Source organism: Erpetoichthys calabaricus, chromosome 5 (assembly GCF_900747795.2).
Source record: "Erpetoichthys calabaricus chromosome 5, fErpCal1.3, whole genome shotgun sequence".
In the NCBI taxonomy this organism is placed as follows: Eukaryota; Metazoa; Chordata; class Cladistia; order Polypteriformes; family Polypteridae; genus Erpetoichthys; species Erpetoichthys calabaricus.
Genome location: NC_041398.2, coordinates 18059684 through 18123097, shown reverse-complemented (window position 1 = coordinate 18123097; position 63414 = coordinate 18059684). Strand labels below are relative to the sequence as shown.

Here is a 63414-nt window from a genome sequence, read left to right as displayed (position 1 = left end):
CATCTCCAACCCATATAACCATCCTGTAGACCTTCCCTTTCACTCTTGGTGATATCCGTCTGTCACAGTTCACTCCTGACACTCTTCTCCACCCATTCCACCCTGCCTGCACGCTCTTTTTCACTTCTCTTCCACAATCCCCATTACTTTGAACTGTTGGTCCCAAGCATTTAAACTCATTAACCTTCACCAGCTCTACTCCCTGCATCCTATCATTCCACTGACCTCCCTCTCATTTACACACATGTATTCTGTCTTGGTGTTCCTACTGACCTTCATTTGTCTCCTCTCTAGAGCATATCTCCTCCTCTCCAGGGTCTCCTCAACCTGCTCCCTACTCTTGCTACAGATCACAATGTCATCAGCAAACATCACAATCCACTGGACTCCTGTCTAATCTCATCTGTCAACCTGTCCATCACCATTGCAAATAAGAAAGGGCTCAGAGCCGATCCCTGATGTAATCCCACCTCCGTCACTCCTACCGCACACCTCACCACTGTCACACTTCCCTCGTACATATCCTGTACAACTCTTACATACTTCTCTGCCACTCTTGACTTCCTTATACAATACCACAGCTCCTCTCTCCTCACCCTGTCATATGTTTTCTCCAGGTCCACAAAGATGCAATTCAACTCCTTCTGGCCTTCTCTGTGCTTCTCTATCAACATCCTCAGAGCAAACATCACATCTGTGGTGCTCTTTCTGATTAATTAATTTACAGTGGCACAATGCTATTTTGTTTTGTTTTTGGGCACCACCATGTTGTGATTTCCATTGCTGGTAGGCTGCTCCTGGTTGCCATGGACCATTGTTTTGGATGTCATCAGTGTGACCCTTTAAATCTGGTTCAATGATTCATTCTTGTTATGGTGTATAAAATCTGTACATTTTGGTTTAATTTTCCATTATATTTTGGTCAAGATAAAACAACAGATGAACTACATTAAAGACAAATCAAAGCAGGTTTTCTTACACCTCACTTTTAAAACAGCTGTTTCCAACATTGAAAGGAAGACTGGTGGCTCAAATATTTTTCAGCCTGGGAAAGGATGCTGAGCTGATACCTCAGGCTATTGATTACTTTATGGACGGACATCTGGGACAACAATTGGGTTTATGGCCTGGGAAAAGGAAGACTGGGGCAATATCAAAGAACTTTATTATCTGGGAAAGAGTTTGAGCAAAATTCATCAATCACATTGACATCCAGCCAATCAGGTGCATGTGTTGTGAAACCAAGGCATGACATTTCATAATAAATATGCCCTGATTTGAAAGAGGAAGAAGAGGAGAAGAAGGAGAAGAAGAAAGTACAGAAGGAGAAGAAGAGGAACGGACGAAGACGGGACTGGTCGTCAAAAAGGCATCATGAACTTCAATTGCTAAATCAAACACCTTCCTGGGACATTCATCGTTGTCATTTCTACTTTTTCGTAAGCTATTCCTAAAGTCTATTGTAGCAGTAGAGGCATTTGTCCACCTCTTGAACCCTTGGGTACCACTCCAAACACCAGATGAAAGTACAAGACTTCTTTATTGTACTATGATCACGTGCACAAAGCACCCTCCACTCCACACTACTCATATAACTATCACAAATACTCACAATACCAATAATACTCTCTCCTCCTCGCCCAGACACTTAGCCACCCTACTTCCCAGCTCAGCTCAGTGTCTGGGCTTTCCCAGAGTCCTTTTATACACCCTGACCCGGAGGTGTTCCTGCCCAACAGTCCACAGTTCCTTATTCCTTCCGGGTCAGGGTAAACAGTCTTTATCTTCACCCCGGAAGCACGTCGTTTCTTCCTGTCCCGGGATTATGATGCACTTCCGGGTTATAGGGCATATAGGAGTCCACGGGCCTCCTGACAGCGACTCCCAGTGGTCCCCAGGGTATCCAGCAGGACTGTGTACAAAAACTACATAGTCCATAAGGCCCTGCTGGAACTCGGGGCACGTCCATGCTGTTGGGAGAGCTCCTCCTGGTGGCCTGGGGGTGAGGGCCGGAATAGGAAGCCGGCAATCCACCACACTATATATATTCAGACTTTCTTATGAGTACCTATTTTCTATTATTCTTTGTTTCCAGTGGTATTATTATTATTCTTGTAATAAATACCATGCTGATTTTAACTTTCTATGCTTTGTCTTAATGTCTAGAGTGATTGAATTAATAAGTCAGATTTCTTTGAGCACCTAGTGTAGCCAGATTTTTTGCCATTATATCTGTGCTGCAAAGTTTATAAGGCTGAGAGTGAAGGCGCCACTCAATAGAAGGGACAGTATGATAAAAAGAAAGTATTCATGGCTGATAAATGGCCTATAGTCAAGAGTGCTGAGTCTTTGTATGTTAAAATGTATTCTTGTAGACCAAAAGTAATATTTAGGTCTGAAATATCACTAAAACATCGTAAGTATGTCTCCTGAAGTGCTGAGTGACAGGCTGATGAGTGGGTTAAAGTGCTAAGGGTTAATCAGCGTGTGTGTGTCATTCACGGGGCACTGTTATGGTTAGGGTCTCTGTGTGTGTGTTTATCTAAAACCCCAAATCAGAAAAAGTTGGGACAGTGTGGAAAATGTGAATAAAAAAAGAAAAAAGCAAGTTATAAATTCTCCTCAAATTTTACTTCATTGCAGACAGTATGAACACAAAATAATTTATGTTTTGTTTTGTCAACATCATTTGATTTGTAAATAAATATCCATTCTTGCCATTCAGGCTTGCGACACATTTCAAAAAAAGTTGGGATGGGGGCAATTAAGGGGTAGTAATGAGGTATAATAACTAAATAATGATGTGATTTGAAACTGGTGATGTTAACAGGTGATTGCAGTCATGATTCGGTACAAAAGCAGCATCGAGGAAAGGCCTACTCCTTTAGGAGCAAAGATGGGCAGAGGATCGCCAGTTTGCCACCAAGTGCGGGCAAAAATCTTTGAAATGATGAAGAAAAACGTTTCTCAAAGACAGATAGGAAGAGATTTGGGCATTTCTCCCTCTACAGTGCATAACATAGTGAAAAGAATCAGGGAATCTGGAGAAATTACCGTGCGCAAAGGCCAAGGGTGCAAACCTAAACTGAATGGCCGTGATCTCCGAGCCCTCAGACGGCACTGCATTAAAAACCGTCATTCATCAATAAATGATATAACTGCGTGGGCTCAGGACTACTTCAGGAAGTCACTCTCAAGCACTACAGTACGTAGTTACATTAGGAAATGCCAGCTAAAACTGTACTGTGCCAAAAGGAAGCCCTACATAAATAGTGTTCAGAAGCGCCGTCGACTTCTCTGGGCTCGGAGGCATCTGGGATGGTCCATTGTGCAGTGGAAACATGTATTGTGGTCAGACGAATCGGTTTTTCACATCTTTTTTGGAAGAAATGGACGCCGTGTGCTGCGGACCAAAGAGGAAAAGGACCACCCAGACTGTTACCAGATACAAGTCCAAAAGCCAGGGTCTGTCATGGTATGGGGTTGTGTCAGTTCCTTCAGGCAAAGGTAACTTGCACTTCTGCGATGGCACCATCAATGCTGAGAAGTATATCTCAGTTTTGGAGGAACAAATGCTGCCTTCAAGACGACGTCTTTTCCAGGGACGCCCATGCTTATTTCAGCAAGACAATGCCAAACCACATACTGCGCGCATAACAAAGGCATGGCTGCGTAAGAAGATGGTGCGGATGCTTGACTGGCCTGCCTGCAGCCCTGATTTGGCTCCTATAGAGAATGTTTGGCGCATTTTGAAACGAAAAATGCGTCAACGAAGACCCCGTACTGTTGCGCACCTAAAACGTTGTTTGCAAGAAGAATGGGACAAACTAACACCTGCAACACTTAGTCACTTGATTTCTTCAATGCCTAAACGTCTTTTAAGTGTTGTTAAAAGACAGGGGAACTGTACAAAGTGGTAAATGCTGTACTGTCCCAACTTTTTTTGAAATGTGTTGCAAGCCTGAATGGCAAGAATGGATATTTATTTACAAATCAAATGATGTTGACAAAAAAAAACATGAATTATTTTGTGTTCATACTGTCTGCAATGAAATAAAATCTGAGGAGAATTTATAACTTGCTTTTTTCTTTTTTTATTCACATTTTCCACACTGTCCCAACTTTTTCTGATTTGGGGTTGTATGTGTGTGTGTGTTCATTTTAAAGTGCAACAGTAGACCAACCCGATAACGAACTTGACGAGAACATTTACCCTTGAGAAAACAGGTAAAGGGTAAGTAGAGGGAAATACTAAGATAATACAATTCTGTATCCATATTTTATGTAAAATATTATTGAATCTTACTGTTTTCTCTCTATGACTTTGACTTCTGGTTAGCAGTTAGACTTTGGTGCAAAGAAAATTCATCCTTAATTTTTCAACTCCTTTTTGGTTTTTGATTAAATTCCATCTCCTCGTCCTCTTCTCTTCCTCAGTCAGACTATTCCCAACTTCCTCCTTTCTGGTTCTGCACATCACAAAGTCTACCTTTGTTTAGTATACTGTAAATAAATCCTTCCTTTTTAAAAATTGTTTATCCATCTTTTCATTGAAGCCATAAGGTTTGAGTAAGTTTAAATACGTTTTTATGCATTTTGATCTTTATCAGCCTGAAACTATTTTAGGCTTCTGTAGGCCGAAGCCTGCCTTTGACGTTTGGTGTCTGGCTGCCTGGTATAAGGCTAAATCAGATGAGGTCCTGGCCAGGTTTGTTGGTCTTTTCAGAATCCTTACACCCTCACACCATGTTTGTTTCACCTCTTAATTACAGATAAAATAATCACTGGGTCAAGCCAACAAGACCCAGCTAAACAAGTGAACCTCAAAACCAAACCAAGAAGATTATACTGCATTTTTTTGAATTGTTTGTTAATTTTCCTTTAGAACAGAGCATCCCCAGTTCTCTATTCTTTTTCTCCAATTTCATAGTGAGCAAATCTATTCAACTGGCATATTCCCGAGTGGTTTTGCAGGAACTTCTTCATCAAATAAAATGAAGCTCTTTTTCCCAAGATGGAGAGAACCACCTGAAAAGTCCATGCCAAAAAGGAGCTGACACCTTGTGGTTTCCAGAAAGAGAGATCACAAATGTTAACTTGATAAGATGACAGTCTTTGTGCTTTCCGAATCCTGGTGAAATCAACCAGGAGTGGACAATGTGTAGCAAGAGACTTTTAACGTTCTACTAGAGGCCACAATACTGGCACTTACAAAAAGTGCAAATGAATAGGCTGTCTGCTCAGGACACATCAGTACTGATGAGATATGAGGTTCCTGGGGTCTCTAGCAAGCTTCTAGTTGGACTTGTCCTGTTTTTCGAGGACATGGTCACTTTTATTGCCTCTTGGACCTTTTCTTGAAGCCTGCTGTCCCCATTAGCTACAGTTTGCTTTTTCACAGCTTCTGTGCTTGGAAACTGTTTGCTATCCAGCAAATCCTTATGCTGATGTTCTGGCATGATCATCCGCAAGCAGCGTTCTTTGTCTGGAAGGCTGAGGTTTAAATTCAGATTGTATCCCAGGATGTCAGCCTGGCCAGACTGGTATGGCTGAACAACTTCATCAAGAATCTGGCTTGCATCTGCTGGTTTCCCTCCTTTCAACAGGCAGAGATTTGCAAGTTCTTCTCGGCGGGCCTGAAGGCTGGCCACTTCCTGATCCATCCTACTTTTTCCAAAACTCTCCACCTGCTGCCAGAAAGTTTTATTGAAACTTTGGTATAAATACCAGTCCATAGCATTCCACTGCTTAAGTCGGTCCTCCTGTGCTGGGGACAGGCGCCATTGAGTCTCATTACTGCGAAAGTTAAGCCTAAAGGTGACAATATCATCCAGTGACCAACAGAGGGCATCCCGAAGGAGAACCATTGATTGATCAAAGTATTCAGCTAATAGGATGAGATGGAAAGACTGCTGGATTTCTGCCACCCCGACCTGGGCAGACTGCAGTGAGAAGTTAGCATTGTGGTCAAAGCCAAAGTCAAACCAAAGCAGGTTTCGAGCCAAGTGGTTGTAGCGCAGGTTTGGTACGTAATACTTCCAGGGATCAGTAATAAAGTCCTCAAAACTGGCAGAGCGGTTGAAAGATGGAGCCAAAAACTTAAAGTAGCTATATGAGGACTCAGCCATAGTGACTGGGTTACGCAGAATAGAAAAGTAGAAGGTGTCTGCTGGCATCACTTTCTGGACCTGTAAGAGATAAAGGATATGTGGTAGTCACAAAGGTAAATGGGAGATGGAAACTGCCATTAAATTAACTAATTCTGCCTTAGGAGCAATTTAACATGTAGCATATTGTATAATTTATACACACACACACAAACACACACACACATACAGTCATATGAAAAAGTTTGGGACCCCCTCTTAATTCATTGGATTTTTGTTTCTCATTCGCTGAGCTTTCAACTTCCTTTTAATATGTGACATGCCTTATGGAGACAGTAGTATTTCAGCAGTGACATTAAGTTTATCCGATTAACAGAAAATATGCAACATGAATCATAACAAAATTAGACAGGTGCATAAATGTGGGCACCCCAACAGAGATATGACATCAATACTTAGCTGAGCCTCCTTTTCAAATATAACAGCCTCTAGACGCTGTCCTCCTATAGCCTTTGATGAGTGTCTGATTCTGGATGGAGGTATTGTTGACCATTCTTCATACAATTTGATGGACAGTCTACTTCAAATCATCCCATAGATTTTCGATGATCTTCAAGTCAGGGGACTGTGATGGCCATTCTAGAACATTGTACTTCTCCCTCTGCATGAATGCCTTTGTAGATTTCCAGCTGTGTTTTGGGTCATTGTCTTGTTGGAATATCCAACCCCTGCGTAACTTTAATTTTCTGACTGATTCTTGAACATTATCCTGAAGAATTTTTTGATATTGGGTTGAATTCATCCGACCCTCGACTTTAACAAGGGCCCCAGTCCCTGAACTAGCCACATAGCCCCACAGCATGATGGAACCTCCACCAAATTTAACAGGAGGTAGCAGGTGTTTTTCTTGGAATGCGGTGTTCTTCTTCCGCCATGCAAAGCGCTTTTTGTTCTGACCAAATAACTGATGAGACAAAAATGTTATTTTAACTGGTCCTGCTTTGGTGAGCGGGGAAACGTTTTCCATGTTCCTGCAGGACCATCTAAGAAGACGCATGTTTGTCACGGATGCAGTGGACGCGGGCCGAGGAATAAAGAGTGTTGGTGGGCGGGGAAACATTTTCTGTGTTCCTGCAGGACCATCTAAGAAGACGCATGTTTGTCACGGATGCAGTGGACGCGGGCCGGAGAATAAAGAGTGTTGGTGGGCGGGGAAACGTTTTCCATTTTCCTGCAGGACCATCTAAGAAGACGCATGTTTGTCACGGATGCAGTGGACGCGGGCCGGGGAATAAAGAGTGTTGGTGGGCGGGGAAACGTTTTCCGTGTTCCTGCAGGACCATCTAAGAAGACGCATGTTTGTCACGGATGCAGTGGACGCGGGCCGGGGAATAAAGAGTGTTGGTGGGCGGGGAAACGTTTTCCGTGTTCCTGCAGGACCATCTAAGAAGACGAATGTTTGTCACGGATGCAGTGGATGCGGGCCGGGGAATAAAGAGTGTTGGTGGGCGGGGAAACGTTTTCTATGTTCCTGCAGGACCATCTAAGAAGACGCATGTTTGTCACGGATGCAGTGGACGCGGGCCGGGGAATAAAGAGTGTTGGTGGGCGGGGAAACGTTTTCCGTGTTCCTGCAGGACCATCTAAGAAGATGCATGTTTGTCGAGGATGCGAATTGCTGTATGTAGCGTGTAAAACAGTTTGCGATGTTGAACGCAGTTGTGCGTCGTAACCGAAAAGTCAACGTGGCTCAGAGCTGCATGCGGACTGTAGCACAGTAAAAACAGAAATGATGGTGTGTTTTCCGAGACGTCGCGTCCGAGTTGGTGGGCGTGGCTCTGCGAGTTTTCGTCGTATCCAACGGTCTTAGAGTTGGTGGGCGTGGCTCCTTCCTGCGTGCTTTCATGGGTGTCGTGTCGCTCTGGTGGCGGCTTAGAGAATTATATATATAGATACATTGTTTAAATTGTAACTTAACTCCTGCTTGTCTTTTACTACATCTAATTACCTGAGATTATACATGTAAAAGGGAAGGTGGGGAGAAGTTATATGGTACAATACCTGATAAACAGTGGTAAGTCTGTGAGATTTGAGGCATTCTGACAAAGGCTACATATTAATAATACAAAAGGGAAACGCAGAGCAATATAATACTCTACCAAGACAAAAAAGGCCCTCAAAGAGTTCAAGATAACATTACATTTAAGCAAGTGTTGAGATCCTGGCTAAAATGTGACACAGTGGATAAAGTCACCCAAATATCAACTCTGATGTCGCTAATGCAGTCGCCTTGACAAACATTGTAATCTGCAAAGTGGTCATCATAGTAAAAGAAATCCAAAATGCACACACCACATGAGTCAATACAATGTCTGCATTTAATAGAAAATGACTGTAGCGGTATTTTGTTTTAGTTTATTATTTTTTATTATTTATTTGAACACAATGTGACAAGCAGAAAACCCTAACAAACTATAAAAAACGCACCTACATTAACAGACATCTCTGCAAACGTGGATGAGCTGGACCTAGAACCTTCAACCTTACAGACTTCTGAGATAATCTGATGCCAACATTCTCGCTCTCAATAGGGTACATTGTGTACCTCCAATCGAATGATCATTCTGTTTTTTGGCATCTAGCAAAGATTGTAGGATTCCCGGTACTTTGCTGCAAGCCATCCACCACATGTATGCACACACACAGGCACATCCCCACATATCATACCTCAGACCGGTTGAACCTCATATGGTTGCACATGATATTGTAGTGTCGTCCGTCCTGCAGTGGGAAGCCCTTTACGCTGCGTGATCTGAAAAACTTGGGATAGTCAAGCAGGTACTTGCTAGGCAGGGCAAAGGTCAGGTTGTGTTTCTCCCCAAAGCGGTAGAGCAGGTTCAGAACGGTGCTGCTTGCTGTTTTGTGGGTCTTCAGGAACATCACATTTGTTTTGGGTTGACAGGACCGAGGAGAATGCTGTTTAGTTGACCTGTTCCTCTGTACGCGGTGAACTTTTGAGCTAAAAATAAAGGCAAACAAATTAGACAAATATTAAAAGGGGGCTGTCAGCATAGAAGTAGAATGAGGAGACATCATCCATGAGCAGAAACTTACAGGGGAAGACACCCACCTCTCATGCCAGTCCACTAGTTCTTAATAAACTGAAATGACACACGGGATTCTTTCAGATCTTACTAAGCCTTGGCTGCCAGAAGTCCTTTTATATTATGGTCTGGAATATCAGTGACATCCAATCAAGACACATGTAGGCCTCTAATGGCTTAAATATTTACTTATCAGTGTAAAACTCCAGACAGAGGAGCAGCTTCAGTGACAGACTGCTGTCACCGTCCTGCTCCACTGACAGACTGAGGAGATCGTTCCTCCCCCACACTATGCGACTCTTCAATTCCACCTGGGGGGGTAAATGTTAACATTATACAAAGTTACTGTCTGTTATACCTGCATTTTTATCACTCTTTAATTTAATATTGTTTTTTTGTATCAGTGTTGCTGGAGTATGTGAATTTCCCCTTAGGATTAATAAAGTATCTATCTATCTATCTATCTATCTATCTATCTATCTATCTATCTATCTATCTATCTATCTATCTATCTATCTATCTATCTATCTATCTATCTATCTATCTATCTATCTATCTATCTATCTATCTATCTATCTATCTATCTATCTATCTATCTATCTATTGTGATGGAGGGCTGGCGTTTCAGTGTGGCCGGGACGTCCCTCAACTAAAAGAGAGAGCCTTTTTAGGACACTACATCCCCCAGGATGCTAGATGGCAGCTCCCCTGGACTGAAATGGTTCCCTGGATTCCCGCAGGGCAACATGGGACATGGAGTCCGGTTCTTCAGCCCTGTTGGGTGCCGTGGACAGAAGCTCGCAGTACTTCCAGAATACTTGAAGAAGACATTTGACCCAGAGAAGGAATACGTCCGGGTCATGAACTTTAAAAGGACTCTGGGAAACCCCACCAGATTGAGCCGGAGTTGGGTGGGAGTGTGACAGAGCTGCTGGGAGTTGGAGGATCTGTGTTAATGATTATTATTGCTATTCATTATTGTTCATTGTATTATTGGAAGAATTGTGGAGTGTGCGGTGCTTTGTGCACTTTATAGAAGAATGTTAACCCTTTAACCGCCAACTCCCTAAATATTCTCCATGCCGGGTGAAATCTGAACAATTTTTGTTTTTTTACTTTACATTTATTCAAGCAGTATTTACCTGCTGAAATACCTGCTGAAATGTTTCAAATAAATGGTCAATCAAAGGACGTAGCTTGAACAAGCGGTCACGGTTTGGATCTTTCTTTTCTGGCTCAGATAACGGGCAGCAGTCCAGTTGAGATGCTGGGGATACACCCACTCATCGCCATCATCCGATGCGTCGTCATTCACAGTATCATGCAGCGCACGTTGCTGATCATCATTGTCGCTAAAATCTTCTTCAGAACTGCTACAATCATGATCAGAATTATTGTCCAAAATCGCCTGCAAAACCTCACTTGAAGTCAGTTTACGTTTCACCATATTCACAGCTTTCACTTTCGAATCACATCACGTGACCGGCCAATACAAGCGCAGAGTTGTCGAAATACAATGTAGTAATAATACCCACGCCAAACTGTCAGTTATACTATGCGCCAGGCATTCACATAACCACAGGCAAATGTGCCGGATAATTCCGGCAGTAAGGCGTCAGCAATAACGCTACGATGCCGGATATATCCGGCAGAGGGCGGTTAAGGGGTTAAAGAAAGTATTCTTGGTGCTTTTAAATGTGTGTCCTGGACGTCTGTCTGGTGGGTTCAAGGGGCCTATAGAGCACTATATTCCATGCTATCTATCTATCTATCTATCTATCTATCTATCTATCTATCTATCTATCTATCTATCTATCTATCTATCTATCTATCTATCTATCTATCTATCTATCTGTCTGTCTGTCTGTCTGTCTGTCTGTCTGTCTGTCTGTCTGTCTGTCTGTCTGTCTGTCTATCTATCTATCTATCTATCTATCTATCTATCTATCTATCTATCTATCTATCTATCACTGCAAATTAAGGAAGGCATCAAAGACGAACTATGGTTAGAGTTGTTGCCTCACAGAACACAGTCGTGGGCTCAAACAATTCTCTACACACCATCTTTGTGGAATTTGCATCATCTTCCAGTGCTTATGTTGATTTTTTTCCAGGACTCCAGTTTCCTTTTTTTGTCTTACAAAGGACTGTAAGTTAGGCCTCTAAATTGATTTTTTTTTCCCATGAGTACGATCAGTGACGGTCTGGAATCTCATCTGTAGATGGCTCCTGCTTTGAATCATGATTTGCATTATTAACCCTTTTAGGGCGAATGTCGACTTTTGTCGACAACGGGAATGAGGCCAGATGTTGACTAAAGTGAACATCCATAGGTAGTGGGTGATAATGAGCTGAGAACATCAACCGAACACACTGTTATTTTAAGGGTGTATCCTCTGTGCTAGGAGGAATATTAGACTTGTTGACTTGACGTTGAGTCCCTGCATGTGCATGAGTAGCATAGAGTAAACGACATCTAGAATGGCATCGACATCTAGTCAGAGAGCAAAGTGAATGTGCAAAGCAAAATACTCAGTGGATGACTTTTTACGTATATTTTATTATTTTGAATTGGACTCTGACTTGTCAATCTTCAGACTGGGTGCGTGTGATCTGGAGATCGAGATCTAAAACGAAAGTGAAGTACCGGCATCAGTTGATCAGTCCCCAGATGATCCGCTTCCAGGACAGCCAGAGACGGCTAACAGGCGGCGACACGGCACTTCACACAGCAACAGACATTTTTTGTTGGTTTATGTGAGAAACTATTGCTTTGTGTGCTTTTCAGAAAATATTTCTGAAAAAATATTCAGCCCTGGGAGAAAAGGAAAAAATAAATAAATCAGCCCTAAAGAAGTTCATTTCTATATTTGTTTGGCACTGTTGGCTTCATTTTATTAACATTGTTTTTTTTTGCATTATTATTTTCTTTCCCAATGCCATCATTTTGTTTTTCACAGACACCATCCTGTTAGGATTCAACATTTTGAGCAACATTTCTGTTTGCTGCCTTGTGACTGCTAGAAATCATGGCATCCTTATCGTGACTCCCAGCATTGTGGACTCCCTGATTGTCCAAGTGTATGGATATTGTAGTGAGTTAGGGTTAGCTATGTTTTGGTTTTCACAAGAAGAGGATTGGCGGTATGTAATCAACACTTTAGAACATTAGAACATTTTCTGATGAGAACAGGCCATTCTGTCCAATAAAGCCTGTCTCTCCTATTCAGTTAATTCCTTCAAAATAACATCAAGTTGGGTTTTGAAGGTCTCTAAGGCCCTGCTGTCATTATACAACATGGACACTTATTGCATGTATCTGTGGTTCTCTGTGAAAAGAAAAGCTTTCTAATGTTTGTTTAAAATTTACCCCTAAGAAGTCTCCAGCTGTGACCCTGTATTCTTGTCATAGTTTCAACCCACTTCACTAATTCCCTTCATAACTTAAACACTTTAATCATGTCTCCTCTTAATGCCATTTTGCTTAAACTGAAGAGCTTTCAGCTCTTTTAATCTTTCCTCATAACTCATCCCCTGTACCCTTGGAATCTTCTCTGGACTTCTTCTAGATAGATAGATAGCTAGTGCTTCTGTGTCCTATTTGTAGCCTGGAGACCAAAATTGCACACATGACTCAAGATGTGGCCTCACCAGTGTGTTATAAAGGTTGAGCAGATCCTCCTGTGACTTGTACTCCACACATCAAGACGCTATATAACCTGACATTCTGTTAGCCTTCTTAATGGCTTCTGAACACTGTCTGGCAGTTGATAGTTTTGGGTTCACTGCGACTCCTAAATCCTTCTCATAAGGTTTACTTTTGATTTTCAGACCTACCTTTGTGTATGCAAACCTAACATTTTTACTTCCTACGTGTAATACTTTACGTTTACTCATATTAAATTTCGTCTGGCACAAATCTGCCCAAGCCTGTATGCTCTCCAAGTCCCTCTGTAATAATTCATCAGATTGGAGATGATCTGCCAATCCTCCTAATTTAGCATCATCTGCAAACTTAACCAACTTGATAATCATATTCCTATCCAAATCATTGATATACATTAAAAATAGCCGCGGTCCCAGCACTGCCCCCTGCTGGACACCACTCTTAACATCAGACATTTCTGATGAGGTGAGTCGCACCATCACCTTCCTGTGTCTGAACCAATTCTGCCCCCATCCACACACCACATCCTGAACTGCCACTTCTTTTAGTTTGATGCCCACCTTCTCATGTGGCACATCATCAAATGCTTTCTGAAAGTCACGATAAATAATCTTATCTGCTCCACTTTGATCAGATCCTTTTGTTGCCTCCTCATAGAATTCCAGCATGTTAGTAAAACACGACCTCCCTCATCTGAAGCCATGCTGACTGCTCAGTAAAACTCCTGTTCTTGCCATGTGCTGCTCAATCATATCCTTAATAATTCCTTCCATTAATTTTCCTGTGACGCAAGTTAAGCTTACTGGCCTGTAGTTGCTTGGATGTGCCTGATCACCCTTTTTATATAACGGGATGATATTTGCCTATTTTCAGTCCTTTGTAATCTCCGCACTGCACAGTGACTTCCTAAAAATATGCGTCAAGCATTTATATCTGTATTCACTAACCTCTTTAAGGACTCTTTCATTAAATATTATCTGTTCTGGTCATTTGCTTGATTGCAGCCTGTTTAATCTGAGTAGCACTTCTCCCTCTACAATTTCTAAATCCCTCAGTACCTCCTTAGTAGTCCCTGTTACTGCTGGGATTTCAGCAGTACTGAAAGTTTACAAACTGTGGGATGTGTGTTAGGTGGTTATTAAAAATATGCAGAAGGTGTATGTTCATTAACATGACAAAAGTATTGACAAATGTCTCATTGGTGACAAGGGAAGGCTGTCATAGATATAGTACATCAAATCCAGGCTTGATTCAGTATCACGTTTGACAGCGTGTATGAAGAAATCTCTGGGTACATCTGGAACTTGACAGTTTACACTGGAACACCAGTACACCCAATACAGCATCACTACATCATCTGTGCTGTCACTCATGGACCCTTTGCTTGACCAAGTTTGATAATGGACACTTTCTAGATCTCACCTGAACTGATTGAGATTTTACTTCAAAGGAAAACTGAAAGCATACGGCACAGTACAACCGAACCACCATGACACGCCTGGTGACTCAGGCTGCCAGAATGCACCAAGCTGCAGAATGGTGCAGTGGCTGTGTGGCAAAAAGGAAAAATGATTGCAATCATGTGGAAGGGCACAAAACACATATGCCTCCTAAGTGCTGTTCACAATGCAGCAACTGTCAATTCCTGTGTCAGGGGCAATGTGGAGGTCAGTAAGCCTGGTGCTGTGGTAGGCCACAATTTACACAAGGGACACGTTGATTGAGCACATCAGGTATTGAAATTCTACCAGATCATGTGCAAGCTGCAGAAAAATATTACAAAAAATATTTTAGAATCTTCTCAAACAGAGCTTGTGTGCATTGATGCATCAGTCCAAGCATGTGTAACAAATCTCCATCGTTACAGCAGTGGACACTAGACAGACCTACTGTGATTATGATGATGTTTTGTTATTTACATGTTTCCATCCATTTTCCAACCCGCTGAATCCGAACACAGGGTCACGGGGGTCTGCTTGAGCCAATCCCAGCCAACACAGGGCACAAGGCAGGAACCAATCCCAGGCAGGGTGCCAACCCACCGCAGGACACACACAAACACACCCACCCACACACCAAGCACACACTAGGGCCAATTTAGAATCGCCAATCCACCTAACCTGCATGTCTTTGGACTGTGGGAGGAAACCAGAGCGCCCGGAGGAAACCCACGCAGACACAGGGAGAACATGCAAACTCTATGCAGGGAAGACCCGGGAAGCGAACCCAGGTCCCCAGGTCTCCCAACTGCGAGGCAGCAGCGCTACCCACTGCACCACCGTGCCGCCCTTTACATGTTTCTGTTGCACATAATAACATTTTTTGTTCTTGTAAAAAAATTCAAAGTTTTTGTCTCATTATACTGGGAGTAAGCATGATGCTATGGAGGGTCAATAACGAAATGTTCAAAATCAGTGAAGTCAAAGTATACAATACAATACAATTTATTTTTATATAGCCTGTCACACACGTCTGAGTAGGAATCAACTAAAGGGCCTGAATAATGGCAATTCCACGTCTGACCAGGGGGTGGCGGTGTGCACAAACTGTCTTTCTTGATCCCTTGCAGACCATTCTTGGGAAATCCCACAGGATTCCAGCACTTTTGATGACGTCACTTCTGCTCCTGGTGGTGCTTATGACACCACTTCCGGTCCCGCCCCTGATTATCCCACTACCGGCCATGCCTCTGATTACGTCATTTCCGGTCCCACCTCTGATGATATCACTTCTACTTCCGGCCCTGATTACATCACTTCCTACACTGGCCTTTAAAGCCACCATCTTGAATCAATATTGTAGTTCTGTTCTGGACTCAGTCGAGTGAACAACTCACAACCTTTAAAAATACCTTTTTGCTGCCAGGGCACATTATATGGGTGGCTGCTCCAAACCTTTATGATGTCTAAGTGTTGTTCTTGTGACAAACCCATAATCATACAAGAAGTGTCGCAATGGACTTTAACAGGCCCTGCTTTTTGACAGCCCTCCAGCCTTGACTCTCTAAGAAGACAAGGAAAAACTCCCAAAAAATACCTTGTAGGGAAAAAAAATGGAAGAAACCTTGGGAAAGGCAGTTCAAAGAGAGACCCCTTTCCAGGTAGGTTGGGAGTGCCGTGGGTGTCAAAAAAAAGGGGGTCAATACAATACAATACAATACACAGAACAGAACACAATTAATCCTCAATACAGTATAAAAATAAAAATATTACAAGTATGGAGCAGAATTCAACAGTAGATGATATAATATAATACGATTTTCATTTGTTCATCAAGCTGCCTCCCTCCTATTGGCCTTTCCACAGCTGAGTCAGCTCTGGGCCAGCCAATCCAATGAAAGGACCCCTCTACCCGATGATTACTGCAATCCTCTATCAGAGATGACTTTTCCTGAGGCAGGCAAAACAACTTGACAGGTGGGCCGTGGCACCAAGTGTCATATTTAAGTACCGAGAAGAGAAACAGAATAGGTGAGGGTTAGTAACAAATTATAACTATCATATTACTTATGTTTTAGTGCTAATGACTAACGACAGAGATGCAGTCTGCACAGTTAATCAGCAGCTCTAGTCAGGGTGTGCTAAACTGAAGTTGTGAGTCTTCAGCCGGGATTTAAAAGCTGAGACCGAAGGGACATCTCTTACAGTAGCAGGCAGACCATTCCATAGTTTAGGAGCCCTGTAACTAAAAGTTCGACCTCCCACTGTTATTTTATTAATCCTTAGAATCATAAGCAGACCAGAGGCAGATTTTAGAGACTACTATAAATCCTTATATTCTACTTAGTTTAAATAAGACAACACACAATCTAATGGTTTTCTGGATGCATTACAGATACCACAAATAGATACTCAGTGCTCTGGCGCTATCAGAATTACTAGATGCTATAAAGTTACTTCAGAGTGGGAAAGCAGCGGGCCCTGATGGCTACCCTGTTGAATTTTATAAGACATTCTCCACTCAGCTAGCTCCCCTTTTGTTAGCAACATTCACAGAAGCTAGAAACCATAAAATTGTACCTCAAACTTTTTGCCAAGCATTAATTACTGTCTTTCCTAAACAAAATAACAACTTATTATAATGTGCATCATACAGACCAATTTCGCTTCTGAATAATGATGTTAAGATACTCTCCAAAGTCCTAGCTAGAAGGATGGAGAAACTGCTGCCTTCGGTAATATCACAAGATCAAACTGGATTTATTAAAGGCTGACACTTAGCTTCCAATCTTCGACGCCTGTTTAATGTAATATATTCACCCGCAAAGTCAAACATCCATCCATTTTCCAACCCGCTGAATCTGAACACAGGGTCACGGGGGTCTGCTGGAGCCAATCCCAGCCAACACAGGGCACAAGGCAGGGAACCAATCCTGGGCAGGGTGCCAACCCACCGCAGCAAAGTCAAACACCCCAGAGATATTAATATCCTTGGATGCACAAAAAGCATTTGATATGATTGAATGGAACTACCTTTTCACTACATTGGAGAAATTTGGTTTTGGCCCGAACATTTGTGTATGGATCAAACTACTGTATACCAATCCAGAAGCTTCAGTTTGTTTAACAACATTAATTCAGACTACTTTAAACTAGAACGTGGTACCAGACAAGGGTGCCCCTTGTCACCACTTCTTTTTGCAATCGCCATTAAGCCACTGGCAGTTCACTGTCGAAATGCTTATGAGATATAGGGGATTATCAGAGATGGACTTGAACAGAAAATTTCTCTATATGCAGATGATATGTTATTGTATATATCAGACCCACAAAATACTGTGCCTGCAGTCCTAACACCACTAACAAAATTTCAAAAGATTTCTCGTCTCAGAATTAATTTGATTAAAAGTGTGCTCTTTCCAGTGAATTCTGGAGCACACAATATTAGATTGGACACCGTCTCTTTAATCATTGCAGATCAGTTTAAATATCTAGGGGTAAACATCACAAGTAAACATAAAGGTCTTTATCAACAAAATTTTGCCATCCGTATGGTAAAAATTAAGCAAGACTATTCATAGAAGGTGTTCTCATGTGAATTTTTTGAAACTTAGACAAAGCAATGTAATATTAGGGTTACATTATTGATAATAACAGCAAAGGTTTGATGGTTTAAGAACCCATCCCCCTTTTTAGGACTGAGTCCCTTTGTAATTTTACAACAGAATTGGGGGGAATTGACACAAACGAGATTGGATAATATTTCTCTGCAGGATTCCCAGTCGATCCCAATCCCCGCCCAACCCCCCCCCCAACCCCACATACACACAGGAGGGGCTGCCTAACTGCCAAGCTTTACCTTATCACATGGTTTAGATGGCAGGTGTGAAGGTGTTCTATTCCCCCATTGGCTTGTATCAAAAGCTTTTAAGTACTATGATGCCCTATTGGCTCCAGGGGTTGGGCAGAAAACCTATAAATTTGCTTGCTTTACCCAGGTCTCTCTCTTACCAAACTGGTGAAAGACCATCTCACACCATGAACTGAAAAGGACAACACAATGAAGAGCACAGCTCGGCAGCCATATTGAGACAGGCATGTGGCCTGTTCTGACGAAAGCTGACCACAAAATGAGGACTTAACTAGAGTCATTTTAAGTAACTAACAAGTCTGTGTGCCGCCTAAAACTACACATCACCATTTATCAGGTTGTATGGCTGCCAATATTCAAATGTACTTTGCATATTGTTATTATTTATGAATATTATCAATAATACATAATTTAAAGTGTAAATTAACTCCTGCTTGTCTTTTACTACACCTAATTGCCTGAGGTTATAAATGTAGAAGGGAAGGTGGGGAGAAGTTATATACTATAATACCTTATAAACAGTGGTAAGTCAATGAGATTTGGGGCATTCTGACAAAGGCTACATATTAATAATACAAAAGCGGAAAGTTGAGTAATATATTACTCTACTTTGACAAAACAGATGGTCAACCCTTCATCGAACTTTAGCAGGATCTCCTACTTTCTGGTCAGTGCCATCGTCTCCAGCCCATATAACATAGCTGGTCTCACTACCATCATGTAAACCTTCCCTTTCATTCTTGCTGATACTCGTCTGTCATAAATATTACTCCTGACACTCTTCTCCACCCATTCCACCCTGCCTACACTCTCTTCTTCACCTCTCTTCCACAATCCCTGTTACTCTCTACTGTTGATCCCAAGTATTTAAACTCATCCACCTTCACCAACTCTACTCCCTGCATCCTTACCATTCCACTGACCTCCCTCTCATTCACACACATGTATTCCATTGCAATAGCTTCTGCAGTAATTCTGTCAAATTTGTAAAACAAGTTGGTTAGGGGGCGGCATGGTGGCGCAGTGGGTAACTCTGCTGCCTCGCAGTAATGAGACCTGTCTGGGTCGCTTCCCGGGTTCTCCCTGCGTGGAGTTTGCATGTTCTCCCCGTGTCTGTGTGGGTTTCCTCCCACAGTCCAAAGACATGCAGGTTAGGTGTATTGGCGATCCTAAATTGTCCCTAGTGTGTGTTTGGTGTGTGTGTGCACGTGCCCTGCAGTGGGCTGGCGCCCTCCCCGGGGTTTGTTTCCTGCCTTGAGCCCTGTGTTGGCTGGGATTGGCTCCAGCAGACCCCCGTGACCCTGCACTTAGGATATAGCGGGTTGGGTAATGGATGGATAGATGGAAGTTGGGTAGGCCTATATGTAAAAAATCTGACATTAAAATGTGTCCTTACAGTCCATCTGGAAAGTATTCAAAGCGCATCACTTTTTCCACATTTTGTTATGTTACAGCCTTATTCCAAAATGGATTAAATTCATTTTTTTTCCTCAGAATTCTACACACAACACCCCATAATGACAATGTCAAAAAAGTTTACATGAGATTTTTGCAAATTTATTAAAAATAAAAAAACTGAGAAGTCCCATGTCCATAAGTATTCACAGCCGTTGCTCCATACTTTGTCGATGCACCTTTGGCAGCAATTCCAGCCTCAAGTCTTGTTGAATATGATGCCACAAGCTTGGCACACCTATCCTTGGCCAGTTTCTCCCATTCCTCTTTGCAGCACCTCTCAAGCTCCATCAGGTTGGATGGGAAGCGTCGGTGCAGAGCCATTTTAAGATCTCTCCAGAGATGTTCAATCAGATTCAAGTCTGGGCTCTGGCTGGGCCACTCAAGGACATTCACAGAGTTGTCCTGAAGCCACTCCTTTGATGTCTTGGCTGTGTGCTTAGGGTCGTTGTCCTGCTGAAAGATAAACCGTCACCCCTGTCTGAGGTCAAGAGCGCTCTGGAGCAGGTTTTCATCATCAATCTTTGTCTCATCAGACCAGAGAATTTTCTTTCTCATGGTCTGAGAGTCCTTCAGGTGCCTTTGGCAAACTCCAGGTGGGCTGCCATGTGCCTTTTACTAAGGAGTGGCTTCCATCTGGCCACTCTACCATACAGGCCTGATTGGTGGATTGCTGCAGAGATGGTTGTCCTTCTGGAAGGTTCTCCTCTCTCCACAGAGGACCTCTGGAGCTCTGACAGAGTGAACATCGGGTTCTTGGTCACCTCCCTGACTTAAGGCCATTCTCCCCCGATTGCTCAGTTTAGATGGCCGGCCAGCTCTAGGAAGAGTCCTGGTGGTTTCGAACTGCTTCCACTTACGGATGATGGAGGCCACTGTGCTCATTGGGGCCTTCAGATAGATAGATAGATAGATAGATAGATACTTTATTAATCCCAATGGGAAATTCACATTCTTCAGCAGCAGCATATTGATACAATAAATAATATTAAATTAAAGAATGATAATAATACAGGTGAAAAAAACAGACAATAACTTTGTATAATGTTAAATATTAACGTTTACCCCCCCTGGTGGAATTAAAGAGTCGCATAGTTTGGGGGAGGAACGATCTCCTCAATCTGTCTGTGGAGCAGGACAGTGACAGCAGTCTGTCGCTGAAGCTGCTCTTCTGTCTGGAGATGACATTATTAGTGGATGCAGTGGATTCTCCATAATTGATAGGAGCCTGCTGAGCGCCCTTCGCTCTGCCACAGATGTTAAACTGTCCAGCTCCATGCCAACAATAGAGCCTGCCTTCCTCACCAGTTTGTCCAGGCGTGAGGCGTCTTTCCTCTTAATGCTGCCTCCCCAGCACACCACTGCGTAGAAGAGGGCGCTCGCCACAACTGTTTGATAGAACATCTGCAGCATCTTATTGCAGATGTTGAAGGAAGCCAGCCTTCTAAGGAAGTATAACCGGCTTTGTCCTTTCTTGCACAGCGCGTCAGTATTGGCAGTCCAGTCTAATTTATCATCCAGCTGCACTCCCAGATATTTATATGTCTGCACCATCTGCACACAGTCACCTTTGATGATCACTGGGTCTATGAGGGGTCTGGGCCTCCTAAAATCCACCACCAGCTCCTTGGTTTTGCTGGTGTTCAGGTGTAGGTGGTTTGAGTCGGACCATTTAACAAAGTCATTGATTAGGTCCCTATACTCCTCCTCCAGCCCATTCCTGATACAGCCCACGATAGCAGTGTCATCAGCGAACTTTTGCACATGGCAGGACTCCGAGTTGTATTGGAAGTCTGATATATATAGGCTGAACAGGACTGGAGAAAGTACAGTCCCCTGTGGCGCTCCTGTGTTGCTGACCACAATGTCAGACGTGCAGTTCCCAAGACGCACATACTGAGGTCTGTCTTTAAGATAGTCCACGATCCATGCCACTAGGTATGAATCTACTCCCATCTCTGTCAGCTTGTCCCTAAGGAGCAGAGGTTGGATTGTGTTGAAGGCGCTAGAGAAGTCTAGAAACATAATTCTTACAGCACCACTGCCTCTGTCCAAGTGAGAGAGGGATCGGTGTAGCATATAGATGATGGCATCTTCCGCTCCCACCTTCTCCTGATATGCAAACTGCAGAGGGTCAAGGGCGTGTTGAACCTGTGGCCTAAGGTGGTGAAGCAGCAGCCTCTCCATGGTCTTCATCACATGTGATGTCAGAGCAACAGGCCGAAAGTCATTCAGCTCACTAGGACGTGATACCTTTGGGACTGGGGTGATACAAGATGTTTTCCAAAGCCTCGGGACTCTCCCCTATTCCAGGCTCAGGTTGAAGATGCGCTGTAGAGGACACCCCAGCTCCGATGCACAGACCTTCAGCAGTCGTGGCGATACTCCATCTGGACCCGCTGCTTTGCTGGCACGAAGTCTCCTCAGCTCTCTGCTCACTTGCACTGTTGTTATTATGGGTGGGGATGTTTTTCCTATGCTGGTATCAGCAGAAGGATGTGTGGAGGGTGCAGTACTCCGAGGTGAGAGTGAGAGTGGGTTAGGGTGGTCAAACCTGTTAAAAAAGTTGTTCATTTGGTTTGCTCTCTTCACGTCTCTCTCAATGGTGGTACCCCGCTTCGAGCTGCAGCCAGTGATGATCTTCATCCCATCCCATACTTCCTTCATGCTGTTATTCTGCAACTTCTGCTCCAGCTTTCTCCTGTACTGCTCCTTCGACGCCCTGAGTTGGACTCGGAGTTCCTTCTGCACGCGCTTGAGCTCATGCTGATCACCGTCTTTAAAAGCCCTTTTCTTCTGATTCAAAAGGCCCTTGATGTCACTTGTAATCCATGGCTTGTTGTTAGCATAGCAGCGTACTGTTCTTACTGGAACTACAATGTCCATACAGAAGTTGATGTAGTCATAGTGCAGTCAACAACTTCCTCAATGTTCTCATTATGAGATCCCTGCAGGATATCCCAGTCTGTAGTTCCAAAAAGTTCTCTCAGAGTATTCTCAGCCTCCGGAGTCCACTTCCTGAATGATCGTGTGGTTACAGGTAGGACTCTAACTTTTGGTTTATAGTGAGGCTGAAGCAGAACCAGGTTATGATCTCCTTTCCCAAGCGCAGGCAGGGGGGGGGTGGCGCTGTATGTGTCTTTAACGTTTGCATACAGTAAATCAATAGTCTTATTTCCCCGGGTGTTACAGTCCACATACTGGGAGAATGCAGGTAATGTTTTGTCCAGGCATCACATGGTTAAAGTCTCCAGCGATTAGCACAAGCGCCTCAGGGTGCTGCGTTTGTAACTTAGCAACAGCGGAATGGATGATGTCACTCGCTGACTCCACGTCTGCCCGAGGAGGAATGTATACAATAACAACAATGACATGTCCAAACTCTCTGGGCAAATAGTAGGGACGTAAACTTACGGCCAACAGTTCGATATCCCTGCAGCAAGTGGAGATTTTGACGTTAACATGTCCAGAGTGACACCACCGTGTATTAACATAGAGAGCGAGTCCTCCTCCTTTGTGCTTACCACAGGTACTTGCATCTCTGTCCGCTCTAACTGTGCTAAACCCGGGTAGCTCCACGTTGGCATCTGGGATGGTGGTAGTTAGCCACGTTTCGCAGAAACACAACAAACTGCATTCTCTGTAGGTCCTTACATTTTTCACCAGCGCAGCCAGTTCGTCGATCTTATTTGAGATTGAGTTCACATTCCCCAGAATCACAGAAGGCACCGAAGGCTTGAAACGCCACTTTCTCGCAAGCCGCTTCTTTTTTAGCTTAGTGCCCGCTCTGCTGCCACGATACCGCCTTCTTACCTCGTCGGGTAAATAGGGAACCACACGGGCACTGGCATTTGTTCTCAGCGCCCGAAGTTGAGTACTTGAATAGGCGAGTCTCGGCGTGTTAAAATCCATGCCCACGTTGTAAAAGTAAGTGTGTCCAGGGAAGGAATCCACATAAATAAAGTGGTAGGAGTGATCAATAAATAAAAATAGAAAAATAAAAGTAGAAAAGTACACATACATATACAGTCATACACGGAGCTGCTGAAAAGGCTGCCACTCACGGCGGCGCCGGATGCATATTTTTGCCATATTTTCAAAGCAGCAGAAATATTTCTGTAACCTTCCCCAGATTTGTGCCTTGAGACAATCCTGTCTCGGAGGTCTACACAGAATTCCTTTGACTTCCAAATCATGTCCAGTCAACTGAATTTACCACAGGTGGACTCCAATGAAGCTGCAGAAACATCTCAAGGATGATCAGGGGAAACAGGATGCACCTGAGCTCAATTTTGAGCTTCATGGCAAAGGCTGTGAATACTTATGGACATGTGCTTTGTCAATTTTTTTATTTTTTAATAAATTTGCAAAAATCTCAAGTAAACTTTTTTTCACGTTGTTATTATGGGGTGTTGTGTGTAGAATTCAGGGGAAAAAATGAATTTAATCCATTTTGGAATAAGGCTGTAACATAACAAAATGTGGAAAAAGTGATGTGCTGTGAATACTTTCCGGATGCACTGTATATAGAGAGATTATTATTTATTCACTTCCCGGGGTCCTCCCTGCGTGGAGTTTGCATGTTCTCCCCGTGTCTGCGTGGGTTTCCTCCGGGTACTCCGGTTTCCTCCCACAGTCCCAAGACATGCAGGTTAGGTGCATTGGCAATTCTAACTTGTCCTTAGTGTGTGCCTGGTGTGTGGGTGTGTGTGTGCATGCACTGCGGTGGGCTGGCACCCTGCCCGGGGTTTGTTTCCTGCCTTGCACCCTGTGTTGGCTGGGATTGGCACCAGCAGACCCCCATGACCCTTTAGTTAGGATATAGCGGGTTGGATAATGGATGGATGGATGGATTATTATTTATAAAGGACACCTCTCCGATATAAAGAGCACTAAACTAAAAATAAGTTCTGGTGTGCCAATCACCTCAGTACATCAATTAAGGTATTAAGATCTTCTCAAGACCATCTAGCCTGAGGAGTGTTATACAATATTGTGAAACAAATGCGAACCCAAAATCCCAGTAGAGCACCTAAAGCCTGTACCAAAGGATTTGATGTGGAATCACTCTCTGTTCTCACTTGAAGAACTGACTTTCTGACTACAGAAAAATGTCAAGATTTGCACCTGCAGTTACATGTTTTTGGGCACCCACACCATTAACGATCCAATCTGATTCAATCATAAAACTGCAAAGTTTATGCTTTACAACTTTAGAGCCTCTTACAGCGGCCTTCTTACACATTTGGCACATAAACTCTCTTATTGACGCACACACACGTTACTCCAGTTCTGTCTCATTTGAACTGGTTCCCTATTGAACAATAAACACACTTTCAAGTCTTAATGTTGTATTTTAAAGGTGTACATTGTTGTCCACTCATCAAATAGAAGAATGAATTATTTGGTAGCAAGCACACCTCTCCACTCTGCTGATGCCCTTTGTCCATGACAACCTAAAGATGTACAACTCTCAGTGCACATGCCTTTAATTATTTTGCTCCAAAACTCTGCAACTACGAGTGCTGTTCAATAATTATCCACACTTTTGTGATCATTTTGTTTGGTTGGCTGCACAGCTTTCTCCATACACATAGTAGAGTGTGTCTGTGGTCACAGTGGCAAAGTCTGAACTTTGGCCAGCTGGTTTCTCTTGTTGTTTTCTAGGACTAAACATGGCCACTGCATTTTCCATTTGCACCAAAGCAGAGCAGTGAGCAGTGGTCCTCTATTCATGGGATGAAGGTGACCACGGAGGTCCTTCAAAATGAAGCAACCAGCTGTGATTTAACAGCTATAGACAAACATATGTTGCTGGTCCTTACCTCTGGGATGGGTGGGGACCAAACCCGAGCCTGTTGTGGAGCCATTGGTCGAAATTTGTCTGAGCCTGGTACTTGGAGTGAAAGCCGACAGCCAGGAATAAGAGAGACATAATGATAATCCCAGTGAAGAAGGTGGTGGAGATCTTCTTCACCTTCATCTTGCAACAGATCCAGACTCTCATCTTTCTGTAGGACACAAAGAAAGAAGGGAAGGTTTGATCCAGGATTTTATTCTGCACAAAACACCACTACAGATTTCAAATTGGAGGAGATTGTACAAGTGAATCTCTTTCAACCATGATATACCATGTTTACAAATAAATCGAAGTGCATCCTCAATGTTTATTTAACAAAACAGACTGCATGCTGGTTTATAGGAGGATGTTCACATATGCACATTCAGGTTTTTGGTACAAGGGCATATTAAGTAAAAGTTTAGGGCGATAAAGTCCTATCGAACACAACTCTGGTTGGAAGTTTCATCCATCTGCTCTTGAACTCTGGATAAACAAGTGGACCTCACTCTCATTTGACGTGGTGCTGTACAACTGGTGTCAGGCAGGAATAAACACCTCACTTACTGGAGCGGAACTGTGCTCCAAGGAATTCAATTGAACTTTGTAAAAAACTTGTGTGACTCCAGAGGACAGCATTGAAAGTGCCTGATCAGAGCTCCATGCTCACTATCCAGACCATGTAGAAGCAGGCAGGCATGGGCAGCCTTAGCCCCAAGTAAGGCACTCTGAGTCTCAGGACAGGCAACAGAATTAAGATTTATTGCAGCATTTCTCAACCTTTAAGTATTTGCGACCCGAGTTTTCATAACAGTTTTAATCCTGCCCCCCTAACATTTTTTTGAAAGGAGCCCACTAATACCAATTTGTTCTTTTTTAATTAATGATATATCATAGATGCATATTTTATTATACATCCTTAACTTTTAACGACATTTATCTAACTCTATATTTATTTTTCTAGTATCAGAGTGTAGTTTAAGTTAATTTGTTTTGGTTTCAATAGATGGATTTTTCATATTTTTGATTCTTGTTTTCTTTTTCTTCACATCTTCACGCCCCCCATTTTTGTTATTTTGTGCCCCCCTAGGGGGGCCCACCCCACAGATTGAGAACCACTGGTTTACACACACACAGGTAAGGCACATACAGTTAGGTCCATAAATATTTGGACATTGACAACTTTTTTCTCATTTTGGTTCTGTACATTACCACAATGAATTTTAAATGAAACAACTCCGATGCAGTTGAAGTGCAGACTTTCAGCTTTAATTCAGTGGGGTGAACAAAACGATTGCATAAAAATGTGAGGCAACTAAAGCATTTTTGTAACACAATCCCTTCATTTCAGGGGCTCAAAAGTAATTGGACAAATTAAATAACTGGAAATGAAATGTTCATTTCTAATACTTGGTTGAAAACCCTTTGCTGGCAATGACAGCCTGAAGTCTTGAACTCCTGGACATCACCAGATGTTGGGTTTCCTCCTTTTTAATGCTCTGCCAGGCCTTTCAGTTGCTGTTTGTTTGTGGGCCTTTCTGTCTGAAGTTTAGTCTTCAACAAGTGAAATGCCTGCTCAATTGGGTTAAGATCAGGTGACTGACTTGGCCATTCCAGAATTTTCCACTTCTTTGCTTTAATAAACTCCTGGGTTGCTTTGGCTGTATGTTTTGGGTCATTGTCCATCTGTATCATGAATCAGTTTGACTGTGTTTAGCTGGATTTGAGCAGACAGTATGTCTCTGAACACCTCAGAATTAATTCGGCTGCTTCTGTCCTGTGTCACATCATCAATAAACACTAGTGTCCCAGTGCCACTGGCAGCCATGCACGCCCAAGCCATCACACTGCCTCCCTCCACCGTGTTTTACAGATCATGTGCTATGCTTTGGATAATGAGCTGTTCCACGCCTTCTCCATACTTTTTTCTTGCCATCATTCTGGTAGAGGTTGATCTTGGTTTCATCTGTCCAAAGAATGTTTTTCCAGAACTGTGCTGGCTTTTTTAGATGTTCTTTAGCGAAGTCCAATCTCGCCTTTCTATTCTTGAGGCTTATTAGTGGCTTGCACCTTGCAGTGCACCCTCTGGATTTACTTTCATGCAGTCTTCTCTTTATGGTAGACTTGGATATCGATACGCCGACCCCCTGGAGAGTGTTGTTCACTTGGTTGGCTGATGTGAAGGGGTTTCTCTTCACCATGGAAATGATTCTGCGATCATCCACCACTGTTGTCTTCCATGGACGTCCAGGTCTTTTTGCATTGCTGAGTTCACCAGTGCTTGCTTTCTTTCTCAGGATGTACCAAACTGTAGATTTTGCCACTCATAATATTGTAGCAGTTTCTCGGATGGGTTTTTTCTGTTTTCGCAGCTTAAGGATGGCTTCTTTCACCTGCATGGAGAGCCCCTTTGACCGCATGTTGTCTGTTCACAGCAAAATCTTCCACATGCAAGCACCACACCTCAAATCAACTCCAGGCCTTTTATCTGCTTACTTGATAATGACATAATGATGGACTTAACCACACCTGCCCATTAAATAGCCTTTGAGTCAATTGTCCAATTACTTTTGAGCCCCTGAAATGAAGGGATTGTGTTATAAAAATGCTTTAGTTGCCTCACATTTTTATGCAATCGTTTTGTTCACCCCACTGAATTAAAGCTGAAAGTCTGCACTTCAACTGCATCTGAGTTGTTTCATTTCAAATTCATTGTAGTAATGTACAGAACCAAAATGAGAAAAAAGTTGTCTCTGTCCAAATATTTATGGACCTAACTGTATTCGGCTGAGAAAGAACGTTACATTTATAGCAGCGAGAGAGAGAGAGCGGAGAGAGCGCATTTGCTCCTCACCTTCCATGTGTTCTAAATTTGCCGCTGGAATTCCACAATTCACACTCATTCAATACATATGAAAGTATAGAGTGGTGTACCAAAAAAAAATAAAAAAGGATTTCAATTTTGACCTTTTATTTAAAAAGCTTTTAATTCTGATGCTTTAATCAATTTTAATACAAACTGTTCAACAAAAGGATAACAAGGAAAAACAAAAGAATATTTTATTTAATTTCACAAAATTAATTTTTAAATATTGGATTGTTTTTTTCTTAGTCTGATCCCATTTTCTTTTATAAAATCGATAACCATTTATGGTCATCCCGTTATTTGTAAATGAAGTCCACACGCCTATCCTTCTCCACGAAAATCTCCGTCAATTACGTGTAAAAGTCTGCCTTATTTTCCTTTAGTTTTAAAAATCTTAATCTTCCATTGTGGCAGTCAGTCTGAACAAAAAATAAAAATAAGAGGACCGCTGCAGTGCACTTATTACTTATTGGTGCTTAGAGCCTCAGCGTAGAAGAACAGCAGCCATGAGCACCTGTTGGGCTCACATGCGCCCCCTTCAGGTCGTCACGGTACTGTCTGCCTCTCCTTGTGCCTTTACACTGCGCTTTTGTGTTCGATCAGCAAGAATGAATATGTCACAAACATTCATTAAAGATATTAGCCAGACTGTGGAGAGTCATGGAGTATAAGAAACGTGTGTCTACAAACATTATATTGGTGACATACAGAGAGACAGCGACGGGCACGTGCCAATTGCAGGCATCAACCCAGTGTGTGAGGTGCGAGAGCAGTCCGAGGTGAGGTGAGGCTCGTCGCTGCTGCACCTCGGTTTCTCCCCTGTATTTGAACAGGAAATGCTCCAGTTCAGCGATTTTGACTATAAAAATGATCAAAGTTATTGGAATCATACAGAAAATAAATTTATAGCACAGACCGTCATTATTAGCGTTTTTTTTTTTCCTTTTCATGATGCTTCCCCTGACCGCATGTCCCTGGTTCCCAGCAGGATGATGTGCCTCGTCTCGCTCCCTCGTCTCCTGCTGCCAGTCCTCGGCCTTACGAGTACCGAGTCACAGCAGCTACCCCGGAGATGCATTGCAGAAGTGACCCTCTTCAGTTCCTTCGAGCGTAAGCCATGCGCTCCCCGTCAGGGTCTCTGCTCCCAGCTACCTGCTTTCTCTCTATCACAAGCCAGAATCTGTCTGTCCATCCATCCATCCATCCATCCTTTGACCTCCATCTGTCTGATTTTTGTCTTCTAGTCTGCAAGTCTGGCTAGTCTGCCAGTAGGAATTCTCCAGGCTAATACAGTGGAGCACTTTAAAAAAACTGCTGGAAACACATTACTTTAACATGGCTTTCTGATAACTTCACCTTCATTTAATCCTGATACTCTGTATATTCAATTCATTATCATAACTATTCATGGTGGCTCTAAAATCTGTACTAACCCATACTCTCTCTTCTGTTTCTTTTTCCTGTTTTCTGTGGTGGCGACCTGCACCACCACCACCTAATCAAAGCATCATGATGTTCCTACATTGATGGATTAAAAGCCAGAAGTCTACATGACCATCATCATCAAGTCCTTCTATGAGAACCCTAAATACAAAGTGGACAGTTTCGTTTATGTTAGGTAGAATGCCCAGAGGGGGCTTGGCGGTCTCGTGGTCTGGAACCCCTGCAGATTTTATTTTTTCTCTCCAGCCGTCTGGAGTTTTTTCGTTTTTTCTGTCCTCCCTGGCCATCGGACCTTACTCTTATTCTATGCTAATTAGTGTTGTCTTATTCTAATTCTTACTTTGTCTTTAATTTCTCTTTTCTTCATTATGTAAAGCACTTTGAGCTACATTATTTGTATGAAAATGTGCTATATAAATAAACTAGCCAACCCACGGTGTAGCATACGCCGCATAATCACGCCGCTCTTTTAATGAGTTTTAATTACAGGGAAAAAAATAAACATTTGAAAAATCTGTAATTTAATAAACCACCAAGAAAAGTAACATTGCAACAGTGCACGCTACGAACCAACATACAATCATCGTTCAGTACGCACTGCCTGCTCATGTGCCCGCCCCCAACTCCTCACCTGAGTCGCTGTCGTCTGTGCACCTCTGAGCCACATTGACTTTTTATTGTTCATTGCGGTTCTGGCTGCTTTTCTATATATAATCCATCAAGTCACCCGAACATGGTAGTAGCGAGGGGGGGGGGGGATGTGTACAAAGGGCAGGAACGTAATCAGTGCAAGCGTATTACCCGCACTTACTGGGAGTTCCTCGTCTCCATCACGAATGGGGTTCAACGGCTTACCCACGCCTGTCGGCGCCGGGTAGACACACGTTGGTCCATTCAGTGTAGCGCGCGTGCATTACCGGACATCCAAGGGCATCACATACCTGTTAATGCTCAATCTCACGTGGCTGAAAGCCACTTGTCCCTCTAAGAAGTTGGACTGCTTGGCGATCGCGTAACTATTTAGCAGTAGGGAGTCTCATTCATTTTCGGAATTAACCAGACAAATCGCTCCACCAACTAAGTACGGCCATGCAACACCACACACAGAATCGAGAAAGAGCTATCAATCTGTCAATCCTCTCCATGTCCGGGCCGGGTGAGGTTTCCCGTGTTGAGTCAAATTAAGCAAAATTTGTGTGTGGTGAGTTGTTGCGTCCGGGCACATGAGCAGGCACTGTGAATGCCTTGAGAGCGTGGGTGGACGCGTGCCGGGGAATAATGAGTATCTATATATCTTCTTAGGTATAGAAAGCATCTGATGCAGTGTTTGGTGAATTGTTGCAGTTTGTGAGTTAGCAGTTGTGATGGTTTAACACTCCAGTACATTGCGGTGAACGCTGGTAACAGTCAGGCGGGCGGGCGTTCTCGTCCCATGTTCTTAAAGTTGGTGGGCGTGTCGCTGTATCGGTTCGATTTCTTCTGCGGTGCTCTGTCGTTTGTATCCCATGGTCGGATGACTTGGTGGATTATATATGGAAATGCAGCAGAAACCGAAAAGAATAATGAAAAGTCAACGTGGCTCAGTGGTGCATGTGTACTGTAGCAGAGATGAAAGTCAGTTGGCGAATTGGTGAGTTGTTGCGTCCGGGCACATGAGCAGGCACTGTGAATGCCTTGAGAGCGTGGGTGGACGTGTGCCGGGGAATAATGAGTATCTATATATCTTCTTAGGTATAGACAGTGTCTGATAGTTGTGATGGTTTTACACTCGAGTACATTGCGGTGAACGCTGGAAACAGTTAGGCGGGCAGAAGTTCTCGTCCCATGCTCTTAGAGTTGGTGGCCGTGTCTCTCTATCGGTTCGAGTTGTTAGGTGATGCTCTGTCGTTTGTATCCCATGGTCGGACAAATTGGTGGATTATATATGGAAATGCAGCCAAAACGGAAACGAATAATGAAAAGTCATCGTGGCTCAGTGGTGCATGTGTACAGTAGCAGAGACGAAAGCGAGTTGGTGAGTTGTTGCGTCCGGGCACATGAGCAGGCACTGTGAATGCCTTGAGAGCGTGGGTAGACGCGTGCTCGAGTTGGTGGGCTGGGCTTTGTGAGTTGACTGACATGGCTATTTTTTGCGCATCCCATGGTTGTCTTCCGGCAGTGTGAACGCCACGAGAGACAGGGCGTCCTTGTTTGCTGAGTTGTTGCAGTTTGTGAGTTAAACACTGCGATGGTTTCATACGTTTGGTGAGTTGTTGCAGTGTGTGAGTTAAAAGCTGCGATGGCTTTACACGCTGGTAACAGTCAGGCGGGCGGGCATGGCGTTCTCGTCCCATGGCCTTAGAGTTGGTGGGCATGGCTCTGTGTGTTGTCGGCGTATCCCATCGTCTTAACGTCGGCGGGCTAAGAGTGGTTTATTTATCGTGCGTATCCCATGTTTTACACGCTGCATACAGTGATTCACATCCACGATAAACATGCCTCTTCTTAGATGGTCCTGTCGCATCCACCCTCGTTCTCGAAGCATACATGTCGCCTGGTCATGCACCTGCTCGCAAGAGCAACTCACAGAGACCTACCCACCAACTCTAAGACCATGGCGTGTAAAACAGTTTGCGATGGTGGACACGGTCATGCGTTGTAACCAAAAATAATAATGAAAAGTCAACGTGGCTCAGAGGTGCATGTGGACTGTAGCAGAGACAAACGCGAATGACGCCGTGTTTTGTGAGTTGCTGCGTCCGAGTTGGTGGGCGTGGCTCTGCGAGTTGTCGTCGTATCCAATGGTCTTAGCAGTGGTGGGCCGTGCATTTCACACCTAGGCCTTCAGTAGTGCTCTGTCTGAATCAACCTGCCCATCAAAAATTAATTTATGGTTATAAAAACCATCTTAATATGCAGAAATACAGTATAAAGAGCTGTTGCATTGCAGATAACTCCTGTAGCCACAGTAAATGCCTTTATTGAATAGACAAACCAGGGGTGAACAAGTTCCTTTCTACTGCAGCTACAGCCCGCGACACACATAAAAATCATCAATAATAACTCATAAACTTGCAATATTATTTAGGAAAATCGCAACATTTTACTCACCAAAAATTCGGATTATTTGTAAACAAAATCCATCCTCCTCTCTTTCCTCAAAAACAGTTCAATTACTCTGTCGTACAGATTATCCGTGCGCTTCAGTTCCATCACGAAGTCCCTTTCTATCATCATCGAAACTAATGCTGAAAGTCAAACCTGCCCTGTCGTATTTCTGGCATAAGTTTTAATTCGCTTTAGGGCTGAAAATGTCCGCTCGACAGAAGCAGTGGACTCAGGAATGGTCACAGGCAAACATACCAATGTGTACAGCTGCCCCATGATGCTCTCATTCAGATTTTTCTGATGAAGGAAGTCAAAGAGAGCAGTGGGAGATTTTCCTGCAAAATCATCCATGACACACTTACACCATCCTATCCAATCAACGGGTCTGAATACGGTGACGTTGCCATAGGCCTGCTAGATGGCCCTAGTGACACCAACTCAAAATCTGATTGGTTGAAGCAACAGTTTAATCGACATTTATTTTGCATTAGAGGGCCTGCAGAACGGATTGTGAAATGAACTGTCGACTTCATTGACTTTGACCCTGCCTGGCAACTAATGATGGCTGAAATATGATTGGTTAAATGCTTTAATAGGAAAATACATGTCTGGAAGCAGCACAACCATCGGAAAAGCTATGAAAGGAAGCGGACAGATTATTTGGAATTATTTAATAAGTATTCATGGACAAAATATAATTAACATCAGTTTGTGATTCAGATATTTTTTAGGCCAGCAGAGAAGGCCTTGCAGGCCCTGACGGCCCACCACTGGGTCTTAGAGTTGGTGGGCGTGGCTCCATCCTGCGTGCGCCATGGGTGTCTTACTCGCTGGCGGCTTAGTGAATTATATATACAGGTGCTGGTCATAAAATTAGAATATCATGACAAAGTTGATTTATTTCAGTAATTCCATTCAAAAAGTGAAACTTGTATATTAAATTCATTCATTACACACAGACTGATGTATTTCAAATGTTTATTTCTTTTAATGTTGATGATTATAACTAACAACTAATGAAAGTCCTAAATTCAGTATCTCGGAAAATTAGAATATCAATTAAGACCAATGCAAAAAAAGGATTTTTAGAAATGTTGGCCAACTGAAAGGTATGAACATGAAAAGTATGAGCATGTACAGCACTCAATATTTAGTTGGGGCTCCTTTGGCCTGGATTACTGCAGCAATGCGGCGTGGCATGGAGTCGATCAGTCTGTGGCACTGCTCAGGTGTTATGAGAGCCCATGTTGCTCTGATAGTGGTCTTCAGCTCTTCTGAATTGTTGGGTCTGGCGTATTGCATCTTCCTCTTCACAATACCCCATACATTTTCTATGAGGTTAAGGTCAGGCGAGTTTGCTGGCCAATCAAGAACAGGGATACCATGGTCCTTAAACCAGGTACTGGTAGCTTTGGCACTGTGTGCAGGTGCCAGGTCCTGTTGGAAAATGAAATCTGCATCTCCATAAAGTTTGTCAGCAGCAGGAAGCATTGAAGTGCTCTAAAACTTCCTGGTAGACGGCTGTGTTGACCTTGGGCCTCAGAAAACACAATGGACAAACACTAGCAGATGACATGGCACCCCAAACCATCACTGACTGTGGAAACTTTACACTGGACCTCACGCAACGTGAATTCTGTGCCTCTCCTCTCTTCCTCCAGACTCTGGGGCCTTGATTTCCAAAGGAAATGCTAAATTTACTTTCATCAGAGAACATAACTTTGGACAACTCAGCAGCAGTCCAAAGGCGAGACGCTTCTGACGCTGTCTCTTGTTCAAGAGTGGCTTGACACAAGGAATGCGACAGCTGAAACCCATGTCTTGCATATGTCTGTGTGTGGTGGTTCTTGAAGCACTGACTCCAGCTGCAGTCCACTCTTTGTGAATCTCCCCCACATTTTTCAATGGGTTTTGTTTCACAATCCTCTCCAGGGTGCGGTTATCCCTATTGCTTGTCCACTTTTTTCTACCACATCTTGTCCTTCTTCCCTTCGCCTCTCTATTAATGTGCTTGGACACAGAGCTCTGTGAACAGCCAGCCTCTTTAGCAATGACCTTTTGTGTCTTGCCCTCCTCCTTGTACAAGGTGGCAATGGTCGTCTTTTGGACAACTGTCAAGTCAGCAGTCTTCCCCATGATTGTGTAGCCTACAGAACTCGACTGAGAGACCATTTAAAGGCTTTTGCAGGTGTTTGGAGTTAATTATCTGATTAGAGTGTGGCACCAGGTGTCTTCAATATTGAACCTTTTCACAATATGCTAATTTTCCGAGATACTGAATTTGGGACTTTCATTAGTTGTCAGTTATAATCATCAACATTAAAAGAAAATAAACATTTGAAATACATCAGTCTGTGTGTAATGAATGAATCTAATATACAAGTTTCACTTTTTGAATAGAATTACTGAAGTAAATCAACTTTGTCATGATATTCTAATTTTATGACCAGCACCTGTATAGTTGTTGTTGTTGTTCTCCCCTTTCCGCCTTGCAGGCTCCCTTTTACAGGACCAGTTGGGTGCAGATGCGGTCCTCCGCCTGATCCGAGGTGTGAATGAGACACCTGTCTGACCCGCTCACATTGGCACTTGAATGTGCGATCAGCCAATCACCCCATTGAACCTCAGAGAGGCGCCTGCACCCTTACACATACACCCGTAGCCGCTTGTAGCCTGCACGCTCCGGGACTCGTGATTATTGATTAAAATCGCGCTTCGCCACAGACGTCTTACCACACAGACAGACGACCTTGCACAAGATTAGAGCAAAAAAACAGATCAGTAAGAAGAAAAGAAAAGCATCCTGGCTAAACTCGGACACACTTGCTCTGCTAAATTAGAACAGAGCATGGCTGACAAGCAGCTGAATTAGACTGGAAAACATACACATGCATAAGACGGCAGTTTATCCAGCCCGCTATGAATACTACTTCAAATTAATGGATGAAGCCAGAAATCAACCCCTATATGACAGTTCATTTCAAACCTACTTAATCGTAACACGCAATTCCAGACGTACCTTTTCTCAATCCAGTCCTTTTAAGATAAAAAAAAATACCAGCTGTTGAACGTCAGTCTTGACTTGAACACTTCGAACCTGTTTAAACTGCTTCAGGTGGTTCTGCAAAATTTTGAACAACAATATGATGTCCTCTGATGTGTGACAAGCTCGGCCAGATAGCTCTGTACTTAGGCGACCATTTAAAAACATGACGCCTTTACACAAGAGATGCGTCTCTGAGAGCGTAGGATCAAAGGCAGAGGTATGACTCGAATTACAAGAGGAATGCAGATAGGAATGTAAGCAATCAAGTTTAACAATACATCTAGGGAGGCGTCCCTTCAGTCTATAATTGAAGAGCTCAGTTCCAAAATCAGCTAAGTACAAAAGATAAATTTTGGACATAAATAGGAAAATCTGGGTCAGTAAGCAGATTTTGAAACTAAATCCCTAAAACTATAGCGCTACACTGTTGCAATTAGCAGGTTTTGAAGCTCAAACATATTTTCGGCGCATGCCCAACTGCATGAAAAGTCACAATCACGTGTTCACTAAATTTTACCAAAAGGTGTAATTAGCAGATTTTAGAACTCACACCTTCAATTATATTTGGCACAAAAGTTACAGTCGGAGCGCCGCTTTCAACTGTGTCATCTGATTATGAAGGCTTGTGAGCTTTAAGCCTGTTTTCTTCACGCTTGTCATTCTGCTTTTAATGTGTACACTTTGCAGTTTGTACGAGGGACATTGAAAAAGTCTTTTTTAAAAACTCTGTTTATTAAGATTTCAAAAACAATTTACTTTTCTACATAGTCATCTTCGTTTGCGATGCAATTTTCCCCAACTTTTGAATGCCCAATTACTACACCTCCTGCCTTCACCGTTTCCAAAGAAAATATAAAATTGCGGAAACTTTTTTGAACGACCCTCGTACGATGCTCCTCATAGACGGATTTAGTGCTTTGGGAGCCTAAGGCAGAAATAGGAATGGAGCACTCATAAATCCCAATAGTCACACTTAATGTAAAGCAGGCATGGGCAAATTTTTTAAAGTGTGCGAAATTATTACTAATGATTCTTGCGGTGATGGGCCAATATTGCGTCTATTAACAAAGGTGCAAAAGAGCATCTGCGTTAATCTCAAACAAGTACTCCAGAAATATTTGTTCTAGAAATTATTTGAATTCTGAAGCTTTTTATTAAAAGCAGTGCTCAAAAGCTAATCCTTAACAGTAATTTTATGCCAGTGTTCATGGTCATGAACACGAAGATGCTTGCTTTTGCACAAATGGTGACGATCAAATGACATGCTGTGAATGTCACAATTTAATTGCATCTGTTAGTGCGGTTTTAGATATGCTTTTACGAATCTCATTTGTTAAATTGACATTGATGCCTCATAATAATGCCATGCCGGTATATGTTTGCAAAGCCTTGGGGAAAAAAAAATCCTAAGTAAAGTACGGTCTGTAGAAATCATGAAAATAATTTTTTAGTGGGCGGCATGGTGGCGCAGTGGTAGCGCTTCTGCCTCGCAGTTAGGAGACCCGGGTTCGCTTCCTGCATGGAGTTTGCATGTTCTCCCCGTTGTCTGCGTGGGTTTCCTCCGGGCACTCTGGTTTCCTCCCCACGTCCAAAGACATGCAGGTTAGATGGATTGGCGTTTCTAAATTGGCCCTAGTGTGTGGTTTATGTGTGTCCTGCAGTGGGTTGGCACCATACCCGGGATTGGTTCCTGTCTTGTGCCCTGGGATTGGTTCCAGCAGACCCCTGTGACCCTGTGTTCGGATTCAGCGGGTTGAAAAATGGATGGATGGCTAATTTTTAGTAAGCTTATATTGAATTTGGCCTTTCGCCCATGCAGTTCAGTTACTTTCAGGTGCAAAACGCCTGGCAACTGGGTAGGCAATGTCACTCCTGGTGAGCCGCAGTGGCTACAGGTTTTCATTCCAACCCAATTGCTTAATTAGAAACCAGATCATTGCCAGTCTCAGACCTTATTTAATTTTATGGCTTGTTAGTCTGTGCAATGTAAGGGCCTCTTATATCGTAGATTTTTTTCCTTTCCAAAGGAAATCATCCAAAATGATTTGAAGCCTAAAACAGATTCATTTTCAGTCTGTCACATTTTTCTATTAAGTGTTTTATTAAATCAAACCGTGCATGATGAACACACACAGATGTAATTGGAAAAAAGCTAGCTGGAGAACTGCTGGCTGCTTTGTCTTTTACATCTTATTGCTAATAAGGGAGCAATTAAAACACTGAATGTAGCAGTTTAAGATTGAAATAAGCAATTAAGGTTGGAGAACCTTAACAAGCGAGACACTAAAATGAAGCATCAAAATGTCACTTAAGCAATATGTGCTTCATCAGCAATAATAGAGTTTCTCGTTAAGGAACTGGGTTGGAACAAAAACCTGCCCATACTGCGGCTCTCCAGGACCGACATTGCCCACCCCTGTGACAGACTGAAAATGATCTGTTTTTAGGCTTCAAATCATTTGGATGATATCCTTGGAAAGGAAAAAAATCTACGATATAAGAGCCTTAGATTGCACAGACTAACAAGCCATAAAATTAAATAAGGTCTGAGACTGGCAATGATTGGTTTCTAATTAAGCAACTGGATTAGAATGAAAACCTGTAGCCACTGTGGCTCACCAGGACCGACATTGCCTACCCCTGGCCTGGCACGTTGTCCACATTAACAGCAAAAGGAGCCTTGAAACACTTGACGAATTTGTCTCGCAGCCCTCATAGTCCTGAAATCAAAATTCAGATTCACGACGACGGATGGAAAGTACAGAAATAATCCTTTTCTATACATCGGCTTTGAATCTGCAACACATTCGCATTAACAAAACAACGTTCTTTATGCTTACTTCCACACAGAGACAACCAGAAGTTGCGCTTTCAGTGTGCTGCCGTCAATGAAATCCATCCATCCATCCATTTTCCAACCCGCTGAATCTGAACACAGGGTCACGGGGGGTCTGCTGGAGCCAATCCCAGCCAACACCGGGCACAAGGCTGGAACCAATCCTGGGCAGGGCGCCAACCCACTGCAGGATAGACACAACATCAAACACACACACTAGAGCCAGTTTAGAGTCACCAATTCATCTAACCTGCATGTCTTTGGACTGTGGGAGGGAAACCCCACGCACGACACCGGGGAGAACATGCAAACTCCACACGCGGGAAGCTACCACTGCGCCACTGTGCCGCCCTCAATGAAATCCGTCGCTGATAAAATCGCCATGCGCAGACTAAAATTCTTTAAAAATGAGCGTGCAAGGACAACGGCAAACAACCAGCTAGAAACTTCGACATTTATCCCTCTGCAGACTATCCATGTTCCTGTGGTAAACGCATCATATCTTTGGATAAAACCGGCAGTGGCATTTACTACAACTTACAACCGGAAAACTGCAGCCCTCATTTTGTGAAGAGCAGCTCACGAGGTACGAAATATTACAATATGCACCCCTGGTCGCAGTTTGCCCACCCCTGATTGTACGAGGCGCTGTTTTCATTATTAATATCCGAAGTGGGTGACGCGGTGGTGGTGGGGTGGTTTGATTCTTAGACTGCTTTCTTTTCTCTTTCGCTATTACATTTGTTGCAACATTTTAAAAAGGCCCTCTAAAAAATTATCTTGTAGCAAGCTGCAGGTTACAGGAATAAAAAAGAAACTATGTTTGGGCGCTCTGCAACATTCTTTGTTTGTTTGTTTCGGGTCCGTGTACTTTTTTGGTATTCTGAAATTTCATTTTAGAAGCAAAAAATGAAAAAACGAAAATGAAAGGAATTTTCAGATTTTGATTTTTGATTTAAAGAATAAAATGAGGGAAAATAAGGTATTTTTTAATTCTATGGTAACAAATAGCAGTCATAAACTTAAAATTACACATATTTTTCTGGATTTATTTGTGATTCAAATAATGAAATGTGTTATAGCTCAAAAACAAGAAAAACAGACGCATTTTCGTTGTCTGGCACCAGAGGTACTCTCTTCTTGCTGCAGCGATTTTTGACGACACGTGCGAACAGTCCTCCTCCTCACAACACATCGACCGACGGCCTTGAAGTTAAACTGCATGGCATCAGCAGAGGATGGGCCATTATGTTGTTTTTCGGAACAGTTAAAAGAGTGACACTCCAGGACGAGGACATGACTGCAGACATGACTCGCATCTTTCCGGTAAAAATACAAGCTTTGCAAACTTTGCTTCATTGATGTAGCAGTTCTTTTATGAACGTTATTGTTGTTACTTACTACAAAACAGCTAACATTTGGTGATTTCATTTACTAACACTAAGTCTGGCAATTTTTATAGTGCTAGCATTTTGAATGGTTTGCTCATTGAGCTTATACCGGCTACTATAGCGAGTAATTGTTTCGAGTATTAACAGTGCGCACAAGTGTAACACGTTAGGAGAGCAACGTGATTTACAAAAAAGTTTTCTTAACATGTGCTACACTTGTCGAATGAGCAACCATTCACACATTTACACACATTCAAAATGTTAGCACTATAAAATTTGCCAGACCTTAGTGTTAGTAAATGAAATCACCAATGTTAGGCTGTTTCGTAGTAAGTAACAACAATAACGTTTATAAAAGAACTGCTACATCAATGAAGCAAAGTTTGCAAAGCTTGTATTATTACCCTGAAAGATGTGACTTCCGTTTTTCTGCAGTCACGTCCTCGTCCCGGAGTGAACATTGAAATGTTCTTTTAATGTTCTGAAAAACAACATAATGGTCCATTCTCTGCTGTTGCCCATGCTGTGTAACTTCAAGGCCCGCTGGTCGATGAGTTGTGAGGAGGAGGAATGTTCACACGTGTCGTCAAAAATCGTGCAGTAAGAAGAAGGATCTCCGGTGCCAGACAACGAAAATGCGTCTTAGTATTTCTTGTTTTGAGCTATAATGCTTTCATTATTTGAATCACAAATAAATCCAGAAAAATATGTGTAATTTTAAGTTTATGACTGCTATTTGTTACCATAGAATTAAAAAATACCTTATTTTCCCTCATTTTATTCTTTAATCAAAAATCAAAATCTGAAAATTCCTTTCATTTTTGTTTTTTCGTTTTTGATTCTAAAATGAAATTTCAAATACCAAAAAGTACACGGACCGTTTTGTTTTGCTTTCTTCCTTGTTTTAATTGTTCTGCTCCTCTTGTGGACCCGGTCCGTGTACTTTTTGGTATTTGAAATTTCATTTTAGAATCAAAAACGAAAAAACGAAAATGAAAGGATCTGGATTTATTTGTGATTCAAATAATGAAAGTGTTATAGCTCAAAAACAAGAAAACAGACGCATTTTCGTTGTCTGGCACCAGAGGTACTTCTTCTTCTGCGCGATTTTTGACGACACGTGCGAACAGTCCTCCTCCTCACAACACATCGACCGACGGCCTTGAAGTTAAACTGCATGGCATCAGCAGAGGATGGGCCATTATGTTGTTTTTCGGAACAGTAAAAGAGTGACACTCCAGGACGAGGACATGACTGCAGACATGACTCGCATCTTTCCGGTAAAAATACAAGCTTTGCAAACTTTGCTTCATTGATGTAGCAGTTCTTTTATAAACGTTATTGTTGTTACTTACTACAAAACAGCTAACATTTGGTGATTTCATTTACTAACACTAAGTCTGGCAATTTTTATAGTGCTAGCATTTTGAATTGTTGTTCATTGACTTTTACCGGCTACAATAGCTAGTAAACGTTTCGAGTATTAACAGTGCGCACAAGTGTAACACGTTAGGAGAGCAACATGATTTACAGAATGTTTTCTTAACATGTGTCACACTTGTCAGTGAGCAACCATTCACACATTTACACACATTCAAAATGCTAGCACTATAAAATTTGCCAGACTTAGTGTTAGTAAATGAAATCACCAAATGTTAGCTGTTTCGTAGTAAGTAACAATAATAACGTTTATAAAAGAACTGCTACATCAATGAAGCAAAGTTTGCAAAGCTTGTATTTTTACCTGAAAGATGTGACTCAGTTTTTCTGCAGTCACGTCCTCGTCCCGGAGTGAACATTGAAATGTTCTTTTAATGTTCTGAAAAACAACATAATGGTCCATTCTCTGCTGATGCCATGCTGTGTAACTTCAAGGCCGCTGGTCGATGAGTTGTGAGGAGGAGGACTGTTCACACGTGTCGTCAAAAATCGTGCAGAAGAAGAAGTATCTCCGGTGCCAGACAACGAAAATGCGTCTGTTTTCTTGTTTTTGAGCTATAATGCTTTCATTATTTGAATCACAAATAAATCCAGAAAAGTATGTGCAATTTTAAGTTTATGACTGCTATTTCTTACCACAGAATTAAAAAATACCTTATTTTCCCTCATTTTATTCTTTAATCAAAAATGAAAATCTGAAAATTCCTTTCATTTTTGTTTTTTCGTTTTTGCTTCTAAAATGAAATTTCAAATACCAAAAAGTACACGGACCGGGAACTTTGTTTCATTTTCTAGTTTATTTTTGTCTTTATAGGACATACTGCTACGTGTTTGACCCTGCTACACTAGAAGCCCCTTCTCTTAGCCATGTTAGCCAGGCTAGGGATCTGCACTGGCAATCGTAAGGTTGCCGGTTCGAATCCCGTAAATGCCAATAGGGACTCTGCTCTGTTGGGCCCTTAACTTGCAATTGCTGAGCGCTTTGAGTAGTGAGAAAAGTGCTATATAAATGCAAAGAATTCTTTACTCTTTCAGGCTTCACTTCCGCACTGCACAGTAGTGTGACAGTAACATGGAACAGTCTACTGTAGTCTGGACTGAACAGGGAGCCGCATGTTGATAGATGTCCATTGAAAATAACAGCTATCACCATAATTTTAATATGTTTGAAATTAAAAATACAAAGTTCACAAATTAAATTTTATCCTGGGACCCTGAGCTACTTTGGGCACTCGCCTACCTTTGTCGAATGGTTAAGTCCTTTCCTGGTGTTCCTCAGGGTCAGAGCTGGCACCAGCCCCCTTTCCACTAAACTGAAGATTCAGAAAGGACTCACACCCCTTCAGCTGCTCCACACTTCATCGTGTTGTAATTGATAAATGTGACATTTGTGCCCATCAACCTACACTCACTAACCCATAATGACAAAGTGAAAACACGTCTTCAGAAAGGTCTGCAAATGTATTAGAAATTAAACACTGACATATCTCATTCATAGTAGTATTCAGACCCTTAATTCAGCACTTTTTAGGCACGAATTCCAGCTGGTGAGTCTCCACAAGCTATGCACACCTGGATTTGGTTACCTTCCTGGCAGATCCTCTCAAGCTCTGTTAGATTTGATTTGAAGCATCTGGAAACTGCCATCTTCAAGTCTCACTATAGTTGTTATATGATATTTTAAGGGTGGGACACTCAAAGAAACTCAGAGACTTGTCCTAAAGACACTCCAGAATGGTCTTGACTCCATGCTTTAGGTCATTGAACCATCACTCCACTTTGGATCAGATTCTACTCAACAACTCTGTTTAATTTGGCTGCCTTCATCGTTCCATCAGTTTTGACCAGTGTTCCTGTTGCTACACATCCATATGAAGCGTCACCACAGAGATGGTATCAGTGCCTGGTCTTCACCAGCTATAGTCCTTGGTGTTCAATTTGTGTCTCATCAGACCAGAAACTCTGTCTCTTCATGCACTCAGATCCCTTTAAGCACCTTTTACTCAAGAGTGGCTTCTGTTTTGCCAGTCTACAGTAAATGTGTGATGGATGGAGATCTGCTGAGATAATATTAACAAGAATAATAATAATACCCTTCTTGGATCGAGGCCTTGCTGTGGTAGAAGGGCTTGTGCGGTCTAGTGATCCTTGGAGCTATGTTGTCGGGAGCTACATGCTCCTGGTAGAGCTTCCCAAGGAAAACAGGTCTGAGGTGAAGATCCAGACTAACTCAATCCTGAGACCACACATGGATTTAAATCAAGGATCGGTGTTTCCCTTGCCCAGGAAAGGGTACCCGGGGCCCCACCCTGTAGCCAGGCCCGGGGGAGGGGCTCGCTGGCGAGCGCCAGGTGGCTGAACCTTTGACCACGGGGCCCAGCTGGTCTAAGCCCGAAGGAGGAACGTGGTTCCACTCTCTTGTGGGCCCACCACCTGCAAGAGAGGCCATAGGGGTCGGGTGCAATGTGATATGGGTGGTGGCCGAAGGCAGGAACTCTGGCGTTCCGATCCTCGGTTGCTGTAACTGGCTCTTGGGACATGGGATGTTACCTCTCTGGTGGTGAAGGAGCCTGAACTGGTGCGAGAGGTTGAGAGGTACCGGCTAGATATAGTCGGGCTCACCTTCCACGCATGGTCTGGGCTCTGGAACCATTCCTCTTGAGAGAGGCTGGACTTTGTTCCACTCTGGATAATAATAATAAATTTTATTTATATAGTGTGCTCAAGGCACTTTGATCATCCTTCAAACAGGTTCTTTAATCAGAGGACTTCTGCAGCTCCATTCAAATCACCACTGGGTTCTCGGTCACCTCCCTGGCCAAGGCTCTTCTTGCCTGGTTACTAAATGTGGCCGGGCAGCCAACTCTAGGAAGGGTCCTGGGGGGTATTTTTCGTACGTGGATTACTCGTTCAGCCGGATGTAATTGTTGTCGATTTGGCCTGATCCTGGATCTGTCGGTTTTTTGAAACTCTTGCTGGAAGTGTTGTCATTGCAACACATCCTAATCCTCAGACCTGCTCGGAGCAGGTTTGTTCGATGTAAACAAGGATTAGCTCACACACTTAATCAGTGTCCATGCGTGGAATTCATCTAGTCATGGCTTCGCCGTTCATGAATGAGCCACCAATTGATATCGGTGTGCAAATTATAAGAAGAGAATTTCATATAGAGAGGGGTTTGCGCGATAGGCAAGATCCTTTATTGCTCCCGGAGGAAATTCTTTTCGAAAGATACCGCTTTAGCCGAGGGGGAATGTTGTATCTCAAAGATTTATTTGGACCTTATATTCGAAGTCAAACTCGGTGAAGTCGGGCTCTCACAACCACACAGACAGTAGGCATTGCTTTGAGGTTTCCTGCAAGCGGCACTTTTTTATATACTGTAGGCGATGCGGAAAATCAACTAAAAGTGCAGTTTGCCAGGCAATTCGTAAAGTCTGTTTGGCTCTGAAATATTTCCTTTGAGTTTTCATAGTGTTTCCTGGACACCTGCGTGTGCAGACAATAAAAGAGGTGTTTCATGCCATTGCAGGTAGGTAATACACAGGCTAAAACACCCACAGTTCTGTGAAGAATCTCACAATCAGCCTAACATTCTCATTACCCAGGATTTCCAAATGTGATTGGGCACATGGGACTGATCAGAGTGGAGTTTGATCAAACATTATTTGGAAAATGTACCTCTCCTCCTGATGAATAATCAGACACAGTGTCTTCATCAAATATTTGACCTTCGTCAATATCTCGTTGGTCAGACACAGGTTCAAGGGATATGACATTCCCTGAAACTGACCCAACAAAAAAAGAGGGCTATATGGAACATACCTGTGGCACACATGGAGGACAAATATATGCAATGACCATCCTTTACCTGAAATGAAGTGACCACTGCATCCTGCCACTGGTTCTGAGGAGGAGCTTCCCCCTGGAATGCCCTCAGAAACAGGGCGATGGGCATTTTGCTGGAGAGCCAACTCTTCTGCAGGGGTTAGGTCTGGACTGCGTGGACCTCCACCTGTTTTTTGCTTGTCTGCCTTCTTATTAGCTTTAAAATTAATGTTCTTTACATTATATATGATTCTTTATGTCAACAATTCTTTAAATAGTTATATACCAATATTTACCAGTTTGAAGTATATTCTTGTACTTCACTTTAACCTGTTCTCCTGTTCTCCTTGTGCTCACGTTTAATCTGGAATTATGACATATTAAATAATAATTAATCTGACACATAGGAAATGAAAAGCTGCTTTCAGTAAGTACAACGCACACGCGTTTAATTTGTCGGCCACTTTTTGCCAGCCGTCTTTTCTGGTTTGGACTGCTTTTGCAGTGTTACCCCTTGTGCATATTAAATCTTGAAATCCTTCGAGTAACACGCATACACAGCTTATGTGAAAAAAAAAATGCGCCCGTTCTTTCGTCATTTTGTTGCAGCCTATCAAAGACTTGCTGATCATGTTTGCTAGACTCAATATATAAGGGCTTTTCACTCAGCGCGAGCTCGCGCAAACATCTCGGATGATTAGATCCAACTTGACTAATCTACTGCACCGCTGCGTTTGAAAAACGGACTTATCCCGGATGAGTTTCACTGGCATTAACTCATCCACGATGAGGCATCTGATCTTGGATGATTTAAGCGACGTACGAAAAATACCCCCCCCTGGTGGTTTCAAAACTTCGTCCTTTTCCAAATTCTTGAGGCCAGTGTGCTCCTGCAAGCACTCAAACCTTTACACACCAAAATCCAATTGCAGAGATCTACAGAGAGTGCCTTGGACTTCATGGCTTGGTTTTTAAGTCCTGACATGCGTCGTGAATTATGAACTTCCAATACACAGGTACACGGGCGCCTTTCTAAATGATGTCCAATCAATTCAATTTACTACAGGTGGACTCCAATCAAATTGTGCAAACATGTAAAGGAAACAGGAGGCACCTGACTGCAATTTGGAGGGCCACATCAAAGGGTCTGATGACTTCTAGGAATGATTTTTGAGTTTTAATCCATTTACAAACCTTTCTGAAAACACCTCTTAACTTTGCCATTATAGGTTATTGAGTGTGGACAAAAATGTCAAATGTATCCATTTAGAATTAAATCTACAACACGATGAAGTGCCTACAGAGTGAAGGGGTCTGAATGTTTTCTGAACCCACTGTGTACACATCCTGCCTTTAGGAGGTACGGTTCAAAACCAGATGACCTGCCAGTCCCCCACAGAAGACACCCACTCAGATGACTTTATCACTCAAGTGTGAGGATTTTCTTTCTTCTTGTGTCATGTCATTAATTAACTGTTGAATTTAGATCAAATGGCCGAATTTGAGATAATTAGAAAAAACAAATCCAGGTGGCATATCGGACAAGAACCCCTTAACTGTAATTTCACTTTTCATTCCATCTGTGACACAAATTACTTTGTCCTTTCACCATGACATTATGAAAGACTTGATTTTCTAGTTGACAAATAGCAGAAGAATGAAGGTGTGTCGTCTCATAAAGAGATGTGCTAGCGTTTGCCTCACAAAAAGCTGATTCTTGTAATGCGGTTCAAATGATGTCATTTCCAGCCTCCAGCTAATCCAAAAGGTCACCACAAAGATCATTACAAACATGGGTGACACACACATCTTGTTCTTAAATCTTAATAGCATGCAGTTAAGTTTAATATCAAGTAAAAAAAAAACATATGCAGCCACTGATGGTCGCCAGAAATTACAAAAGTATAAATTACAGAATGTGCCTTGTGATCACAAGCTGCAGGCCCGCTTACAATTTCAGGGGCAAGTCCATCTCAGAAGCAGACAGAGCGCCCCCAAACCGAGCAGTCCCAGCGATGAACACACTGGTCCACTGCTTCATTTATTTATAGTGTAACTGTAATAAAGATCACAACTTGTTACTGCAACCTTTGTGCAAGACGCTGGACAAATGGCAAGGCCCACAGTATGTCGCAGTACAAGTAGGACAAACCAGCGTGGAGAGTGGCAGTGTGGAGATGATCAATCAGTCTACAAAGGCACAGCTGAAATAATGGAGGTAGAAGATTTCTGGTCTCTCTTTGCAGTTTTCATTGTAGGTTCCATCCATCCATCCATTTTCCAACCCGCTGAATCCGAACACAGGGTCACGGGGGTCTGCTGGAGCCAATCCCAGCCAACACAGGGCACAAGGCAGGAACCAATCCCGGGCAGGGTGCCAACCCACCGCAGTCATTGTAGGTTTTCAGTTTCTAAAGTGTTTACATGTTGAGAGAGGTGTTTCTACCAGTGGACAGTTAACCAGCTCACAACAGTGATGTGCCCCTTATGTGTAAGTTATTAAAATAAAACAAACACACACATACAAAAAAAAAGAAAGAAAGAATAATAATAAATGCATGCGTTTAAGCGACCCTGCCAATCTGAATGTTCTTAGGCATTCACACATTTAGGGTTCACTAGACTGGCATCCTGTCCAGGGCTGGTTTCTGCTGTGCCCATTACCCTGAATTGGATTCTTGGATAAGATAAGGAATGAAGGAGTGGAGTAGTAGTCAAACTGCACCCTCTTGTGGTCACTTGACACACACGGGAAAGGCACTGCATAATTAAAAAGTATTATTATTATCCATCCAGCTATATTCTAACTACATGGTCACGGGGGTCTGCTGGAGCCAATCCCAGCCATCACAGGGCACTAGGCAGGAAACAAACTCCAGGCAGGGTGCCAGCCCACTGCAGGGCACACACACCCACACACCAAGCACACACCAGGGACAATTTAGGATCGCCAATGCACCTCACCTGCATGTCTTTGGACTGTGGGAGGAAACCCACACAGACACGGGGAGAACATGCAAACTCCACACAGGGAGGACCCAGGAAGCGAACCCTGGTCTCCTTACTGTGAGGCAGCAGCGCTACCCACTGCGCCGCCCCATTATAATAATAATAATAATAATAATAATAATATACAGTAAATCTTGGGAAGAGAGATGAGATGTGACTTTCTCAGAGAGATACTTTCACATTCCGCCAAGAGATTTAACCATGCTCAGAAATAATAATTCTTTGCATTTATATAGAGCTTTTCTCACTACTCAAAGCGCTCAGCAATTGCAGGTTAAGGGCCTTGCTCAAAGACCCAACACAGCAGAGTCTCTTTTGGCATTTACAGGATTTGAACCAGCAACCTTCCGATTGCCAGTGCATATCCCTAGCCTCAGAGCCACCACTCCGAGTAGATGATGTGGAAGCAAAAAATACGCTGAAGATTCTCACTTTAAATGAAGGCTCTAGGAGTCGAAGGATAGGCAAACGGAGTAATTAGATTTATTGCAATAAACTATAACACGGACTCAACCCAATTAGGCCAAATCAAGCTGAGCCGCGAGCAGTCCAAAAATCACAGTTTATATAATCATTTCTTATCATTCTGACATCGCTCAAAACAGCTTATTCGCTGCTTATTCTGACTCCCTTCTGCAGCTGGCCACCGGTATTTTTACTGTCTATTGTTCATCCTTATTTTTCTGCTTCACTTATTTTTTGGATGGCCTTGAGCTTGCAGATGTTCCCCCTCTTCCACTCTTGGGCTGTCCTATCTTATCATTCCCTCTTCCTTGGTCCTCGAGCTAACTAGATTTATTGGTGGCTAGAGCTAAGCTTTAATTAAAAAAGAAATATGGCAATGTGCCTTTATTTAACCATTCGTTTAGCAGGCCTGATTTGCATTAATATTTGCACTAAGGTTAATCTTTATATATAATCTTCATTTGGATCTTGATCTTTGTTTGTCCGTGAATTCCACGCATGCGTAGACCACCTTCCAGTTTAGTACGTTGTTGTTACTCACGGATGTCAACAATGTGCCGGAATAACAAAAGGGGTGGTGGACAGTGTTACGCTGGTTAGCTCCTGAGGCCTGGTTAGAGAATGAGATTGCCGAAGGTAAAAGGTACGTGCCTACGTAACATATGAATGAAAGAAAGACAGTGGGTAAAATGAATGACAACATAACAGCACGTTCCGGAAATTATTATTATTACGTTGTAGCCGGCGAGTGCTGCGCGTCTCACAGTTGTACCGTGGCTTGCTCACATGTCAGTGAAGTGATCCCTATTTATGCTGTAAAGAGCCTGGATACCTATGTGTCCCCCTTTTATAACCATTGCTCCGTGTATATTGCCTTACTCTTTGGATTGCCACAAAGCAACCTGCGAGATTGGAGAAAAGTTGAGAAGAGATCATGAGAGGAAACGACAGCGTCGTGAAAATGAGATGGACTGTGAATGGAGAGAAGCAGAAATGCTCCTACACCACCACATAATTACTATTCGGACAGTGATTCTGAGTAGGCCGTTCCTATCGAATCAAATGTCCAAGGGTTTTGTTTTGTAATTTTGTTTCCCTTATATAAAATCATAATGCTGTGTGACGAAGGGCCCAGTTCACGACTGGCAGCCACGTTTAAACAGGGAGCTCTTCACAGACAACTTTAACACGGGCAACGTAGTTGGGCACACATGGCTAGTGCTTATATGTTTTTCTATATTTATTTATGCTAATACATGAATAAAATAATTTCTTATTTTCCATAATGACAAAGTAGAACGTCGTAAAGAATTCAAAAATGTCAGCGCGCTACACATGTAGAGCAGGTTAGAGATAATGGAAGTACGAACATTCGAAAGTCTCAAAAAAAAATGATAGTAAAGATCGCATTAGCGCAAACAAACAGAAAATATTACTCGGTGAAATAACAGAAGAGCAAAAAGAGACCGAATATATTGTTCGGGTTGAAACTTTAAGTCGGAGACTTGTAGATCGTCTAATTCGTGTTGCCATCAGGGAAAAGTCGTGTTTCCTCCCAATGAAGAGGTCTATCTGTGAGAATTAAAAGATTTGTTGTTTGATGAAAGTGAAATCCACATACGCGAGTGGCAGAGACGCAAAGTTGCTGGCGTGTAGCGCAGGCAGGGGGGTTGGCGAGTGAAGCGAGCAGGGGGTGAAGCCCCCTAGTTATTATTATTATTATTATTATTTTTATTATTATTAAATTCATTTTGTCTGCACTTGAAAACAGCTGATGGTAAGCCAATTAATACCCCAAAAGACTCCAGCTGCAGGCCTGCAGAGCTTCACTTCATTGAGGAGATTAATATGTAAGTGATACTCCTGCTTACACTTTGGTTAAGGTTAGGGTTGAGGGAGAGTTATCTGTCTCAAGTCGAGTAAAACCAGGTGACAAAATCCTGCAATCCAATTGGCTGTTCAGAGGAACTACTGAATTGTGGCAGTCTGCAGCTGGACCCATCTCAGTGCTAACACTGCACTCATCATACGGCGCAGCTGGGAAGTCAGAAGTTGCATTTGTATAATTTGTGATGTCCATGCGCTTATACTAACCAAGAGGGAAAACTAATCATGGATGCCCTTGTGAAGCTGACAGTGACAAATATTAACTAATAGATCTATAGATCGAAGAAGAAACCGCTGAGCAAGAAAGCATCATAAAGTATGTTGACATGTCTGAAAAAGATTTTTATTGCCTTGGCCACAATAAACGATACTATTTCTGTTTGGAAGGTGCTATTGAAAAACCACACAAAGCAGACATTAAATAAGAAGAGTAGCGTACATCAAGCTAACATCAGTTAAGTCTGCAGCTGTTCACTTATGGACTGTGGTGGTTCATTTAAAGTAAACTATTCTAATAAACTAATTAAACATATAAAGCATAACATCTGGTCAGAACATGTACATCACCATTTTGGACTGACGTCATAACCTGAAGTCGGACAAACTCAGACTTGAGAGACGAGACCCAAGTTTGCAAGAAGAAATTATGAGTCTGTGACGCGTTTTCTTTTATTTTTTGAATTGGAGAGTTGTAATCAAATGTATATTAGCTGGGATTCTGAAATGATATTGTAATGGCACTGACAAGTTACATCAGCCAGGAATAGGTCACCCAAGTATGAACAGGCATTACATCACCAGGGGCAATGGCGCCTATATAAATAACAAGCCTGCAAAGTTGCATGCTTTTCCAACTAGTGCAGCAAAAAGGCAAGCAGTCCTTTTAATGATTTTGAGCCACCTCAAAGATTCATGTAAACTGCAGAGAATCTATCCATTGTGACGCTCTGCACTGACTATACAATACCATGCAACAAGTATTCATTTTAGAACATTATAACAATTTAGACAAGAACACGCCTTTCAGCCCCACAAAGCTCGCCAGTCCTGTCCACTTAATTCTCCAAAAAAAGCATCAAGTCGAGTTTTGAAAGTCCCTAAGGTCTTACTGCCTGCCACACTACTTGGTCACTTATTCCAAGTGTCTGTGGTTCTCTGTGTGAAGAAAAACTTCCCAATGTTTGTGCAAAATTTCCCCTGAACAAGTTTCCAACTGTGTCCTCGCGTTCTTGATGAACTCATTTTAAAATAACAGTCTTGATCCACTGGACTAATTCCCTTCCTTTGAGCTACATTTTTTGTATGAAAATGTGCAATATAAATAAATGTTGTTGTTGTTGTTCATAATTTTAAACACTTCAGTCAGGTATCCTCTTAATCTTCTTTTGCTTAAATTGAAAAGGCTCAGCTCTTTTAGTCTTTCTTCATAATTCATCCCCTTCAGCCCTTTAATCAGCCTCGTCGCTCTTCTCTGGGCTTTTTCTAGTGCTGCTATGTAGCCTGGAAACCAAAACTGCACCCAGGACTCCAGATGAGGCCTCACCAGTGTGTTATAAATCTTGAGCAGAACCTCCTGTGACTTGTACTCACACATCAATGTGGTATATAGCAGGGGTAGGCAACGTCGGTCCTGGAGTGCCACAGTATGTGCAGGTTTTTGTTCCAACCCAGTTCCTTAACGAGAACTCAATTATTGCTGATGAAGCACATATTGCTTAAGTGACATTTTAATGCTTCATTTTAGTGGTCTCGCTTGTTAAGGTTCTCCAACCTTAATTGCTTATTTCAATCTTAAACTGCTGCATTCAGTGTTTTAACTGCTCCTTATTAGCAATAAGATGTAAAACAGGGGTAGGCAATGTCGGTCCTGGTGAGCCACAGTGGCTACAGGTTTTCATTCAACCCAATTGCTTAATTAGAAACCAATCATTGCCAATCTCAGACCTTATTTAATTTTATGGCTTGTTAGTCTGTGCAATGTAAGGCTTTTATATCGTAGATTTTTTTCCTTTCCAAGGATATCATCCAAATGATTTGAAGCCTAAAACAGATCATTTTCAGTCTGTCACATTTTTCTATTAAGTGTTTTATTAAATCAAACCGTGCATGATGAACACACACAGATGTAATTGGAAAAAAGCTAGCTGGAGAACTGCTGGCTGCTTTGTCTTTTACATCTTATTGCTAATAAGGAGCAATTAAAACACTGAATGCAGCAGTTTAAGATTGAAATAAGCAATTAAGGTTGGAGAACCTTAACAAGCGAGACCACTAAAATGAAGCATTAAAATGTCACTTAAGCAATATGTGCTTCATCAGCAATAATTGAGTTCTCGTTAAGGAACTGGGTTGGAACAAAAACCTGCACATACTGTGGCACTCCAGGACCGACGTTGCCTACCCCTGGTATATAGCCTTACATTCTGTTAGACTTCCTAATGGCTTCTGAACAATGTCTGGCAGTTGATAGCTTAGAGTCCACTACGACTCCTAAATCCTTCTCATTAGGTGGACTCTCGATTTTCAGACCTCCCATTGTGTATTCAAACCTCACATTTTTACTTCTTACGTGTTATATTTTACATTTGCTGACATTAAATTTCATCTGCCACAAATCTGCCCAAACCTGTCTGCTGTCCAGATCCTTCTGTGATGATTTACCGGATTCCAAATTATCTGCCAATCCACCTCTCTTAGTATCATCTGCAAACATAACCAGCTTGTTATTTCGATTATTGTTCTGATGAGGTTCCTCACATCATCACCCTCTGCTTCCTGTGTCTGAGCCAATTCTGCACCCACCTACAAAGGACACCCTGAACTCCCACTTCATTTAGTTTGATGCCCAACCTCTCATATGGCATTTTATAAATTACTTTCTGAAAGTCAAGATAAATAAAATTATATGCTTTACTTTGATCAGATCCTTTTGTTGCTTTCTCATAAAATTCCAGCATTTTAGTAAAACCCGACCTCCCTCTTCTGAACCCATGCTAACTGTTCAGAAAAACTCCTGTTGTTACCATGTATTGCTCAGCCTTATCCTTAATAATTAATTCTATTAAATTTCTGGGATGCATGTTAAGCTTACTGGCCTATAGTTGCTTAGATCTGCCCGATTATCCCTTTATATGATGGGATAATATTTACCATTTTCCAGTCCTTAAGAATCTCCCCAGTGTGCAGTAACTTCGTAAACGTATGTGTCAAGGGTTTATATCTGTACTTGCTAGTCTCCTTAAGAACTTGAGGGTAAATATTATCTGGTCCTGGTGACTTGTTTGATTTCAGCCTATTTAATCTGAACAGCTCTTCTCCCTCTATAATTTCCAAATCCTTCAGCACATCCTTAGTAGTCCCTGTTACCACTGAGAGGTTATCCACTTCCTCACTTGTGAATTCTTCAGGAAAACTGAAGTTCATTGTCTATATCTTTCAATTCCTCTTTACTATTCCTGATGCACTTGTCCTCCTCCTTGACTGTTCTTTTACTAATAAAATACTGAAAGAATCTCTTAGGGTTGACTCTCACCTTATCTGCTATACAGTAATCCCTCGCTATATCGCGCTTCGACTTTCGCGGCTTCACTCTATCGCGGATTTTATATGTAAGCATATCTAAATATATAACGTGGATTTTTCGCTGCTTTGCGGGTTTCTGCGGACAATGGGTCTTTTTACTTCTGGTACATACTTCCTCAGTTGGTTTGCCCAGTTGATTTCATACAAGGGACGCTATTGGCAGATGACTGAGAAGCTACCTAATCAGAGCACACAGTTAAAGTTCCTGTGTGCTGATTGGCTCAGCGACGGAGTGCTGCATTAACCAGGAAGTCTCATCTCACTCATTCAGCATTAACGTGCTACTGCTTCAGGGGCCGTGTCCAAGCACCAACAGAAGATGCAAATGATTGCAGAAAAGGTAAAAGTTTTGGATATGTTGAAGGAAGGGAACAGCTACACCGCTGCAGGACACCATTACGGCATTAATGAGTCCACGATTCTTTTTATTTAAAAAGGAGGAAAAGCATGTAAGATCTACAGCCGCAGTGTCCTTTAACCAGGGCGCAAAACGAGTTGCAAGTGGACGTGATAAGGCAGTAGTCTGGATGGAATCTGCTTTAGGGATTTGATTGAAGAGTGATGGAAGAACAACGGCGGTGCTACACAGTCACCTGAAGAGGATCCTTTAGAAGAGCTGTAACGCTATCCTTTGTTGTGCAGTCAAATTAAACTCCTCATTATCGGACAAGTCGTCGTGTCATTGTTGGTGAGTAACCATAATTAATTATCTACGTACTGTACTTATTACATGTACATAGTTTAGTGTCACTGTACACACATTTTACTGTATACAATTTTTCTTGCATTGTACGTATTTATTGCTGGTGGCCTGTCTGTCGTAATGGCTGTAACATATGTGATATCGGAGACGCTCGATATCTTTAAAATAATATTTAGGTTTTACTGTATATAAACTGTGTTTACATACAAAATTTCAACGAATCTTACCTAATATCTAAGAGAATACAAAGGGTTTATGCTGTATAATTGTGCGGGAAATGTTTATAATAGTGTGGGAGAGTTTATAAGGGCTTAAAATATATAAAAATAACCATATGAACATATGGTTTCTACTTCGCGGATTTTCACCTTTCGCGGGGGGTTCTGGAATGCAACCCCCGCAATGGAGGAGGGATTACTGTATTTCTCTCCAACTGTCTTTTAGCCTTTCTGATATCCTTTTTAATGGTTGCCCACATGTTCTCATAAGCCCTATGATTCACTTTGGAGTTATTAGTCTTATACACCTTATTCATCTGTTTTTTTTCCTTTGCAGCTTCTTTTCTGACTCTTTATTAACCCACTGTGGAGTTTTTTTAAATGTCCTGCTAATTCCAAATGTAGGTATGTACCTGGGCGGCATGGTGGCACAGTGGGTAGCACTGCTGCCTCGCAGTTTGGAGACCCAGGTTTACTTCCTGGGTTCTCCCTGCATGGAGTTTGCATGTTCTCCCCGTGTCTGCGTGGGTTTCCTCCCATAGTCCAAAGACATGCTTGGTGTGTGTGTGCGCCCTGCGGTGGGCTGGCGTCCTGCCCGGGGTTTGTTTCCTACCTTGTGCCCTATGTTGGCTGTGTATAGCGGGTTGGATGGTATGTACCTGTCCTGCATTACCTGTAAAAGATTTTTAAACCTGCACCACTGCTCCTCAACTGTCTCCACACTTAAAAGCTTATCCCAGTCTATCCTCCTCAGACTTTGCCACATCTGCTCAAAATTTGCTTTACCAAAGTTAAACTTAACAATTTTAGTCTTTGCATCCACGCTCTTACAAAACACTGAGAATTGTATTATATTACGGTCACTTAACCCTAGTGGTTCAATCACCTCTGCATCCTCAATTCTATCTTGATTATTACAGACAGGTTTCACCACACCTTGCTGCTTTAACATACTGTGTTAAAAACTGGTCACTTAAGTTGACATGGCAGGGGCACCCTCAGCCCCAATGAAGGCACTTGGAGACTTCAGAACAGAAAGCAGAATTAAGCTTCATGGCACACATACAGACTCACTTAAGATGGAACAATGAGCAAATAACTAAAAGCAACTCTTAGATTTATTACAATTCTTATCACACAAGTCATTATTCACCCTCATCTGACTCCTCAATATTTCACTGCTCAAGTTCTTCCTCTAATTAATCTACAATTATCTCTCGGCTGAGTGGGTGTCAATCTCTTCTGTCCATCATATCTGTCTGACAGCCTCCTGCTTTCCCAGGAATTAAGCAATTATTTACAACCCAAGAGTTTACATTCCCCTTCTAATCAAGGGACCCATCTCTTCCCAACTCTCCTGCATGTTCAGACTTGTTAGATAATGGTGGTCTTTGGCTGTCACAGGGTAATAAAAATATATAGGCATGAGTAAACTCTTACATCTTAATATCTAATTAAATATAGTGTCTACTTTTCTTACGTGTTTATAATACTTTTCCAATACATAGAAATTACCAATTTTAAGAATACAATTTTCTATACCAGTGGTTCTCAAACTGTGTGGCAGGCCCCCATAGGGGGGCACGAAGTAACAAAAAGGGGGGTGCGAAGATGTGAAAAAAAGAAAAAAAAGAATCGAAAATATGAAAAATGCATTTATTGAACCAAAACAAATTAACTTAAACTACATTCTGATACTAGAAAAACAAATATAGAGTTAGATAAATGTCGATAAAAGTTAAGTAGGCATAATAAAATATGCATCTATGATATATCATTAATTAAAAAAGAACAAATTGGTATTAGTGGGCTCCTTTCAAAAAAACGTTACGGGGGTGCAATTAAAACTGTTATGAAAACTCGGGTTGCAAATACTTAAAAGGCTGAGAAACACTGTTCTATGCTGATTTCTTCTAAAAAATCCTCTTGTGCTCCTCCATTTGCAAGGTTATCCCAGTTAATATTTGGATAATTAAAGTCCCCCATTATTATAATATGCCCCAGTAAACTTGCCTTTTTAATATTACTAAAAAGATGTGTGTTGAAATTACTGTCTGCATTGGGCAGTCAATATAACACTCCTAAAATAAGACCGCTTTCCCTAATGCTTTCCAGGCGAAGCCAGATGTCCTCACTAAGATGGGGCTCATCGTCCAACTAAAGAGGACTTGCATTTAAATTCTGTTTGACATAAACAGCAATTCCACTTCTTTTTGTGTTCTGTCTATCCTTCCTAAAAAATGTGTATCCCTCAATGTTGTAGTCATCCCCATCTTTGTTATTTCACCAGGTTTCCATTATTGTTATAATATCATAATTATGCTCTGCTACATACAACTCCAACTGACTTGCCTTATTTTTGATACTTTTAGCATTAAAGCAAGCTATTTTTAACGTGTTACTCCTTCTGTATGTAAATGTTGGGTTAGAATTTACATTACTACATATTTTTATTTCTACATTGTTGTTTGTTCCTCCATGTATAGTTCTTGGCCTGTCCTAAACTCCCTGCCATCTGATTCCCTAGTTTAAACAATCCTCGAATAGCCTATACATTGGCCTATACACCCTATACAGTCTATACAATCCTCACCTCCCAATACATACCGGTTCAGATGTAACCCATCGTGACGGAACAGGTCCCATCTAAAGGAGTCCCAATGCCCCATAAACCTATACCCTTCTACCCTGCACCAATATTTCAGCCATACGTTAAGCCTTGTAATCTCCTCAGTCTTACCTGGACTGGCACGTGGCACAGGCAGAACTTCAGAGAAGACTCCCTTGTCAGTTCTGCTCCTTGACCTGGCACCTAACTCTTTGAATTCTGATCATAGATCTGACAGACTACCCTTATGTATGTGCTTTGTTCCAACATGGACAATGACAACTGGATTCACCCCGCACTGGCCAAGAGCTTATCCATCCTTCTAGGGAGGTCCCCCACCTGTGCACCTGGAAGGCAACACACCATGCAAGACTCTCTGTCTCTGGCGCACATCTGCGCTTCAATCCCCCTAATGATTGAGTCCCCAACTCTCACTACCTTTGTCTTTCACAACTGCTTTTCCCAGTCAAGTGAGGTTCACTTCAATTAAATATACAGTCTTCTGCAGACTTTCAGGATGACTTCTGATCCCTTTAGGACTTACTGAGAGAAAGAGACATTGCATAAAGAAACATGGCTGGCATGCTGAAGACAACATGGTGGTCACAATACAGTACAACATCTGTGCATACTGAGTTACAGTAGGTGTTGTGTTTCATTTTCATAGTGAACTTCACAATGCATCCCAAATATAATTTGAAGTAAATCAAGTCAGACATTAACAGAAAACTAAGCATGGATCATCCCTCTTATTCCTGTATGTCATATCTTCACTATCTGGTCTCATGTGTTGCATTACCTGTTCATCTCAAGTGTCTCATCAGGTGTCATCTCTCAGGTTACACTTCAAATCTCCTCCTTATTCAAAACAAGTCACCTCCTTGTTTAACTGACTCATTGTCTCTGCCTGCCAGTCACCTGACTGACGATAGCTGAAGCTCACCACCTTAGACTATGGGATGAGTTGACCTGCTAGCTGTGTCTGGACACCCTGACTGATCCCATATCACTTGATTGTGGACACTGTTTCTGTTTGATGTGCCTCACCTACTACAGGGATTGGGGTCAAATGTATGAGCAGCTCTCCTCAGTGCCCACAAATCTTCATGCTGAGGCCTCAACTGTGCAGAAACATTGTGCTGAATGAAGTCATCAAGACATTAAAGAAGACAGAACTCATTCCTCCTCTTCCATCTGAGAACTATGCCAGCCATGGAGATATGAAGTGCGACCTCTGTACTGGGAAAAAGTTCAGAGCAGTGAAGCCATGTCTGATCTACCCTCACCTGCAGCCTCATTATGAAGGAACTACCTGGAAGGAACACAAGCTGACTAATCCAGATGGAAATCTAAAGGAGGAACTCTGTGCACAACATCAGCAAAGTCTGGAAATATTTTGCAAGATTGAGGAGACGTGTATCTGCATGGTGTGTGTGGTGACAGGACATAACGGTGATAAAAAGTTCAAGCTGGAGATGGACAGAGGAGACAAAAAGGTGAGTGGGGTTTAGTAATAGAAACCAAATGAACAAAAAGAGTTGAGGGATATATAAGTGTGGCCTGATAGAGCAGTCTACACATGTCATAGGGGAGTCTGAATTTACTTGTCTAGGATAGCAGGGTGCTGGAGTCTGTTCTGATGGGACTGGGTGCAAAGTATTGACTAGCCCAGGATGGGATATCCTGTATTACCACCGTACACTCAAATGAGCATGAGTGCTTTATGTAACCGAGGGGAGATTCTTTGTGCTCTTGTCTAATGTTTTTTGAATGTCTAAGATCACTTTAGCAGACGTGTGATAGTCACATGTCATGATTCTTACAATGTCCATCAATTTCATTGTAGTATTTTCATACAGATGTTCTCACTTTAGTAAGTAAAAAAGTAATTAACCACTTAATTAGTGATCAGAGATAATTTCATTTGTCGGACTAGGAAGAACACTTTTATTGTCAGTGCCTGGACTGATAATTACACCTCATGTATGATTGTGAGATAGACTCTGACCTTTAAAAAAATCCATCAATTCCAGTAGTTGTGTAAAACATTTGCTAATGGGGTCCACAAATGTGAATATTGAAATCAGCCTTCAACATGACAGGATCTAGATAGATAGATAGATAGATAGATAGATAGATAGATAGATAGATAGATAGATAGATAGATAGATAGATAGATAGATAGATAGATAGATAGATAGATAGATAGATAGATAGATAGATAGATAGATAGATAGATAGATAGTCCTGAAGCCACTCCTTTGATATCTTGGCTGTGTGCTTAGGGTCGTTGTCCTGCTGAAAGATGAACCGTCTCCCCAGTCTGAGGTCAAGAGCGCTCTGGAGCAGGTTTTCATCCATGACGTCTCTGTACATTGCTGCAGTCATCTTTCCTTTTATCCTGAATAGTCTCCCAGTCCCTGCTGCTTAAAAACATCCCCACAGCATGATGCTGCCACCACCATGCTTCACTGTAGGGATGGTATTTTTTTTTTTTTTGTTCTTTATTTCGCCTTATACAATTTCTTGTATTAGGAATTTGGTAGTTTTCGCATACCCCTTGGGGTCAGAGCGCAGGGTCAGCCATTGTACAGCGCCCCTGGAGCAATTACAGGTTAAGGGCCTTGCTCAAGGGCCCAGCAGAGCAGTGGCATTTTGGCAGTGACGGGGATTCGAACCGGCAACCTTCGTGATACCAGCGCAGCTCCTTAGCCTCAGAGCCACCACTCCGCCTGGCCTGTTGATGAGCGGTGCCTGGTTTCCTCCAAACGTGACGCCTGGCATTCACACCAAAGAGTTCAATCTTTGTCTCATCAGACCAGAGAATTTTCTTTCTCATGGTCTGAGAGTCCTTCAGGTGCCTTTTGGCAAACTCTAGGTGGGCTGCCATGTGCCTTTTACTAAGGAGTGGCTTCCGTCTGGCCATTCTACCATACAGGCCTGATTGGTGGATTGCTGCAGAGATGGTTGTCCTTCTGGAAGGTTCTCCTCTCTCCACAGAGGACCTCTGGAGCTCTGACAGAGTGACCATCGGGTTCTTGGTCACCTCCCTGACTAAGGCCCTTCTCCCCCGATCGCTCAGTTTAGATGGCCGGCCAGCTCTAGGAAGAGACCTGGTGGTTTTGAACTTCTCCCACTTACAGATGATGGAGGCCACTGTGCTCATTGGGACCTTCAAAGCAGCAGAAATTTTTCTGTAACCTTCCCCAGATTTGTGCCTCGAGACAATCCTGTCTCGGAGGTCTACAGACAATTCCTTTGACTTCATGCTTGGTTTGTGCTCTGACATGAACTGTCAACTGTGGGGACCTTATATAGACAGGTGTGTGCCTTCCCAAATCATGTCCAGTCAACTGAATTTACCACAGGTGGACTCCAATGAAGCTGCAGAAACATCTCAAGGATGATCAGGGGAAACAGGATGCACCGGAGCTCAATTTGGAGCTTCATGGCAAAGGCTGTGAATACTTATGTACATGGGATTTCTCAATTTTTTTATTTTTAATAAATTTGCAAAAATCTCAAGTAAACTTTTTTCACGTTGTCATTATGGGGTGTTGTGTGTAGAATTCTGAAGAAAAAAATGAATTTAATCCATTTTGGAATAAGGCTGTAACATAACAAAATGTGGAAAAAGTGATGCGCTGGAATACTTTCCGGATGCACTGTATACTCCTCCTTTTCTTCCTCCGGGTGAGCTTTGCCTATTGACTCACTGGAGACTCGCATTTATGTCAGAGCCAGTAGTACTTAAGGTAGCCCAATGAAAGCAGTTCTGGATCAGATGGAAGCCTTCTGAAGCAGGGAGTCCCTCTCCCTGGAGCACCCACTGGAGTCACCCAACGACCTCAACAGGATTGTCCTTCAGAACTACAACCCCAATTCCAATGAAGTTGGGACGTTGTGTAAAATGTAAATAAAAACAGAATACAATGATTTGCAAATCCTTTTCAACCTATATTCAATTGAATACACTACGAAGACAAGATATCGAATGTTCAAACAGAAACTTTATTGTTGTTTTGCAAATCTTCACTTCATTTTGAATTTGATGTCTGCAACACGTTCCGAAAAAGCTGGGACAGGGGCAGCAAAAGACTGGGAAAGTTGAGGAATGTTCAAAAAACACCTGTTTTGAACATTCCACAGGTGAACAGGTTAATTGGAAACAGGTGTTTGTCATGATTGGGTATAAAAGGAGCATCCCCCAAAGGCTCAGTCGTTCACAAGCAAGGATGGGGCGAGGTTCACCACTTTGTGAACAACTGCGTGGGCAAATAGTCCAGCAGTTTAAGAACAACATTTCTCAACATACAATTGCAAGGAATCTAGGGATTTCATCATCTACTGTCCATAATATCATCTAAAGATTCAGAGAATCTGGAGAAATCTCTGCATGTAAGCAGCAAGGCCGAATACCAACACTGGATGCCCCGTACTGTTGGAGGAACTGCTCTTGATGCACCAACTCCCCCATATTATCCATTCATTTATCCCTTTGTGATGGGATTTTTGCTTCACTCCCATCTTGGCTGGGTTATGCCTCCTTCCCTACTGTCCTTCCATTACTGCATCTCAGCTAGGAACTGGTCCAGCACAGCACTCACGATAGTAAAGTACAGACTGTAAAATTGAAATTGCAAAGGGGCAGTGAATGATTGGATTTCATTATGAATTCTCTCTCAAACTTCACGTGCCTTGTTAACCTGAATGCGGCAGCTGCCCTTTCAAACGCTCGGCCTGTGTCTGATTTGTAGAGACGTCTGATGTTTAAAATGACCCTAATCGTGTCATATCAAGTTAATTTTATTTTTTATTTACAAGGAAATTCTTACGTAGTACAATGCAAGTACAAATAATGATATGAATAAAAGATGAAGGAACTTTCAGAGACACAATTTTTGGGAATGGTTGAATTTCTGGGTGCACCCGCCACATTGTATAGGCATGAAGAGAAATGCAGAGCACTACACCCCTAACCACCTTCGGCTTCATCGGTGGTCTTACGCCTCTTCTGCTTCAGATGTTAGCATGAAGTCTACCCGAGGCTACACTTGCTTTAGTGGTCCTGGTGTTTACTTCATCATCAATGCCAGTGCCCTGGGACTGTGTGCTGCCAAGGTACATGAACCTGTTCTCCACACTGAGTCTTTGACTGCTGATTATAAAGTTTTGTTCAACTTATGGTGTCCCTGGTGCAAGCTGATGGTTTACTTCAGTCTTCTTATTGTTAATGATAAGTCCAAAGTCAGTCCATTCATCAGAGAACTTAACGAATTGCACTGCTTATCAGCCTTTGAACCAGCATTGAGGCCACAGTTATGATCTGGTGTCTGTTCTAAACTTACTTTAGTTTGTGAAGCCTACTAAAGTTGATCAGTTTCCCATTTGTGTGGTAACTAATGCCAATGCCTACATTATAGTCTTTAAAAGCATCAATCACCATGGTGGAGAACATCAAGCTGAACAGTGTCAGCACCGAGACACAGCCCTGCTTAACTCCATTTAAAAGACGGAAGGACT

At 42.4% G+C, this 63414-nt stretch overlaps 1 protein-coding gene across 1 annotated transcript; it reads right to left on the bottom strand.

The window, feature by feature from the left end:
* Nucleotides 1-5240: 5240 nt before the first annotated feature.
* On the bottom strand, nucleotides 5241-30622 carry LOC114641775 (galactose-3-O-sulfotransferase 2-like). Its single transcript, XM_051927758.1, has 4 exons — nucleotides 30603-30622; nucleotides 25469-25654; nucleotides 8835-9126; nucleotides 5241-6188 (listed from the first exon to the last, which is right to left on the bottom strand). The coding sequence occupies exons 1-4, from the start codon at nucleotides 30620-30622 to the stop codon at nucleotides 5241-5243; spliced, it is 1446 nt and encodes a 481-aa protein (XP_051783718.1).
* Nucleotides 30623-63414: the final 32792 nt, after the last annotated feature.

Excerpts from the sequence above, each read along its gene's own strand:
- LOC114641775 (XM_051927758.1), bottom strand. The coding sequence starts at position 30,622 with ATGGAGACGAGGAACTCCCA. Across the intron at positions 9,127-25,468 it reads GGTCCCCACCCATCCCAGAG|CTCAAAAGTTCACCGCGTAC; the intron begins GTAAGGACCAGC and ends CTTTATTTTTAG. Across the intron at positions 6,189-8,834 it reads TGAGGTTCAACCGGTCTGAG|GTCCAGAAAGTGATGCCAGC; the intron begins GTATGATATGTG and ends TATCTCTTACAG.